General features: G+C 45.5%; 1 protein-coding gene across 1 annotated transcript; it reads left to right on the top strand.

Moving 5' to 3' along the window:
- The first annotated feature begins 25,711 nt into the window (after positions 1-25,711).
- On the top strand, positions 25,712-59,925 carry TMEM260 (transmembrane protein 260). The gene is made up of 16 exons (XM_054286692.1): positions 25,712-25,913; positions 31,441-31,472; positions 32,361-32,509; positions 44,912-45,089; positions 47,009-47,122; positions 48,888-49,067; positions 51,359-51,399; positions 51,755-51,841; positions 52,210-52,327; positions 52,569-52,729; positions 54,290-54,461; positions 55,600-55,748; positions 56,611-56,787; positions 57,490-57,543; positions 57,930-58,020; positions 59,120-59,925. Exons 1-16 carry the CDS (start codon positions 25,712-25,714, stop codon positions 59,390-59,392), a joined length of 2,178 nt encoding a protein of 725 aa, XP_054142667.1. The 3' UTR covers positions 59,393-59,925.
- The last annotated feature ends 11,241 nt before the right edge of the window (positions 59,926-71,166 follow it).

The following is a 71,166-nucleotide window of genomic DNA, read 5'->3' as shown; positions in this document are numbered from 1 at the left end:
GGGAGACTTCATGGGAAGGGGATTGATGCCTTGGCTGAGGTCATTGGAGATGAGATCTTTGGGAAGCCCTGAGGAAAGGACCTGCTCTGGTAAATAATTTTCCATGCTCTGGTAAATAATTGTCCCTTCTCTGATAAATAATTGTCCCTTCTCCACTGTATGGGCTGGGATGTTCCCAGCCCCCATAGAGGGTCCCACTGGCAGCAGGAATCTGCTCTCAGGTGGGTCCTTGTGGTGATTCAGACCTAATTTCACTGCACATCTACTGCAGAATCACAGAATTGTTTCAGCTGGAAAGGACCTTAAATATCACCTGATTCCAGCCACTTCCATGGGCAGGGACACCTTCCACCTGATGAGGTTGCTCCAAGCCCCATCCAACCTGGCCTGGAATTCACTTGGAGGGATGGGGCAGCCACAGCTTCTCTGGACAACCCAAGGCCAGGACCCCACCACCTCCACAGGGATGTTTTTTTCCCCAATATCCCATCTAAACCTACTCCCTTTTAGTTTGAAGCCATTCCCCCTTGTCTTGGCACTTCATGCTCCTGAAAAAGTCCCTCTCCATCTCTCTTGAAGGCTCTCTCCAGGCACTGGAAGGCTGCACCAAAGCCTTCTCCTTTCCAGGATGAGAATTCCCAATTCTACCAGTCTTTAGCCATCAAGAATTTCATCTAACCAATCTAAACCTGCCTTCTGCCAATTCAAAACCATTCCCCCTCGTCACCTTGATTTTTTAAGATTTTCTAAGCCTTCTGATGTTTACATTCTTGTAACGAACTTTCTTACACACTTTTTGTAAATAACTTATTGTTTTGCATTCATTTATGGAGGAGGAGAAATCTGATAGACTGTTGGTTTGTCCAGTGTCATTGGAGAGGTGGCACTGTCATCCTCCAATCCACTGTCACTTTTGGGAATCTATAAATGTTGGAGTCAGAAAATAAACTCCCCTTTTTACCTTGAGAACAGCAGCATGTCCATGTCGTGTTGTTTTGTGTCTTACAGTGACACCCTCTGGTCCTGTCCCTATCTGTCAGGATCTCTCGCTGGTCAGAGTGACCCTGAGAAAAGTTCAAAAGTCTCTTTTCCCAGCCTGGAGCTTGAAGAAGGAGTCAGAGCTCTTAATTTCTCGGTCTCAAGGTTGTTTATTGTTCCTTATCTATAAAATATTTTCTCCTGTCCAGCTGAGGTCTGTTCAGCAAGACAGTCAAGGCACTCTGCCTGCCCCCAGGGCAGTGTTATGTTTTTATACTAAAAACTACATGTACAATGTTTACAATTACTTCCCAATACCCATCACCTATGTTAGACGGTGAGCTTCTACTCTAAACCAATCCAACAGTGCCAACATCACAGCAGAAGATGGAGGCCAAGAAGAAGAAGAAGGAGAAAGGCTGGACACACCCAGATCCCTCCATCTTGCCCCCCTGAACCCCAATGCTAAAACCCCCAAAATCTGCTTTTTCACCCCGTGATAAATTCACTGTCATTCTACTTTATTTGTCATGGCTTGTAGATGTTCATCTAAGGTTGGTAACTTGCTCCACAGGTCATAATCAAACCCACAGGGGCATTTTGGGCTCTGTGCCAGGGTCTCTGAGCCCCCTGGCAGGGGTCTTGGCTGCTCTGGACAGCCAGAGGGATGTCCTGGGTCCTGACACCTATCTGCTTGTGTAAAAAGTCAATCTCCATGTTGATCTCCATGCTCATGGTTATATCCATGCCCTTTCCCACATCTGTCCATGGTCAGCCTCAGCAGGAGCAGCTCAGCATGAGCCCCTCCTGTGATTCCAACTCTTCCTTCCGACAGGAACAAGGACTCAAAAGGCCACCTCACCCAGGTGGGATCAGCGACCCCTAGACTGGAGAGATGTTTGTCACTGGCTCATGAGACCCCACCACATCCCCAGGGCACCCAGCCAGGCTTTGCTGCCCTTCCAAGGACTCTGTCCTTGGCTGTCCTTTGGCTGAACAGTGCTCAGGCACAAAGGGACCTGGTTGACAGCAGGCTGGACATGAGCCAGCAGTGTGCCTTGGTGGCCAAGAAGGCCAATGGAACCTGGCCTGGATCAGGAATGGTGTGGCCAGAAGGGCAGGGAGATCATTCTGCCCCTGTACTTAGTGCTGGTGAGGCCAAACCCTGAGTGCTGTGTCCAGTTCTGGCCCCCCAGTTTGGGAAGGATGTTGAGAGGCTTGAGCACATCCAGAGGAGGCAGCGAGGCTGGAGAGGGGCTGGGAACACAAACCCTGTGAGGAACCACTGAGGGAGCTGGGGCTGTTTATTCTGGAGAAAAGGAGGCTCAGAGGTGCCCTCATTGCTCTCCACACCTTCCTGAAGGGAGGCTGCAGACAGGTGGGGTCGGTCTCTGACAGAACCAGAGGACAGAGTCTCCAGCTACATCAGGGAAGGTATAGGTTGGATATTAGGAAGAAATTTTTTACCAAAAGAATAATAAAGTACTGGAATGCTCTTTCCTAGGGACGTGGTGGAATCACCATGTCTGGATGTGTTTAAAAAAAGACTGAACATGGCACTTGGTGCTACAGTCTGGTTGAGGTGTCAGGGCATAGGTTGGACTCGATGATCTTAGAGATCCCTTCCAACCTCATAATTCTGTGATTCTGTGATTCTGTCCTGGCTGTAGCTCCCATTGGATGGGTTTTCCCTGGAAGCTGTGTGCAGGGTGTGCTGAGGTCACGGCAGGCAGGACAGAGGGGTGTTTCTCCTCCCACACCTGACACCCTGATCCAGCAAAGCCCTTAAGAGCCCTCATAAATACAACCAGATAAACACCCCCTTTGAGTCGTGGCATTATTCCTCTGCTTGCCTTAAAGCAGGCGCTTAAGGACTTTGTTGGATTGGATTTGAAATGCTTTAGCCCTCGTCTTTATCTGCCTTAAAATCAGTCTTGGAATAAGGGTTGTCTTGTATTTGTTATTCCTTTCAAGACATCAGCAATCCCATCAATGTTTCCTCCTTTTTGCAGAAATTGAGGAACGCTGTGGCATCACCCAACTGTGAGGAGCTGAGGGTACCATGAGAGATAATTGTGAATTTCACCTGCTGCATCCACCAACTGGAAAGAGATTATTTTTCTCGATGCTGAGCTGACTTTTCTGACCATCTCAGTGTAGACCTGGAGCCAAGTGTGGGGTGGCAGGAGGGGAAGGGGTGGGTGATTCTTGTTTCACACATCTGAGAGCACAACGTGCCCCAGCTGAGAACTTCAATCCACTTAGTGCCAGATAAAATGGCAGCTGTGTTAGATTGATGAAAAATAATAATCCTGATGAAATAATAGGATTAATATGCCAGCTAGTGCTGTTTAACCAAAAGGTCATTCTGACCGAGGTAACTTTTATCAGGAAGCATCAAAATATCAGATTCATTTTTGCTTTTTTTGAGGAGAGGCCACTGAGAAGACAAAGTGGGGATGCTGAACATGCCAGGACTTTTCTGGGCTGTGGCATTTGGCTGGAAGCAGCTCCCAGTCTGCAAAGAGCAGGTTCTCAACTCCAGGGATATCGTGGCCAAAGCCCAGCCATGATCAGCACCAGGCTCTGTGTCCCAGCTGAGAAACACCCTCAAACCACATTCCTTTGGGTGAACTCTCAAGGGTTTTATTTTTCTCTAATTTTGTGAAACTGTGGGGTTGTTTCTGATTTCTCCACTAACAAACACCTTCCTGCTTGTCTTGGAAACCCAGTTCAGCATCACTCCAATTCCCACCTGCCCCTGGTGACCTGTCTGGTCCTTGTGGGCAGCTTTGGCTCTCCAGGGACTGCTCAGGTTATGCCAGCACTGACAGCTCTGTCTTTCCTCCCTCAGCTGGCTTAGTGCCCATCCTAAGGATGATGGGGCTAAAACACATACAAATGAAAAAGGAAAAAAAGGTTGTAAAGCTCTGCTCCTTGCCTGGGGCTGTGGCAGAAGGAGAAAAGTTGATTGAGAGAAATAAGTCTTTAATTGTGTGTCTCCTTTCTGCCGATGGCTTTGCTGGATCTCCACCTCTCTGCTTTCCCACCAAGCCTGTCCTGCAACCCTGGATTTGCCCAGTGAGTCTCATGTCCCTCCTGGAGGAGGAATCTTGCTGCGAGGGGGCTCTGGGCTCTCCATCTGTCCTTGTTGCCCTGTGTTCTGTGTTTTTCCCCTCCTCTGAAGGCCAGGGTGGTGTCCTTGAGCCTCCTGTGCCATGGGCACCGTGTCCAGGGATGTCACTGCTGGCTTCCCCACACCATGAGCAGCCTGGTGAGCTAGAGGTGTGTGGTGTTTGTGAGGTACCCAGGACGAGGTGAGAGATGAGAATTTGACTCCTTGTTCTCATAAGGCTGATATATTATTCTATTCTATTCTATTCTATTCTATTCTATTCTATTCTATTCTATTCTATTCTAATTATGCTATACTAAAACTATACTAAAAGAAAGAGAAAGGATACACCAGAAGGCTTAACAAGAATGAATAATAAAAGCCTGTGACTCCTCAGAGCCTCGACACAGCTGGACCATGCTTGGTCATTAAATTAAAACTATTCACATGTTCAGATAAACAATCTCCAGACCACATTCCAGAGCAGCAAACCAGGGAGAAGCTGAAGCTTCCCAGCTTCTCAGGAGAAGAAATCCTGGTGAAGGGATTTTTCAGAAAATATGATGGTGACAGAGGTATCCCTGCCCATTGCAGGAGGGCTGCTCTGGGTGATCTCTGAAGGTCCTTTTCAACCTAAGCCTTTCTGTGATTATATGATTCCATGCCTAGCTCTGCCAGCCTCAGGCCCCACATTTTTGGGAGCTCCTTGGCAATCCAGGAGTAGAGCTGGGGTGCTGTCTCCTCCTTTCCTGCAGCACCTGCCACCTCCCTGCTGCTCAGGGTGCTTTGTGTCTTGTACCCAGTTAAAACCAGAGCACCCCAGTTCAGCGAGCGAGGGGTGGAATTGCTTTATTTTTACCTTGGGAAGTCAGAGGTGGTTTCCAGCAAAATCCAGAAGTGGGTTTTCTCCTGGATTTGGCTGCTGAAGTGTGGGGCTGCGCTGTTTCCATCCCAGGAGCTGCTCTCCCACTGCTCCCATATCAAATGCAAACAGGAGCTGTGGGAGGCCAGCCCGTCTCTAACTGCGTGAATCCATCTGAAGGGAAGAGACAAAATCCCCAAATCTCGAAATAATGAAAACAAAGATATCCAAGTAATAAAATCTGTGAGAAGCACAAAGACAACATAACTCAGATCTCAGCTGGCTCAAAGAAAGTGTCCATTAACAAGGGATTAGCGGGAGGGAAGTACACAACCAGTCAATAGGAAGTGAAAACACACCACACAGTCACCCAATATCACAGCCCAGGGCAGGGTTAGGATGAAGGATGTGTTGGTGAAGTCAGAATAACAGCTACTCCAGAATCTATCAAATAATAAAAACACATAAGTGCTGCCAAACCTGGCTTTGCTGTGGAGCCTGGCTCTTAAAAAACCTTGTAAAAGAGAGATTTGGGGGTTTTTTCTTTTTTTTTTTTCTTTTTTTTTTTTTTTGTTTTTTTGTTGTTGTTTGTTTTTTGGGTTTTTGGGGTTTTTTTTTTTGTGGAGGGGTTTGGGGTTTTTTTTTTTGGTTTTTTTGGGACTATCTCCTCACAAATTTGGGCCTTTGGGGTGCCTTCTTCACACAAATAGGAATCAAAAATCAGTGAGATTGATTATGTTCTCCCCACTGATGTTTTTCAGCTAACCCAAACTCTTCCTTCTCGAAATTGCATTGTAATCACTTGTTTGAAAGGCACTGGTAGCTTGTGGAGTATTTCTTCCAAAGCAGGGCAGGAGCAAGTGCTGTGTAATTAGATATGCAGAGAGCGTAGCGTGTGTGGGTGATCCATTCATTTGGAGTCATTCACACACTTGCACTTCCATCGTTATTTAGAGATTAAAGCAGTTCAGCTCCTTAGTGCTCACATCTGCCCAACACCCCTGTGGACTGCAGGCACTGGGGTACCTCCTGAAGCCACAAAATATTAAACCCCATCCCAAAATGCTGCTCTGACACGAGTGTTCACAAGCAAAGCCTTATTTTAGTAACTCTGGGTTTCAGCTGCTCTGTGTCAGGAGAGGCTGGGTGGTGCCCAACACCCCTCCCTGGTGATTCACATCCCACCCTGGGGGGGTCAGCCCAGCTGCATGGGAAACAGGGCCAGGTTCTAAATAGGGGCTTAATCTGAGTTAAAATTAAATGGGCTTAATCTGGTCTTAATCTGAAATAATACCTCCGGTGTTCTGGATGTGTCGGCAGAGGGCTGGCAGGAGCAGGCCCCGTCCTTCAGGGCACTGCTGCCAGCCTGGCACCCTGCCGCCTCCCAAAATGACCTCTGGGTCTCTGTGGCCACCAGCAGTTAGTGATTATCATACCCTCAACCTGATACCCTCTGTAGAACGGAGACTCCTGAGCACAAGACAGAAATCTGTTGGGTTTGTAGGATTGTGAACGCCCTCACAGGCCTGCCCTGGAGTCTGTGGAAGTCCTGAAGCAGTGCAGGTGCTGCTGATGTCTTTAATCTCATTTTTGAAGGAATAAATGTACTAGTTTTGATGAATTAATGGTATTTAGGTGTGCAAAGTTAGCATGAATTAGTGTCCACCTATTTCTGCTGTGGCACAGAGCTGTGGGCCCAGCTGTGTGGGTTTGCTGTCAGGGTCCCCTCAAGGCCATGGAATGGGAAATGAAGCCCTGAAATAAGGCTGTGGCTGAGCTGCCCGTCCTGCTGGATGCAGGTGAAAGCATCCACCTGGGCCTGGGAGGAAAGGAAACTGCAATGAGCACAGCAGGGAGGATGAAAGGAAGTGTGACAGGCCTCAGAGTAACATTGGCAGGACCTTGGTGGGGCTCAGCCAGCCCTGGATCAGACACCTGCACTTCAAACGTGAGCAAAAATAGCAAAAGGTTGTTTCAGGAGCAGATGGGAGGCTCTCCCAGCACCAAAATCCATACATTCATAGGAGATCCTGAGCTGGAAGGGGACCACAGGGATCACTGAGAGCAGCTCCTGGCCCTGCACAGACACCCCAACAATCCCACCCTGTGCCTGGGAGCAGTGTCCGAACACTCCTGGAGCTCTGGCAGCCCTGAGGCTGTGCCCATTCCCTGGGGAGCCTGGGCAGTGCCCAGCACCCTCTAAATGAAGAACCTTTCCTGAAATCCAACCTAAACCTCCCCTGACTCAGCTTGATGCCATTCCCACAGCCAAAACCCAGTGAAAGCAAAAGGGGAGTTTTAAATTTCCTTATTGGAGCCCTTAACCACCCCAAAGCCATCTCAGCACCCATCGGAGGGGCCAGCAGCTCCTGCTAAAAACCTTTCCCAGCTCTTCCAGCATCCCCTAGTGTGGGTAGGGTATGCACCCAAAGCCTTGTAGGCCTTGCCAGAGGATTTGGCACCTCCAGCTCAGAGGTTTCTGCTCCCTGGGTTTGCAAACTTAAAGCAAAAGTGTTTTTCAGGATGTGTGCCCTGAATCCTGCTCCAGCCTGATGGATTTAGGTGAGCATTGGTGTGAGTGGCATCATCTGACATCAACTGGCACCTCTGGCAACAGCTCCTGGACTGGGGGAGAAGTTTCTCAGCTTTGCTTTGCTTTTTGCCTGGCAATTGGCAGAAAATTGGCAGAAAATAATGTACATTGTCCTGAGGATTTATGTGTTGCCAGCTGCAATTTATGAGATTCTGCAAGCTCTGCTGGTAGCTTTGTATACTGGAGGTTTCATTTGAGAGTCATCAGCCACAGATTATGACTGCAAGGGGTGCCTGTCTTTAATCTCATTTTTGAAGGAATAAATGTTATTAGTTTTGATGAATTAATGGTATTTAGGTGTGCAAGGTTAGCATGAATTAATGTCCACCTATTTCTGTTGTGTGCCTGACTATTGTAAAAGGACTCTGGTAAGCAATCTTTACACAGTCTCTTTTTTTCCTTCCCCTTCATTCTTTTCTAATGCTCTTTTAGGAGCTTAAAAATAATGTTTGAGAATTCTTTTTTTCCTCTTTCTTTTTAAGTAAAAAGAAATATTGAAGATTTTCCCCTGGGTAGAGCTGACATTAACTTAGCCACTGCTGAGTCACGGAAGGCTAACAAGCATTTGGGAGCCCAACCAAAAGGCTCTGATTTATGGATGCTGCAGGTGGAGGAATAATTCATGGCACAGCTCAGCTTTCCAGGGAGGGCTGGCATTGCTGAGCTTTGTGGATTTACTGGCTGATGGAAGAGCACCAAGAGAGGAACCTGCCACCTCCAGAGGGGGTCACAGGAGTGCAGGGCACTGGGATCTGCTGCCCCATGGAGCCAGGGGCCACAATCCCCTTTATGAGCTGCTCACCTTCTGCTAAAACCATTTTGTTTTAATTTTACCTTAGAATCGTTGAGCCACAGAATGGTTTGGGATGGAAGGAACCCTAGAGACCATCCCGTTCCAAACCCCTCCATGGACAGGGATGCCTTTCACTATCCTAGGCTCATCCAAGCCCTGTCCAGCCTGGCCTTGGACACTTCCAGGGATCCAGGGGCAGCCACAGCTGTTCTGGGCACCTGTGCCAGGGCCTCACCACCTTCACCCTCAGGCAATAATTTTTTCTGTATATCTAATTTAAATTTCCCCTTTTTCAGTTTAAACCCATTACATTCTTCTTAAACTCCCATATTTTCTTCTGATCAGAATCAACCAGTTCTTATAATTACAAAACCTCATTTCCTTCATTTCCCCTGGCTGATTCACGATCATTGTAACCTGGATTGTTTGTGCTCCACGCTGTCCATCATACCAAGGCAAGCGTGCTGCTTCTGCTTGTTTGAGATGATTCTCTAGAATAACATCACTTTTATGGTGGGGAAAAAAAAACCAGTACAAAAACTGCATATTTCATGGCCAAATGGTTGTGACAGGTCATGTTTTGAATTTCTCTGCGTGGGCTGAGAAGGTTTAACTCTGAAATGGGTGGACAATGTGTTGAAGGTCCTCACTGCCACTCCATCCTTCAAAAGTAAGGACAGAGGGATGTATCTGGCTCTTTCTTTGCCCACCCTGCAGAGAGCTTGGCATGGGCATTCACAAGGTTATGGGGAAAGAACAGACTGGTCTAATAAGTTTGGCCTCTTAGAAGGAGGCTCAGCACAGAGGGTTTTGGTGGCAGCTTTGTACCTGAGAGTGCAAACAGCCTTTCTGAAAACAGGCAGCAATATTCACTTCCAAACCTTGAGGAATAATTCTACCAGAAAAAATAATTTTCTGGCATAAAATCAGCAAAAAATTGGGTTCCAAATCGATGTGCCATGAACACCTCGACCAGATATTTATTTATAGATCCCTGGCAATGCTCAAGGAAGGTTGGAGAGGCTTGGAACAACCTGGTCTAGTGGAAGATGTCCCTGCCCATGGCAGGGGGTTGGAATGAGATGGGCTTTAAGGTCCCTTCCAACCCAAATAATTCTATAATTCAATGATTGTCAACAACCTGGGCACTGAGAACATTGATCATTAAAAACCCAGAGATTTCTCTGCCTTTCCCTGGTCCAATCAACTGGGGACTTGCTCTGTTAAAAGATAATAAGATCTAAGATCTGGCAGTGTTATCTGGATGGAAGGAACCTTTGATTGAGGATTTTTTTGCTTTTTTAATTAGAGTCTCCAGGAGCAGGCGGGGAATGCCTGTACTGCTGGAAGGATCCAGGTTTTGTCGTGCTTGCCTTTATGAAATTCTGTGTTATCTGGTGACAGCTACAGAGCCTTCCCCAAAATTGGGTTTGTTACAGTGCATTTGCTGAAAAAAATTGCACACAATAGATCTGAACCCCTTTACAAGGGAAGCACCTGTAGTATGTGATAGGCTTCTTTCTCCCATATAGGTATATTTAGGAATAACAAAAAGTCTGTGTAAAAATGCCTTGAGCTGTTCTTTAAGTTAATTATCACTTCTTTGGGTACTATGAATGGCTGTTCAATGACACTGTCAGCAAGTGGAATGAACCAAATTACTTTAATTATGGAGTAATTGCACAGAGTGATGGTAATTAAATCTTGATCAGTTTAAGTGAGTGAATTAATTGCTCCAGCTTGGAATGCACACGGCAGCAAGAGGAGTTGTTTTGTAGTTTAATTAACACCAACCACTAAATTCTTATCATATCTAAAATGCAGACAATTAATGAGTTTGATTCTGCTCTCACCTTAATAGGAACTAGGACAGAACACATGCTGAGAAAGGTAGCTGTGGTAGCAAAATGACAGAAAACTTAATATTCCTGTCAGTGGTGGAGATACATTAGCTATACTCTGCTTTGCCTTGCAGTGAAATGTGCAAATAGAAATATTTCCATATAATTAGCTCCTGGCCCCATTTTGCTTCAATACTTGCTGATCAGGAGACATTGCCAAATTTGTTCATGTTTCCAGCTTCAGCTGCCTGTGTTTCCAGGTGATTTTTAGCCTCTTCTCTTGGGTGCTGCTCCCAACCTGGATAAATGAGCTGCCCTTCCCTTGTGCCACGTGCCAATGTGCTGCCATGGTTTTGGGTGTGTGATGGTCACACAGACCCCTCCTTAATGCAATGCCCACCCTCTGCCTCATCTGACAGCCCCCCAAAAGTGACTCCTCTCATGGGAAGGTCTTTGCTTCTCTTCTTTTCACTCCTGCCATGATAACATCTTCTTGAAGGGTCAGGGGACATAGAGGTTGTGGTGTTGACAGGTTGACAAAAGGGAGGAAAGCTGCAAATGCAGCCCACGAGTGCTTGCCATGCTGGTGACACTGCTTAAGGGACGCTTAAATATAAAGAAGAAGGGATTTCCCAGCAGATGATGTGTCTGTGGGTTCAGAGTATTAATTTCTAGCTTAACCATGGAGGTTAGAGGAAGGGGAAAACTCCCTGGATTGATACCAAATGAGGAACTTGGTAAAATCACTTAAAGGTGCTTTTAAGTAATAAAATTTCTGTCCTGAACACCTGCCTGGGACACTTTCACACAGACAGACAGACAGCTCCATCTTTCACTAACAGGAGGGGATAATTTACTCTGCAGAGAAGCTGGAGGAGGTGTGACTCTGAGCTAGAGCTGCCATTCATGAGGTGACAGCCACCAGGGCACTGATGGCCACTGGCCAGCATCATGGAGGCCAGTGGCCACAGTGGGAATGCCATGGGACACTTAAATATAAAAAAGAAGGGAATTCCCAGCAGATGACGTGTCTGTGGATTCAGAGTATTGATTTTTAGCTTAACCATGGAGGTTAGAGGAAGGGGGAAGCTCCCTGGATTGATACCAAATGAGGAACTTGGCTTAAAGGTGCTTTTATATAATAAAATATCTGTCCTGAACACCTTCCTGGGGCACTTTCACACAGACAGACAGACAGCTCCATCTTTCACTAACAAGAAGTGATAATTTACTCTGCAGGGAAGCTGGTGGAGGTGTGATCCTGAGCTGGAGGAACCATTCATGAGGTGACAGCCACCACCATCCCACCAGGATCCCACCATCCCATTGTGGAGGGCAGTGGCCACAGTGGGAATGCCACAGCTTTGAGGTTCTACAGGTGTCAAGTGTTTAATTGGAATTTGCACCCCTGAAGTCTCTGAATTTAAGCAAACCCAGTAAATTTTCCAGCTCAGAGAAGCACCCAGCGGTGCGGCCAGGGACAGTGCCCAGCTGGCAGTGCCAGAGCAGCTGCCTCTTCGTTAGCTCTGATTTCTGCCTCCTCTTTAATTGGTGCTCAGAGCCAGCCCTGCCATGGATCTGCAGTGCTGCTCTGCCCAAGGCCAGCTCTTGATCAAATTCTCCACATCTCGTCCCGACCTTGGTCACATTCCCTCACTCCTTCCACACCCCCACTCAGCTCCATGTCATGGACACAGGCACAGCTCCAGGAGATAATTCCCTGCTGAGTGATCTCTCCTCTGATTTGAATTGCTGTCAGTGGCAGAACACCATCTTTTGGAAGCAAAAGAAAGAACCTGCTGAATTAGAGGCATTTCTCCATCCATTTGCTAGATTTCATGGAGTTAATTTGAATGCATGGCTCCTGTGGCTGCCATGACAAAATCAGAGCCTTAGAGATGGCCAAGGAATTCCCATTTTCAGGGATTTTTGATCCCCTGAGGGATGCTCAGCTTCTGCTAAGGACTCAAGCCACATAAAGTGTTGAGATAGAAGCTCCCTCCTCTTCTAACACCATCAGACTCACAAAATATTTATTCATTATTCATTCAAATATTTAAATTAATTTTTTTCAAAGCATCTTCCAACTCTTTTCCCAAAATAACATGGAAACACACAATATCTGGGGCTCACTACCCAGCATGCTAGAATTTGTTTTTAATTTTTTTTCTCTTCCTTCTTTGGTGACTTTGCTCATGGACTGGTGCACAATATTTGCCTGGGTTATTTCCTGAAGATATTTGAAGGCAAAAGGGTTTTTTCATTCTGAAATCTGAGCCTCTTGAGTGAAAGGCCCTGTTGTTTGATTTTTGTGGTGCTGGAGGCCTTCATCCCTTTTGGGACCTTCGTTCCACTTTGCCTTTCCCCACAAAGCACCACCTTCATTTTGGCACTGGAGAAGAGGGCACACTGTGATAATTTATTTGTGGGGAGTTTTGAATAAGTTAGAGATGGGATTTTTGAGTTGTTTTTGATGATGTGTGGTTTGTTTTTTTTTTTACATAGGTAGGAAGGGTGAGTTTGATTTACATTGTTACAGTACGGTTTAGAAAGTTATCAGACTTTTTGTTATAAGATTTTTAAGGAGTTATTAACTAATAAAATATTGTTAACAAACATATTTATGTTTTTAACTTAATCTTTAAATATTTAGTCTTATAGACTCATACTACAGTGTAAATATTCTTAATCATATTATGACACACAAACCTACAGTACTACATTCTAATTTCCTTATTTACCTCTGTAACTACTTTCATTTTTTCTATATCTTAAACTCTAAAACTCTAAACTTTGCTTAACTTAACTCTAAACTTTCCTTAACTTAATGCATCTCTACTTTAAACTATAAATCCAAATTCTCACTTCTAGCACTGAAGCTTAGAAGCTTTTTTCCAAAGTCTCAAATCAAATCTTGTATTTAATTCTAAGCTTTAACTTACAACCCTAAAATTCTAAAAATTCCTTTCATTTCAAATTCCAGCACCACAAAACCACTCCACACAGGGTCCTGTGCCTTTGGGCACCTGCCTGAAAGATCCATCCCAATGTTTGCCTAAAGAAAGAGAGGGAAGGAGGAAATTGCTTGTTTTTGCTCTAGGGAGGGTCTGGACCCACTTGGACCTGGATTTCTCACAGCTGCCCATCCCTATGGATTTTCTGCTACTCTCCTGCACCTCCTGCCTGGGTCTTGCATGGTGCCAACCCTCTCCAGTGCCAATGAGATAAGGATGACCAGGAGTGACTTGCAGTGATGGTGGACTCTTGGGAAGGATGAAAGTTTGACAAGAAAGTCTCACAGATATGTATGCTTAGCAGAAAGATTTTTGAATGTGGAGTATGATGAAGGAATAGAGATGGAAGCAAGTTTGGATATAGAAGAAAAGAATTGCTGGGCCAGTCTCACTGGATAACCAAGGAGGCAAAGGGTGTGTTAGTTAGAGGGGTTTTTATGGCTTAGAGCAAAGGATAAACCCACCTCAAACAAGATGCTTTTATCAAGCAGAAAGATAGCACGGGCAAACTAGTCAGCAAATGTTGCAAGTAGAATAAAGGTCTCAGAATTTTCCATTTTCACTGCAAGAAAATGGAAAAACAACTTCTAGCTTAAACTGTAATGTATTAACTTTTAGTGATTGGAGAATGGTAACATGAATATGGTAATTATAGTAGTTATGATAGGCTATAGATAAAAGTTAAGGTATAGATTGGTTCTTAAGATGCTCAGCAAAGAAAAGTATATAATGTATTTGTAACCTAAACTAAGGGTGTCCAGGCCTGCCTGCAGCTGGAGCTGACAGCTGTGGGCACAGCTCTGTTCACCCACAACCCTGGACTGGTGTAACATCTTGGACGGAATAAACTGCATTTTTGAAGAGCCACCTGGAGTCCCACATCCCTCATTCAGACCCTCAGTGGACAGGTTTGAGCAGCCCCCACTCGCTGTGCCCTCAGCAATCCATCCCTCCTGCAGGACCCTGGCTGTCAGGAAATTCTGCTAATCCCATGCAGCCATGGAGAGCTTTTCTCCCATTTGCTGGATGTACGAAATCCATATGTCATCAATCTCTTTCTGGTGGCTGGAGCCTGCTCATGGAGCTTAAATCTCTGGCATGTGGCTGGGAGCACGAGGGCCAAGTCCTGGTGCCTGCCAGCACAAGCTTCCCCCTCCCACATCTCCTGCTGCCCTCTGCTCTCTCTCCCCTGGCAGCCAGCACCCCCTGCAGCCCCTCTTGGATCCATTTTAGGGGAACCAAATGGTTCCTGCATAAAGCTGGTGGTGGAGCAGCCCAGATGTGCTGTTGGAGCAAGGAGGAGGCAGAGCTGGGCAGCTGGCTGCGTGCTTTCCCCCGGGAGGGCATCACCAGTGCTCCAAAATCTTCTTCCCAAACCACCTGCCAGCTCTCAAGCTGCCAAAAAAGCAACAAATGAAATGCAGCAGAGTCAGCTGCCTGGCCTCCACCAGCACTGGGGAGCTGAGGCTGCTTAAAAATGATGGCATTGCCAAATTTGGGGGCAAAAATCAGCCTTTTGTCGATACTGTCTTTGCTTCAGCGCCCGGCTCGGGCTTTCCAAATTCCTCTCCAGAGGCTGGGCAAAGGAAATGGGCAAATCTGGGGAACAGCCCAGCCCTCCAGAGTGGGTGGAGGGGGTCCTGCAGTTGGCAGGGAGGAGCTGGCAGAGGCTGGGCACCGTGGAGAGGTGACAGACCCGCTGGTGGGGACAGGGTGCCAGGAGCGCTGCCCCAGCACTGCCAAGCTGCCCCTGAGCCCCAAGCACAGAGCAGATGTGGGAGGATGGGGAATGCTGCCACAGAGAGGTGCACAAGAACAGGGAATGAGGCCCAGGAGCAGCTCAGGGTTGGGATGAGGGGAGAATTCACATGGGGTCAGAGCCCTTCTCCTTTTATCTTTGGGAGATTTGGGTAGCTTACTTTATTTTAGTCCCTTGCAATACATTTATATAAAGCTGCTTTGGGCTGAGTGCTTCTTAGTGCTGGTCTCTGCTCTATTTAAACATAAATGTTTTAAAGTGCACAGATAGGTTTTTAACAGGGGGGAAAATTGCATGTGAATTACATTTATTTCTTGTTTACCCATACGGCTCCAGCCGACACTTATCGACAGATTAACTTTCACTAAACTTTCCATGTAATATGTTTTAAAAACCCACTTCAAGTACAGATTCTATTAGTTCCTGACCTTATGTTTTAAGAGGAAGAAAGTGGCTTTACACCACATGAAATGTGTTAATGCATGGATAGAAGTCCTCTTATCCTTCTGCTTACATTAGGTCCAATCAGCAGAATGGATTATGTTTTTTAATAATCTGACATTAGTATTAAAAGTAATATTTAAGGCATTAGGATCCATAACTGCTGTGGTGTGTTCAGAGCTTTCTCTTTGTGTGTGTGCACACAGGGCTGGGCTAAAACATATGTTTATGAAACAATGCATTAGCCCAAAACCTCCCCAAATATATGGGGATAAATTGGGGCAGCAGATTACTGTTGACATCACTTTTTCAATTAGAGGCAGAGGGAAGATTTGATGGCCATTTTAAAACTGATTATGGAGGGCAGGGATTAGAGGCTGTTAGGAACAGGAGGTCTTGCTCTCCCCTCAGCCTTGGCCTCCTGGAGCTCTGTGGACTTCAGGAGTGGGTGCTGCTCTATGGGGTGGAATAAGGCCAGAGGCACTGGTGGCACTGGTTTTCTGTACAGGTTATCTGTACATGGGGCTGGGCCTCTCTGCTTGTCTTAGTCCCTTGGAAACATTCCATGGGACAGGGGAAGAAATTTGGAGTCTTTATCCCTAAACTGAATGTTTTAGGGGAAAGCCAAATCTTCCCAGCTGGTTTGGGTGGGTAAACACTGAGCCCTGCTAGGCTGGATCTCTTCTCTCTGTCTTCACTCATGGCTGGAGGGACATTCAAGTCATCTCAAGCCCTGATGTCCCCTGCATCCCCTGGAAAAGACAAAAGGGAGCTGGAAAAGAAACAGGGAACACCAAAAGGAGAAAATGGTGTGTGTGGCCATCACCATGCAGAGGAGTGGACTAGGACCTGCCATCCCAGCCAGATTTCTGCAGTGTTTAATTCCCTCCACCCAGAACCTCACCTCTAGGTGTAGTTTATCTAATTGCAGCTTTTAGCACTTCAGGCTCACTTCAGCTTTGTCTGCTCAATTAATTATCCTTCCAGAATCAGAAATCTTCTCCTCATGGGGCACTCGCAGCCCACGGCCACACTACTGCCCACCCTCCTCTCTGCTAAGCTGTAGATTGCTCAATGGAATTACAGAGGGGTTTTTTGCACCCCTACTGGTGCTCACAGTGAATTTTAGACCTGTCCTATGTTTTAAGAATCCTCCTTGGGAAGCCTAACCGGAGCCTAATGCTCCCATCAGGGCCGGACGCAGATATAACTCCACGACTGCTGTTGGTAAGAATTGGAGATCAAAATGCTTCAGCTTTCACTCCTCAGCTGCTGGGAGAGCATCCTCCCTTATTTTCACACACACCTTTCTCTCTCACATCTCCTGGACAGCAGGAATTGCAGGGAGCCTCTGCCTTGTCCCCCTTCTGATGGCAAAAAAGGCTTTATCTTCCCAACATATGTGCAGTAACTGCTGTTTGGTGGCAGAAGGGAAATCCACAAGCTATCCAGCCACTGCACCTGCCTGCTTGGACCGAATTCCCTTACTGGTGTTTGTTGACTGGAGTTAAGCAGGTCCTGGTCTGGGAGACCAGCTGGGAAATGCAGTGATTACAGGCACAAACAAACGAGTGAGGGGCGGGCACGGGCAGCCGCTCCTGTGTGACCACCACCCAGGGAATTTGGCAACACACCATCCTGACTCTTTATTTTAATTCCAGTCAGGGGAAATTGGAGCCAGCCAAAGGAGGTGGGAGACAGGATGTCCCCCACCCTCCAATCTGGACTGGTGGCACGTTTTGTCTGGGGGAACGCAGCGGTTCGAGGCGGCCACCCTGGGCTCTGCAGACTGTCCTGCCTTCCTCCTGCTCTGCCACGGCCTTTTCTAACACTGAGGGGGTGTCTGAGCAGAGCCTCTTTGTCTCCAGCTTCCAGACACAGCAGCTGTTTCAGGGGGCCCTCCTGGCAGCCTCTCACAGGTGTGGTTTTGGCCAGCACAGGTAAAATGTGCCAGGTGAAAGGATGGGTTGTACAGAGCTCGTGGTGTTCAGCTGGAAACTTCCTTCCCCAAAAGAGCTGCAGAGCTGGGGCATTTCTGGAGCTGACTTTGGAGCTGCATCAATTTCCAACTGGAATAAACTGGTCATTTCTGGATAGGTAAGACATGAGACCCCACAGATATCTCCATGCTTGGAGTGACTCCTTGAACTCAGCACCCAATGGATTTCATCCATATGTAGAGAAATCAAATGAAATTTAAGGTTTTTCTTCGTTTTCCTGGTGTCCTTTCCAGTTGGTCAGCTACAGGGGACAAAAACCCAGGCCAGATAAACTGATATTCATGAATACCAGTGGCTATTATTCTGCAAAAGCTTTGTTTGGGAAGGTCAAGTTGTACAGCATTATCTCATATTTACCAGTGGAAAAAATCCACAAGGTTCCTAGAAAACAGGAAAAAAGGCTTCAATTGCCTCCTGTATTGCAGAAGAATTATCTGTGCTGATTAAGCTGTTGCTCATTAGCTCGCCAGGCTTATCAAGGCCCCAGCCCACAAGGCCTTTGACTCCAGCAGAAATGATAGCACAGAACATTTGGACCACCTTGGGTCATTTTACACCCATTTTGCCCTTTTTTCCTCCTAATATCATGTGTAAATATATGCACAGCTGACCCTGCTGGAGAGTCCCCTGTCCCCTGCAAGAGGCTTCAGTTCCCCTGTGCTCCCTTTAGCAGTGTAAGTTCAGGCAGATTTGTGGAAAGCAGGAGATTTTGTTTGCGCCTAAATCTTTTTGTAGGATTTTCCTTAAAGGCCTTAATGCCATGGAAAAACATCAAGAGGCAAATTCTGCTTTGGGTTACACCAAAAAGGGGAGTAAGGCAGCTGAAGGCAGCGAGGGAAGCTGGATTTATCCCAGTGGAAGCAGAAGCAGAGCTCAGCCCCTTGCACTTTGCTATTTTCTGCACCAGCAGTTCTGGCCTTTGAAAAATGAGATGCATTTTTGTCCTTGTGGCTTGAGAGGAGCCTGCAAATGCCAGATGACAGAAAGCAGAGGAGGAGAAGTCTGAGGCTCCTAAATTAGAAGCTGTGGCAACTTCAGGCACTGTCCTATAGAAGCTGCCCTTGGCTTTATGTTAAATGTTGTTTTCTTGTGATTGTCAGCATTTGGTGTTAAAAAGATGCTCAGGGAAGGCTCATTTTACCTCAAATCTATGATTGGACAGTACCAGATTGGAAGATTTGTCTCTTTATGGGATGGGATTTGGAGCAACTTGGCTTAGTGGGAGGTGTCCCTGTCCATGGCAGGGTGTGGAATGAGATGGGCTTCAAGGTCTCTTCCAACCCAAACCATTCCATGAAGATTTTGGGGTTCTTCCCACAACATCTCCCACAAGGCAGCTGGTTTGGGCATGGATTTCCCATGGAGTGCTCTGGCCACATGGGTGCTGAGCAAATGTGAAGGGGCAAAGCCAGGTCTGGGAATACGCCAGGATTTAATCTGGATTTAATGTAATCCATTTAATCTGTTTCCTAGCCTGGCCTTCCACAGGAAATGGGAGATGGAGCCAAAGTATCCTGATTCTGTTTTTGTGCTTCCTGACCTCTAAGGAGAACAGCTGCAGGACCTATGCAGACCTTGAAACCACGGCATGGAGCCCTTTCAGGAGATTTGATGGAGGATTCAGGACTCAGGAGATCCTTAATGCATGGAGGGTAAAATTCCACCTGAGCTCTGGGGACGCTGCTGAGCTGGGACATGCTCCTGTCGGCCACCAGCATGCTGAGGGAAACATGCCTGAGGTTTGGGTTGTTTTTTGAGGCTATGGAGAATCCCACTGTCCCTGCCTGAATTTTTGGTGAGGTTTATGCTTAAATGGTTCAGCCAATTATTGTAAGTGTAAAAGAAGAATATTGTGTTATGTTCCTTTGTAATAAAAACAGCAGCTCTGGGACTGTCACCCCCTGGGACAGGAACTAGGGCTGAGCCAGGGATCAGTCTGGGAAAAGCAAGCCAGCCCACTCAGCCTAGCTCAAAATCCTATCCAGGGGTTGACCTCCCAAATCTCTTCCCTCCAAAAATTGGATTTATTGCATTGGAGCTCTCCAGGCAATGTGAGCTATCCACAAAATGGCACATCCTGCATGATGGCACAGCTCCATCAGCAGGGCTGCTGGGATGCAGGGAAATGGGAATTACAGAATCCCAGAATGGTTTGGGTTGGAAGGGACCTTAAAGCTCATCTCATTCCACCCCTGCCATGGGCAGGGACACCTTCCACTATCCCAGCTTGCTCCAAGCCCTGTCCAAGCTGGCCTTGGACACTTCCAGGGATGGGGCAAGCCCACCATCTCTCCTCCACTCCCACACTACCTGCTGCTCAGCATCTCCACAAGTTCATTTTGGCCACATATCAACACACCACAGCCCTTATCTGTGACCTCATCTATGCAGAACAGGGGGAGGAGAAAAGGTTCCCATCACAATCTTACCAGAATGAGATTAATACAAAAACCCTGTGGGACAACACAGGTTTTGGATCCGACTTTGGAGCTGCATCAATTTCCAGCTGGAATAAAGAAGCAGCAGCAAGGATTTGTTTAATGGAGGAACACAACAAAGATATGGTGGGGCCAGGCAGGAAAACACAGGTTAAACCAGGTACAGAGAGCAATTTTGGAAGGTACAATTCCTGTCCTACTTAACATCCTTTGTGCAAATTCCGTGAGCATGATCCTCAGCTGACACAATTCTGACAGAAGCTTAAAGAAATGGGAACAAAACAGAGAGGATTGATGGAATGTGAAAAATTCTTACCTAAATGAGTTCCTTGATGAGTTTTACTGGAGCTGTGAGCACAGATGAAGAAATGAGAGTTTTAAACCCTGAACTGCTGGTACAGATTTTCAACCATGTGCTATGTGTGGGCATTTCTTGGGCCAGGCTGTGAATTTGGCCACCAGGGTATGGGCTAGAAATTGATGTCCCACACCTGCAATTAAAATATGGATGAAAATGTGTAAATGAGTAAAAAATGTTCCCTTTTTCCAAACACTTACTGAGAGTAATAGGGATGAAGGGAGCAAGGGCCCTCAAGTGATGCAGCAGACAGAGAAGATGATCTGGGAGGTGGTGGTGGAGATCAGGCATTTCCAATAAGGCATGGGGATAAATAAATAATATTAGTTCAAGGAAATCAGGTGTGAAAACACAGAGATGACTGTCAGAGTTCTGGGGAAACCAGCTGAGACAAGTGGGATCTGTGACTGCTCAGTGTGACAGAAAATCAGCTGGGAGGCCACTGAGACTGGTGCAGGAAGAGATTGGAGTCTTCTACAAGTCAATAAAGCCTTTCTGACAAAGGTGCAAAACTGTGGGAAACAAGAAATGGGGAAATTAAAATTAAAAACTGAAACAAGAAACATGGGGAAATTCGTTCAGTCTGTTTTCCTGGTTGGGGAATAAAATGAAGCTGAGCTTTGAAACAAAGAACAAGCTGTCCTGGCAGCAGTGGAACTAAGTCTGTTTCCTGTGGAACTGAGTCCTTGTCTTCTCCCAGACCTCTGACCCCTTCTCACCTGGTATATCTTTACCTTTCTTTTGAATTTTGAGGGGTTCACAAGGCACTGAGTGTTTCCTGGTGAATGTACATGAATCTGGGTCCCTTGGATGGCCAGGGAGAACACAAGGAACCAGCACAGAGCTTCCCCAGTGCTCTGGGTGACCAGCCACATGCAGGCATGTCCTTGATGCCTGGATCTACCTTGAAAATGTGATTTTGCAGGATGGGGCAGAGAGAACCCCATGTCTGATGGGTTTTGGCTTCTTTTTTCTACCTCAGTCAAGGTCAGGACTGAAGCTCTCAAGATGATATTTTGTGTTCAGGCTCAGACATTTATTATTTCTTGTCTGTATTACAAGTTGTGAGTTCTACAGCATTCTACTAACAAGCTACAAAATGGCTCACTATCTTTCTCTACAAGGTCTTTTAAGGCTAAACTATCCAAGTAAGAAATGACACCTAAATTATTTTCACTTTTAACCCAATAACTAATCACTCCAAGTTCGTAATGCGGACTTTTCTGTCCAATTACAAAATACCACCCAAACCCATGGAGAAAAAGGAAGAAGAAGGTGAAGAAGAACAACCAGTCACTGCCCTAAAATCTCCATCTTGCCCCACATATATTGCTATATTCTAAAACCTTAAACTCTAAGTTTTCCACCCAGTGATATTACACACTTCTAATCAAACTCCACACCCGTAATCCCAGTGCTATCAATCAATTTTGGAAGCCTTCTCCATGGCCTCAGGTCAAATATAATATTTTCTTGTGGGCCTGTGCCCTTCAGCACAGGAAATCTAAAATTCCCAGCATCCAGGATTCCAACACATGTCCAGGGACAACAAGATGCTCCCAGGACCGGGTGTGCTTTTATTCCACTTTATTCTCCTTGGAAACTCCTTCTGCACCACGTCCACTGCAGCCACATTGCTGTAACTGGGATATGGGAGCCTGGTCTTGCCCCCCTCAACAAACAAGTCATAAAAAGCAGCTTATTCATCAACTTAAGAACAAATAAAAGAAGCATAACCTCCTTCATCGTGCTTTGCGGGCAGCCATACATCGCCAGTGGAAATTCTGCCAAATTTCTTGTTTAAATACAGGAGCTGTTCTTTGTATTGTTGGTGGTCCCCACGAGGACCTGCTCTCCTTGCATGGGGATATTGTTCAGAATGAAGCCTGGGCTGGCTACTTTGCCATTAAAATTCTGTGCCAGCCCAGTGCTGACAATATTGAGGCTTTGCTAAATGTGTGTACGTGTAAGTTCATTAAATGGGTGCTGACTGTTGTTACACGAGTACAGCAGTTGAGTGCTTTCTGTATTAACCTTATCACCTGATGGGCAAAAGAAAAGGTTTAACTAAAGCTTAGGACTAATTGAACGGTATTTCAGTATTTTCTTATGTAAAACTGGTTCTGGTCTATTGTTTTTATTTATTTGCAATAACTGTGCTCATTCAAGTTTGTAATGACACTGCCATGGGTGAATAGAATTTGCTTTAAGTATTATTCTCCCTTTTCCTATCTCCTGCCTCCTCTAAACTGTGTCTCTCAGGAGAAAATCTGCAACAGAGCCTGGTAAAAAGACAACTCTCTAAGTACACAGTAATTTTGGGGAGATACATTCCCAAGCTGTGTTTTTAAAATTACTTCTAGCAGTTCCTGTTTATTTTCTCTGCCTGCCTTGGGTATTTCCTGTCGGGCTGAGCACTGAGCGTGGAGCTGGAGGAGATAGGAGAGGAAAAGCCTCTCGAAGAAGGGTGGGAGGTGTCTTATCATCAGGACACTGCACAAACCAGAGCACTTTCTTTGCTCGGTTGCCACTAGAGTATGCTCTCGTGCTACAAGTTCCAAGGATTTTTTAGAAATAAATCACTCTGTGTAGCACGAGGCCGTCTTTCAAAGGCTTTCCGCTTGCCCCAGTGGTTTGGGGTTTTTTCTAAGTAAGATTTTTTTTTAATTGCTGTTGAGCACATACTCAAAGCTTTGAAAAAGCCTGGAGGGTCGCTCTGTGGTGAGGTGAATCTAACTTGGGTTTGGACAACTCCCAGCTTCCAGGGCATGGGTGAAAACAGCCAAAAAATATCTTACCTGTCTCTAAAAAACAACAAAAAAGGGAGGCTTGCATGTCCTTCCTGTCTTGGTCAAACCCCTGGGTCATGGCTGATGAAGAAAGGGGAGGCAAATCTCACGAATTAATAGATTTCTGCTTACAGAAGAAACATGTAAATTCCCCTTTTCAACATAAAGTGTGCCTGTAATCCCAGCCTTTGAAATGGTGGTAGTTATTCAGTAAGATAAAGGCTGCTGTGAGCCTGCCCTACCACATTACAGCAAAGTACTTTGTCACTGGCACCCTAAAACTTCCAGCTTCTGCATGACAAAGATATGAAACAACTTGCAGGACAATTAAAGAACAGTTTGTCCTCACCCTATTATTACCAGCCATTCTTCCACGTTTCGATATTTGCCCGTAAATTGCTACCTCCCCCATCAATATAATTGTAATCAGCCACGGCTCACATTTGTCTTTGGATGCCTTTTCCAAGGGAAACACAAAGAAGGAAAAATACGGCAAAGAAAAAAGCCACGCTCCGGATAAAGAGCCTCGCCACCAGCCTGCTTTCACACACAGGCTGCGCACTTTGCTGCTAAAATTACATTTTAGGAGCCCCAACGGGCACGGGAACAATGACCCCGCTCATTTCCATAGTGACAATGGCTGGAGGAGGATTGGAACGTGTCTTTTTCCTCTCCCTGATGGTGCTCAGCCAACAAGGGCAGAATCCTGCCAAGGAGTTGGGTCCTGGAAGCTCTGGGTCACCATGGAGCTGGGAGGTTCCCTTTGGGATGGGAGGCAGCTGCTGGGCCCAGGCGGTGCTCACAGTCTCCAAATCAGTGATTTCTGAGTGGGTAAAAACTTCAGCTTTTCCGTACAGCCCAGTTGAGTGCACAGAACTTGCCTAAGTTCATAAAATAACAGGATGGCTTGGGTTGGAAGGGGCCTCAAAACCCATCTCATTCCACCCCTGCCATGGCAGGGACACCTTCCACCATCCCAGGGTGCTCCAAGAACCATCAAAGCTGGCCTGGAACACTTCCAGGATCCAGGGGCAGCCACAGCTTCTCTGGGCACCCTGTGCCAGGGCCTCACCACCCTCACAGCCAGGAATTCCTTCCAATATCCCACCTAACCCTGCCCTCTGGCAGTGGGAAGCCATTCCCCCTTGTCCTGTCACTCCAGGCCCTTGTCCAAGTCTCTCCTCATCTCTCTTGGAGTGCTATTAGGTTTTGGAAGAGTCTCTAAGGTCTCCCTGGAATCTTCTCCAGGCTGAACAACCTTCCTAGGAATCTCTTGGGAAAGCCAGGCTGCTGAGCCCACTCTGTGACAGCCCATTTCATGCACAGAGCACTAAGCACCTCTAAAGTACTACAGATGTCAAAAAACTAAATGGGAACATTTCTTCAAGAATGTGTTGCATTCTTGAAGAACATTCAAAGGATCAACACTTCCAGGGATCCAGGGGTAGCCACAGCTTCTGTGGGCACCCTGTGCCAGGGCCTCACCGTCCTCACAGGGAAGAATTCCTTCCCAATATCCCATCTAAACCTACTCTCTTCTAGTTTGAAGCCATTCCCTGTTGTCCTATCACTCCATGCTCTTGTAAAAAGTCCCTTTGCAGCTCCCTTGGAGCCCCTTCAGGTACTGGAGGGCCCCAATGAGGACGCCCCAAAGCCTCCTTTGAACATCCCCAGCTCTCCCAGCCTTGCCCCACAGTAGAGGGGCTCCATCCCTCAAATCATCTTGGTGGCCTCCTCAGGATTCCCTCCAGCAGGTTGATGTCCCTGCTGTGCTAGGGACCCCAGAATTCCCTGAATGCCTCCCTTGGTTTCACCTTCCAGGGTTTTTTTGCTGCTGTTTCAGCAGGACCCTTCTCCATCCCCAGAACACCACACACATTCCCTCCATTGTGTCAGCCCTTAATCCTTAATAAATGCAAACTTAATTTTCTAACGTCTCCACTTAGATCTAATCCATAAGGCTGTTTATTATCCTCGTTACCCTCTCCTATATCTTTTTTTTCATTTGTATTCAAAAGCCTCTCTTTAATCTGTCTCAATTCTGCAGGTACGGCCTCGCTGCTCTTTGGTACAATCCCATAATGATTTCCACGGATGTGTTTTAGTCCTCCATCGATAGGTCTCGGGATGCTATTTGCCTTCCTTAACTGCTTCCCACAGCGGGAATCACCGCTTTTAATAATCTGTGTGCTGACACCTTCAATCTTTCCCTTCCCCAGCATCTTGTGCCACCCCAACCAGGGGTTAAATCTTTATTATTTGTGTATGGGAACAATGGGGCTGTGGTGGAGGGGGTGCAGCCAGCACTGTCCGAGGAGGGTTTTGATGTGTGTGAGAGACGCCAGAAGGAGCTGATCCTTAAAAAACTGATCCTTAAAAAACCCCGTCCTAAAGGGATGATCCCGGGAGCAAGGGAAAGGAATGACGCGCACCAGTCCCTTCCTCCCCCCCGCCTCTCGGCGGTGGTTTCGGCCCGGACCCCCTCAGCGAGCGTTGGTCCCGCCCGTTCGCCCGGCCGTACTCACCCTCCGCCACGCCCTCTCCGGCTGTACCAACTCCTGTCCGCGGGGGAGAATGGAAGAGAGCGGGAGGCCGCGCTGGATCACCTCATCGGGTTCGCGGCTCTCTCTGTTGTCTATTTGATATTTGTATTAAGAGAAGCCCCGGAGGGCACTTTGGAGAGAGCGAGGCGGTGAGCGGGACAGGAGTGCTTCCCCCGCGGGGCGGTGGATGGTACAGCCCGCCCGAACCCGGAAGGTGGCGGCGCACATGGGCGCGGGGCCCGGGCCCGGGGCCGGCACCAGCACCGGGATCGCAAGCGGGATCGGGATCGGGAATGGGGCGGGAGGAGCCGCTGCCGGGGCCCTGGGCGCTGCCGTGGCTGCTCTCTACACGGCCACGCTGCCGCCCGCCCTGCCCGGCGGGGATGCGGGTAATGTACCGGGTGGGGACCCTCGGCCTGGAGCGGCCGGTGCATGGCGGTGGGTGGCGGGGACCGAGCCCTCAGGGACCGGGGCATCCCTGTCACCCCACAGGGCTGCTGTCACCCCACGGGAACTCGTGCATCAGTGTCACCTGTGTAGGGTTGATCTGTCCGAAGGAGCCGGTGCGTTGGTGTCACTCCTGGAGGGTCGGTGTCACCCCACAGAGAGCTGCTCACTTCAGAGGGACTGGTGCGTTGGTGTCACCCCATCGGCTTGCTGCCATCCCATAAGGGTGCTCATCCTATAGGGACAGGTGCATTGCTGTCACCCCATAAAGGTGCTCATCCCATAGGGGCTGCTACTTTACTGTCACCCTATAAAGATGCTTATCCTATAGGGGCTGATATTTAATCGTCACCCCATATGGTTCCTGTTATCCTACAGGGACTGGGGCATTAGTGTCACTCCAGGAGGTTGCTGTCATCCCATAAGGATGCTCATCCTATAGGGGCTGGTACTTCACTGTCACCCCATAAGGATGCTCATTCTATAGGGGCTGTTACTTCACTGTCACCCCATGTGGTTGCTGTTATCCTGTAAGGACTGGGGCATTGCTGTCACCCCATTAGGTTGGCTATTATACCATAGGAATGCTCATCCTATAGGATATTTCTGATATTTCATTGTCCCCCATATGGTTGCTGTTATCCTACAGAGACTGGGGCATCAGTGTCACTCCAGGAGTTTCTGTCACCCTATAAAGATGCTCATCCTACAGGGACTGGGACATTAGTGTCACTGCTGGGGGTTGCTGTCACCCCATAAGGATGCTCATCCTATAGGGGCTGGTATTTCACTGTCACCCCATATGGTTGCTGTTATCTTATAGGGGACTGGGGCATTGCTGTCATCCTATTAGGTTGGTTGTCATCCCATAGGAATGCTCATCCTATAGGATATTTCTGATATTTCGTTGTCCCCCATATGATTTATGTTATCCTACAGGGACTGGGGCATTAGTGTCATTGCAGGGGTTGCTGTCACCCCATAAGGATGCTCATCCTATAAGGGCTGGTACTTCACTGTCAATCTATAAAAATGCTCATCCTATAGGGGCTGGTACTTCACTGTCACCCCATAAGGATACTCATCCTATAAGGGCTGGTACTCCACTGTCACCCTATAAAAATGCTCATCCTAGAGGGGCTGGTACTTCACTGTCACCCCATAAGGATGCTCATCCTAGAGGGACGGGTGCATTGCTGTCACCCCATGGGGTTGTTGTTATCCTATAGGGACTGGGACATTGCTGTTGCCCCATAGGGATGCTGGTCCCATTAGGTCCCTGTAGCCCCTGGTGCAGTTCAGCCACTTTTGGGGTGCTCACCCCATTGGGGTTGGTGCATTTCAAGCTCTCCACAGGTGGGTGCAGCAGGGACACCCTGCTTTGGGGTGTGCAATGGCCCAGTGGGGTCAGCACAACAAGGACCCCCCTGGGCTGGTGCCCTTGAGCCCCCCATAATGGTCTGCCCATATTTGAGCCTTTCAGAGGAGGATTTAGGCAGGGGACAGCTGGTGGCTTTAGGGGACAGCTGTGCCCTCCTGCCAGCTGTGCTGTCCCGGGATTGTGCAGCAGGGAAATCTTTGGAGCTGCCTCTCTGCCAGTGCAGCTTCCTGGCAGTGCCAGCCTGTCTGAATTTTGGTGCTTGGCCCTGCTGATCCCACAGGGAGACAGAGTTCTCCTGTTTGGTCCTGCTCTGCTTTTACTGATTTAACCTGTTCTTGTTTTAAAAATACTTTGGTTTTGCCTGTGTGGGTTGGAGATGGGAGGGCTTGGTTTTTCTTGGGAATATGTTGATAATTTTTATTTCATGGAACAAGTGTCCAGGATTCTTTCTTTCTGTGTCATCCCAGAACAGTTCAGTGGTTCTGCTTAATGCCTCCTCATCACCAGTGCTTTCAAATCCAAGCTGTGCATGAAAATCCTTCTAAATAAATGGCATTTTAATGGATTGATGTATTTTACAGGCTCAGGATGTGTGGAGAGAGGCACTGGCCAGGCTGGCCATGTGCATCCTGATGCCTTTTACTTCTGCTCCCAAGTTTCTAAAAGGGCTGGGTTTGCTCCTTCTGTGTGTATTAATTAATGTGTGACGATTGATATATTTACAGTTGTTACCATTTTGCTTTTTATTATAATTTTTGCCTTTTTTTTGGTCTGTGGAAAGCATCCTGTGCTCTGAACTGTTCATGCTGCACGAAGCCTCAGGAACCTGGCTCTTAATTGTGCTTGAGCCTGGATTCTCCCTCTGGGATGCAAATAAGCATGAGCAGCCTTTGCAGAGGGGGGATGCAGGTTCTCCTGGTCATGTCCTGGCTGGATCTGGGATTTGGTTTTTTGTTTGATATGAATTATTCCAGTAGACAGAGCAAGCAGCCAAACAGCACATGGGTTCACCCCACTTTCCACAGGGTATTGTGGAAAGGAAATCCCTCAGGACAGAGTCCCCTGACCAGACCTGTGACCTCACTCCTTGTCTCTCCTTATTTCTTTATTTTTTTGAGGTTTTTTTTTTAATTTGCTGCCTGCCTTCCATGTGTTCACTGGGACTGGGCAGACACAGGCTCATCCCTGCTGTCCCCTTGTGCCTGTCCCAGCCAGCATTGTGTCCCATCACAGTGTCAGGACTTTTTTGGGCGTTATTTCCCTGGTTTCTCATGGATTGAGCCTGGAATTCCTCAGCTGGAATATCTGTGCATGGCCCTGCTTGTGGTGTTTGATTTGCCTGTGCCTGAAACTTGTGCCACCAAAAGCACTGAGGCTACTTGTGAAGAGCTGCTTAAAGATTTGCTGTATCTGCTTCCAGGCAGGGAGCCTAGTACTTTATTTTATTTTATTTTATTTTATTTTATTTTATTTTATTTTATTTTATTTTATTTTATTATCTTTTATTATCTTTTATTCTTTTATTTTATTTTTATTTTATTTTAATTTAATTTAATTTTTATTATTATTTTATTATTTTATTATTATTTTATTTTATTTTATTTTAGTTTTTGTTATTTTATTTTTTATTATTTTGTTTTACTTTTATCATTATTTTATTATCTTTTATTATTTTATTTTTATTTTATTTTATTTTTAAACTATCTGTATTTTTAATTGTTCCCCAAGTTTGCAGTAATCCAAAAATATCTAAGGCAGTAGGCATTTCTCTCTCTGGCAGCTTGCTCGTGTTACTTAGTGTTGGAATAAAGAAATGAATGAGAGAATAATAGGGGGAGATGGAATTATAATTCAGAAATATCCACAGATGTTAAAACAGCTTAAAAAGGGATCAAATAAAGTTAAAAAAAAAGAGAAACCAACCAAATGTTCACTGTGATGTTTCAAACATCAGCTCCCAAACTTGCTGGGTATAAATCAAGAGTTCAGGCAGCATTGGGCCTGTTGCCTGAACACCTTTATGGGGGAGTCAGAAACTTGTTTACATCAGGAATCACTGAATATTCTGAATTAAAAGGGACCTACAATGATCATCAAGTCCAGCTCCCGTTCCTGTGGAGTTGGAGGGAATAAACATTTCAGTTTGAGCTGGTGCCTGAAGATGCCAGAGGTCATTCTGTCTCACAGGACATTGAGTTTGGAGGTGCTGTATTTCTTCCTCTGTGTGTTTTGTTATTTAATATCAGTGCTCCTCACTCCTCCAGCCCATGGAGGCTGTAAGGGATGCTCAGGTGTGTGGGTGGGAGGTGGAGAATTAACCTTATCCAAAGCAGTGGCTGTTACGTACTTTGATTTTCCCACTGGAATTCAACAAGCCTGCAGCCTTTGAGCTGATCTTTTGCAGCTTTTCTTGGTTTTTTTTCCTTAATTCTTACAAGGCAAAGTTGTGCTGTTGTATTTCAAAGCTTGGTGGTGGCTTCCACCAGTGGTTTATTTATATTATTTCTGCAGCTTCCTGGTTGATTTGTGGCTGTGTTTCTTTGGGGTTATTCTTGCCCTTGATATAAACGTCACAGCAATGTGACTGAAGTTTAAATTTTTGCTTTTTTAGATGCACATATTGCTGCATCCCAGGAGGATTTTAGTGGAGCAGCATCCCTGGGATGTGGTGGGTGATGGGCATCACCAGCTGCTGCACACTGGGGAACCCCTCCAGTGCCAAATTTAGGGTTTCCTTTATTGTCACCATCCTTTGCTGTGTGCAGGAGGATTTATCCCTTCCCAGCCCTGGAAATGTTGGAGCTGCTGAACTCTGAAGGGCTCAGAATTGGGATGGATGGTTTTCCCACTGCATCCACTTTTTGGGGGCTGTTTTGGGGTGAAATTTTCCTAAAATAAGAATAGCAGGAAACTCCATGTCTGAGAGGTTTTGGTGCAGTAAATGGCAGGTTTGGCTCCAGTCATTGCCAGCCAACAGCTCTAATTCTGCAGAAGTTGCCACCAGCAGTAATGGGTTGAATCTTCATTTTAAAATGCAGCATTTACTGCATTTTACTTTAAATTCTGGTATCAGGATTTAAAGGTGCCATTTGTACAATCCCTCCTGCCCCCATTTGCATGGCGTGGTGAGGACGTGACTGTACAGAAATTTAAAATATTGTTAATTTAGCATATAAAGCCACCAGTGCCCTTCATTTGTGTCTTTCCCATCTAACAATGCTGCCATGACCTTGGTGCTTGCAAAATTATTAGGACCAGTAAAATTGGATTATGAAATTTCTGGGAAAGAAGGAAAACCAGCTGTAAATTTTTAATTTTGTGTCTCCCTGAATGCGTTGTTCTCATTGAATATATTTGATGTATGTTGTTCAGTTTGCTGCAAAATGCTCCAGTGTCAAATGCTCTAAAAATGCCAACTATTCTGCTAACGTGGGTCTTTTTGTGGCAGTTATTTGTCCTGGCATAAAATACAAACAAAATGCAAAATCTCAATGTTGTTTCTATTGGGAGCTGGGTGCAGCATCCACTGACAGGTAAAAGAATTACTTCTGAAGCAGAATTGCTTTAGCAGCAAGGGAGAGCAACCTTCCCAGATAAATGGATGCAGATTTGTACAATCAGTGATTATGTTTTTCCTCTTTAAAAGCTGTAAAGCTCTGGTTTTGTGTTGGTTTCTGTAATTTTTTTTTTTATGACAAACAACTGGGTTGTTGAACAGACAATGCAGCTTAAGCGCTGCGAAGTGTAGTGCTTGAAAGTTATTGAGTCAGATGGTTTTAAATTAAAAATACACACACACAAATGTCTGCATTTTGAGTGTCTCAGGCCATTCTTTGCCCGATCCTACCTATATTTTCACTTATCTGTTCATAAAAGTCTCACGAAAAACATACAAAAGATATTTTGTGCAATGACATCAGAGGGAGAAAATATTCTTAGAAAATTTCATGCTGTTAAATCTCCACAGATTTACAGTTTTATCCAGTCAAATTAATGCAAAACCCCAATGCAAGCATTTGGATTTTGAAAACTTTGGAGGAGTGTCATTTCCTAATAGTAATTATTGGTTTTACATTATTTTTTCACAGGGGAGCTGATCACAGCCGCATATGAGCTTGGAGTAAGTATTAGTTTTATTGTTTAATCAATGCTCTCATTAACAGTTTTAGGAATTAAGGAAGTTTAATTAAGCATGGAGTAAAGTAGATTAATTTATTTTCAAACCACAGTTTTTACTAACTTATAAGTACAGCACGCGACAATTTACTTCAAGTTTTAAATCCAATTAAACTAAATTATAAAGCAAAGGCTTTACTGTATATACAGTAGCTGGCTTATTATCAACCCAAATTTTGTATAAGCTGGGGAGAATAAAATAAATCGGGTTAACAATTTTAATAAGTTTTATTATTTAATAAACTTTATTATGGTGCATGATCCCTTTAGGCAAGACCTTAGGACTGTCAGCGCGGTGGTAATCCGATAGCAGTGTGGTCTTTCAACTTGCTAACCAATAAAATAGTTGAGAAGCTGCTTTTTTTAAAAAAAAAAAAAAAAACAAAAAAAAAAAGGGGGGGAAAGAAAAAAAAAAAAACAACAGCCTTTTGAATGACCCTAATATACTGTGAACCCAAACAAGGAGCCCTTTAAGGCACGCTAATGAAACGTGGCACCTCCTTTTCCTCGCCGCCTCATTATTATGGGCGAGGCGTGGAGCCAGATCCACTGAGGAAAAAGTCTTGGTGGGGTTTGGGATGGCTACCAGGGTTTGGGATGGCTACCAGGGTTTGGGATGGGTATCAGGGTTTGGGATGGGTACCAGGGTTTGGGATGGGTATCAGGGTTTGGGATGGCTATGGCGATTTGGGATGGTTATGGGGATTTGGGATGGGTACCAAGGGTTGGGATGAGCACTGAGGGTGGCTCGGGGAGCGGAGCCGCTCGGGGCTGCCCTGCTCTCACTCCCAGCCTCTCCCCCCTTTCCAACCCTGTGTCCCTCTGTCCCTAGGTCGCCCACCCTCCTGGCTACCCCCTGTTCACGCTGCTGGCCAAAGTGGCCACGGGGCTGCCCGGCGGCTCCCCCGCCTTCCGAGTCAATCTCCTCTGCGGCTTGGTGGGAGCAGCTGCTGCCTCTTTGCTTTTTTGCACGGTTTTCAGGTAAAGTCCTCGGGGGGGCTTTTTCCTTGGCTTCGTGGTGCTTCCCCGGCAGCTCGGGACATTCCCGAAGGCTCCCTCTGCTCCCTGCTGGCCTTCGGACCAGCATTCTCCCCCCTTCCCTAATTAGTTCCTCTGATTAACCTAACAGCAACTTAATCTGAATTTGACCTTCTTTCCCGCACAAAAGCCTCCCCCCTCTTTTTATTTCCCCCCCCCCCTCACCCTTTTCTTTTCTGTTAAATAATAATAATAGCAATAATAAAAAGTGCGCCCTTTCCCTTGCCCAGCCGTGACAGGTTGTTCAGGCTCATTATCACAAATCACCGCTCGGTTTAACTAACCAGAACTAATGAAGTTTGTCGTTCTCGAAAGATGCAGATGGTCTGTTTAAATTAACAGGATGAGCTTCACCTATCGGGAAACCGTGAACTTGGTTTAATTGCAGCTCCCGGCGGAGGTGGATGGGCAGTTGCCTGCCCGTGGTACCCAAGGAGCAGGGAGAGCATTCCTGCCTTTCCCTGGAGCAGCTCCGGGCTCGGGGGGGATGCCCGGAGCCTCCTCTCCGCACCTCTAACCTTGGGAGGACAATCGGGATGCTCACGTGGTTGTGGGGTTTTTGTTAACCCTGCTCGTCTTTGATGTGCAAGTTCTGGCTGCTCTTAACCTCAGCCTGACCCATATTTGAGAGGATTATGGCAACCCGTATAAACAATTTCTGATGTTCTTTTTGCAGGGAAAATAGGACACGTTTTGAGGCTGCGAGTGGTATCGGGGCGCTCCGGGATGAGACGGGGCAATTCCCGACCGGGATTATTTTGACAAAAGCCCTTTTCTCCCACCCGTTTCCAGAGCCACCCCTCAGGGAAACCTTTCCAGCAACCTAGAAATAAAAGCAGGAATAAATGGGGAGGTGGTGGGGGGCAGATTCTGAGATTAAGCAAGCTCTGAGCTCGCTTAAACTTTGTTCCACAGGGTCCATCTTTCTCTGCTGAAGAGGAGTTGCTTTTTTGCACATCACCTCGCACATAGCATCAGCTCCAAAGCGCACCTACTGGAATTGCTTGAGTAGTTCCTAAATATTTCTGTAGGCATTTCAAGTGATTGCTTTCACTGGTGGGTAATACATGTAATTAAGTCAGCGTTATTTAATTTAATATCCTGTATTTCACAGCCTGTTTGGGAGGCTGGAAGTGGCGCTGCCCTCCCGTGCACAGCGCTCGGTGCAGCATCAGAGCACAACTCCATTCTGTTAAAAACTCCTGCAAGGAGTTGCTAAAGGTTTTCTATATTTGTTTCTGATTTCTTTTTTAATGATGATTATTCCCATTATTGCAGTTATTTGGAAGATCTTCCCCATTTTTTAGTTTGTGTATGACAGTTCCTTGTGTTCCCGCTCTGTGCTTTGGAAATGGTGTAATCATTCCTTTAGAGAAATAAGGATATAGGAGAGAAATGACAGGCTAAATTTGAGAATTATTTTGGGAATTACTTCAGCACTTCTGAAGGTTTAGGTGTTTTGTTGGTGTTTAATTGGATTTGGAAGACGGTGCTTCTGTCAAATTTAGAATTTGCATGAAGGAACGGAAAACGTGCAAGTGAGAGATGATGAAAACTATTAAGATTTACAGAAATTATTTCACAGATACTGGCAGGATCAATTATTCAGCCCAACAGTGATTGTTTTGTTTGTTTTTTTTTTAAATAATTGTAAGGTCAGTTTAATTTCCAAATTACAATGTTACATTTTTCATTTCAAGCACCTTAAAATTGGTTTATTTTTTGAAACACTGATTTGGCCAAAAAAAAAAAAAGAAAAATTACTGCGTTTTTAAAAATTTTTTTTAAAAGAAAAATATTAGAAAGTGTTCACTAGCACTGTCTGCTTGAAGCTGTAGCTGTCTGGGGGTGATGTGGTGTGTTTCAAACCAAGCTTGTCTGTCCTCACAAAGGGACTAAACAGGTCTATCAAATCCCCCCTTATTTTTGTGTTTAAATAAAATTATCTGGTGGGGTGACCCCTACGAGGTACCAGTGGCAGAATCAGCACCTGCTCCTCCTGCCGTGTGAAACGTGGATGTTAATATGAAAATATGTAGATGTTAGGAGTACAAATAATTGATGAAGTACACATCCTTCGGGAGCAACACGGTTCAAGTGGCAAATCTGCCTGCTCAAACAATAGCCACCCTCCAGCGGGGAGGAAGCCATCTCTATGGAAATGGGGCTGACGCTGCCCTATTGATCCAGTGAAGAAGACATTATACAATGTCAGTTGGGTTGTTACGATTTCATTTGTCGTCTGACCTGAACTTAACCTCTAAAACCTTTCTTTTCTCCCCGCCAGCCGGGCAGCGCTGCTGTTTACCCTCACACCCCGTGCCTCCCTCCCTCCCTCCCTCTCTCCCTCCCGGCATCCCCATACAGTAAATCTCTCTCTTTTAAAAATTTTTTCTTTTAAATTGATTTCCCCATTGATTCTTTTTGTTTGAGTCATTTCCCGGAGTTTATTCCTCGGCAGGTCGGGATGATTTTATTGCTTAAGGAGAAGAGTCGTGGTTCCTTCCCTCTGTGGTGTTTGGGATGTTGTGGCACGTGTGGGATTAGGGTGGAATTTATTCCTTGAGCAGATTTCTCCTTTGCCAGGTGATGGCTGGCGGGATGCTCCGCACTGGGGTCGAGAGGAACCGACCGCTGCATCATGTTTGTTAATTTTATTGTGTTATAATATATGATATTACTCCTTTAATTACATTATTTTTTTTAAGCCTGGATTGTTGTTCTCGAAGTGAAATTATGTGGCAGCACATTGATGCAGAAAGGCTTTTTGTCAGTAATCCAGACTATCGCTGAACGAGCCGTTTCTCCTTTGAGTTACTTCTCAAATGTGGATTTTTTCAACCCCCTCTGCACAGTTTTAATAAATTGCTTGTAATTATCGTAAAATGCCATTTACAAAGAGTTTTTTCAGACTGCTTGTAACTGAGGCAAATAATTCATCTTTGCTTTGAAGGAGGGGGGAGATGCTTTATGTTTTTAGGACTCAGCGAGTGCGGCTGTAGGATTGTTTTTTTAAACAACTATTTATTTGTTTTACTGTGGGAGGCAAAGCATAGCAAGTTTACAAAGTAAACCAATTATCTTCTTATAATATGATTGCCAAAGTGTCATTTTCTGCACAGGGGATGCATTCTTTGCGTTCTCTGCTGCAAAGAGAAATAGGAAGCTTTCCCCTGCTCTGAGTGCATTTTTTTTTCGGTCTGTACCTTTCATAGTTTGGCTGTTTTGGGGTTTCTGAGCACATAAAGCTGTTTTATTGCAGAGGCAGTAGTAGAGTAGATGGTGTCATTGCCCAGGTATTTGTAGGAAGTTTTTGCCAGCTTTATTTTGGCTGAGTTGGATGCAGGGTTTTCAAAAGGGGGAAGATGTTGCACTAAATTAAGCAATTCACATGTGTTTGGTTTGCTGTTCTGGGTATCATATTAACTTTGGTACTAATACATTATACAAACATATATTTATATATATGTGTATTCCCTGCCCACTAAACCTTCCAGGCAACAAACTGTGAGTGTATATAAAACCCAGAGCCAGCTCTTCTCCCACTGCCAGCAAAAAGGAGAACTAGGTGTGTTGGATAATGAAATCATCAAAATGATTCCATCCTTTTGAAATCATAGGGATGTTTTGGAAGTGCCACTTGACCCTCTTGATGGCACTGAGCTTTTCCCAGAGTGTGTGTCCTGGAGCTCTTGTGGGAAGGTCCCTAAGGAGGACCAGGATGATCAGTGACCTTCATGGCCATCCCAGAGGGACCCCATGGCTGATGCTCCCTTAAAACTGCCCAGTGCTGGGAAAAGTTGTCTTCTGCCTCTGGTGAGTGAGGAAATGCTCCGTGTCCCTGGGTACACGGGTTTGCCAGAGCAGAATTCATCCCTGAGAACAGTTTGAGCCCTTTTTTTGTGGACATGACTTGGGGAAGATGGAGGGATGAGAGAGGAGTCAGTGCCGGCTCAGCCAGAGTGAGAAATGAAGAAATTGGGCTTTGGGGAAGAAGGAATCTCCTTAGAGGGCGTGTTTGAATTTTTCCAGATTACAGATTATCGTAGATTATCTCTGTTGTAGCACAGCAGGAATGTCTTGGGCGTTTGGGAAGCAGCTGTGCTTAGTGAGGAGTAGTTACAAAGTTTTAGGAGGGAGAGAAGAAAGGAATGTACTCAGGTACTAATTTGCTTTTAGAAAATCTGCTGTGACCTCTGGCTAATTGATCACATATCTATTTTTATTTTTTTCCTACTTGTCCCCAGAATAAACCGGCGCTGAGTTCAGTCTGTTTGAAGACGCTGCCAAATCTGTTCATTTGCATTTGGCTCTAAAGTAGGCACACGAGGCTGCAGTAACTCTGCTTCATTTTGAAAAGGGTGGTGGGAGGGGGGGGGGGAAAGAAAAAGCAGGGCAAAAAAACTCTTTTTTTTTTTTTTAAAGACTGAAGAGTCTTTTCTGACAGCTAGTCAGAGTTAGAATTAGTTCAAGGAAATGTTAATAATGCACTGCCTGGCTTAATCCCTTTGATATCACCAGGTATCCTCCTGTTCATGGGTTAATTGCTTTAAAAGCGGAGGCAATATTCTGAGCGGTGGGCCGCTTCACCTTTTCACAGCTGTTACCATTGAGTGACAACTAAATCCCATGTGTAAGATGAGGAAGAGCTCAATCTCCAATTGGGAGAAAATTTATGTAAACCGCAATCCCTTCAGAATGTGCGGAAGTCACAGACTTTCTTGATTTACTCTGCTTTTCCCAGAAAGCTCCATTGTTCCCTTCCCTAAGTCCCATCAACCCTTTGTAGCAGAATATCACAGCGGCGGCAGATAGCTTGAAATATATAAATGCTATCATAGCTCTGATTAATAGCGGCGCTTATGAGTCAAGTCTGATAACGGAGCAGCTCTCCACTCAATTTCAGATACCGCTAATGGAATCTGTCTCCTGCAATTGTAATGTGAGAAGGGCTAATTTGCCATGGAGCTTGGAGCTGTCACCAGCCGGGGATTGGGGGGTCAGATGGGAGCTGCCAGGTTTTTGCCCTGCAGCTTGTATCTCTCGCTTTGAATAGCGCAGCCCCCTGCCTGCCAGGGAGCTGATAGGCCGCCCGGGGGGTTTATGCCACTCGTACAATAGCAAAGGGCTGCATGGGCTGACTTGGTAATTGTGAAGCCAGCTCATTTTTATTTTATTTTATATTTTATTCTATTTTTTTCCCCCCCTCAACTCCTTCCTTTTCGCCCCCCCCGCCCGCTCCTTTTTTTTTTTCTTTCTTTTTTATTTTTTTTTTTTTCTGCGGCTGCATAATTTCTAATAAGGGGTTTTAACAAATGTCAGATTAGGAAAAGTTTCTGCAATTACCCAAAAAAAAAAAAAAGCCAACTTATAAAACATTTAAATAGCTCCAGTCGGCTCCTACTGCGGGTTGGGGTTTTTTGGCTGCTGGAAGCAGGCGCTAGTTATTACAGGAGCCTGGGATAAAGGTGTATCTATTTTCCAAGGATTGTGAATCAAATAATGAGTTGAACTAATACACCCTTTGCGCTTGCAAAGACACCAGGAGAGAATTTCTCATTTGTAATGGCTGGAAGCACAGTTTGTACAACTCAAATGTGAGTATGGGGTGATATTTCTTAAAGCAGCGCAGCCCTGTGTGCATTTTATAGATCTGTCATGAGCTGTTCCACTCATTGAGCTGCTCTGGAATAGCTTGGCATGGAAGTGTTGAATTTAAATACCAAAGTTCCTTGGCAAGGGGCTGCTGCAGGCAGGCTCTGCTCTGGTGGTGATGGACATCCTGGAGCATGCAAGGGGTGAGGTTGGGATGTCTCATTCCTCGCTCCCCTGATGAATTGTCACAGGGGGTCTCTTCCCATCCCTGTTGTGCAGTGGACCCATGGAGGTCCTTGCTGCCATCCCAGAGCGGTTTGGTCCTCCCAGCAAGAGGATCCAAGGTGACTTGGCCCCAGAACACAAGGGATGGGATGCAAGATGCCTCTTGCATGTGCTGGTGACCTCCACAGGTCCACATTTCCAAAGGGGTGGGCAGAGACAATATCCTTCAGAGGTGATATCCCAACTGGACACCTCCAGTCCAGGAGGACATGTGTGAGAGGGTGCAAGGACCAGCTCCCCTTTGCCAAAATCCTCACTGCCACCCTGGACCATCCCCTGTCCAAACTGTGGTGTTTCAATGAAATAACTACAAGAAAGAAGAGTCAGGAAGTGATGGCGGTCCCTGGCTGGGTGTGAGGCATTCCATGCTTGTGGTGGGAGGTGGGGGTGCTGCCTGCTATCCCAGAAATCATGGATCTATGGGAATGCTGAAGCTGTGGGATGCTGAAGTCCTGTTTCACACCAAGGACAGCAGCTGGTTGTGACCAGACTGGTTTGGTTTTATTTCATAGTGGCTCTGCCTCTTTGCTCAGTCTCTTTTCCCTTCACTTCTTGTGACCATGGGACCCAACCAGGAGAGATGAGCCAAGCCCTGCTCTCCTTCCTCCTCCTCCTGCTGCGGGCAGGGCTTAAGTGGCTATTGAGCTCCAGGTCCTTGAGGAAGAATAAAATCTGGTTTGCTATTCCCTGTAGTACCTGAGCTGGCTCTTCAGCGCTGAGAGCAAGAGAAACCGCCTTTTGTCATGGAGTGTTTGTGGCTGAGAGGCAGGCAAACCCAGAGGGATTGGGGTTTTGGGGGATAATTATTGTTACTTAAGCCCTAAACTCCTGTTTGGATTTTAATTTTTAAATAATTCTTCTATTTCAGCGCCGATGCTCGTGTACGCTTAAAATTTATCAGTGGGAAGCTTGGTTGTTGAGTCTTCTGCGTCTCTTTCTGTTTAGCCTCATCAAAAAAATAGTTGTTTTTTTTTTTTTTAAATTGATTGATTAACAAGAAAAACCTCTTAAATTCAAAATGTTAACTCTTTAGTGCACTGCCTTGAAATAAAAATACATTGAAGGAATGTATCTTTGCTACTGCAAAGAGACAGAGGTTGCTGGTGATGTAGTTGGAGTCTGTGGAAGTGAACAGGGAGCCAGCAACATCAGGGTCATCATCTGCAGGTGCAGGGACTGGCAATTTAATTTTTTTTTTAAATTCCATTATTTAGCTAATTAGTGGAGATTTTAAAAATCAAGAGAGTTTCTTATTCTACTGCCTAAAAAAAAAAAAATGAAAGATGCAAGGCTAAGATCTCCTGCCTGTAAAGTTTTGGAGAGAAAAGAAGGCAGAAATAATCAGCTTATTTCACTAGGTACAGATAGGTGTTGCCAGTGTTAAATACATCAGCTTCAAATATAAACCATTCCAATTATCTTACTTTTCTTAATGAATCCAGTGCACTGAAGATTGCATTTAACGAAAACATGTTAATTAAATTCCAGTTCCCATCCATATGTAACTTTATGCTGATCATTTAATACATTTTGGGGAATTATTAAATATAGAATGTCTGCTGTTGTTTTATAAATAAAAAGTAAAAATGCTGGTGGAGTTTTTTTGTTAAAGGCATATGACTTGTAACTTTGGCTAAAGGGAAATTTTACCAAACTTAAAGGAAAGGCTAAATTTTAAATTAATGTTTTAGTGATTGCCAACAAATGACAAGCTAAAAACTATGATTAAAAAAAACCCAACAACAACAACAGGTTAATATATTTAATTTCAGTTTTTCCAAATGTTCCTGCAAACTCTTAATAAAAACTTGCAGCTAAAATAGTCCTGATTAAAGCAAATTCCTACTGGCTGCATCCTTTTAGCTGAGGCCCAAGCACATTCTTTCACTTGCATGCTTGAAAAGGAAAGCACAATCATAATTTATTTTTTTTTTAGTCTTTTCCTTTTATGTTTAGGGATGCCATGGGAAAATATTTCTCAGAAAGGACTGTGTGACCTCTCCTTTGCTGACTCTTTCTGTCCCTTCTGAGTGAGTTTTTGGATGACGGTCATGAAGACTTTCCCAATTTTGCCATGGCTTCAATTCTTTTCTTCTTCCATGAGCTGGCTCTGGTGCTGGGGCTGTTCTTTCTCATACTGGTCCCGAAAAGGGGGGAAACAAGCTGGATTTGGGGAGCAGCCATCTACCCTCCTTGCTCCCCAAAATATTGGAATAAACTCTCCTGAGGATGTTGCTTTTCCATGAGGCCAGTTGAGGATTGAGCTGCTGAGTGTCTTTGCCATGTTCTGCAGCACCTCAACTCTATTTGAAAAATAAAGGCAGTGTTTAAAGTGTTTAAAGACAGAAGCACAAGTAGAAGTTGAGTGGGGACAATTCTCTGCTGCTCTCTGCTCTGCATGTGAGCTCTCTGATGTGCTGTTGAGAGGAAAGACAATGTGGAATTTATTTCCAGGAAAAAACCCAAATGTTTTTTTCTTCTCCCAACCATGGCACATGTGGGAAGCCACCAGCCAGTGCAGACTGCAGAGTGTGGGGCTCCAGGCAGGGTGGCAGAGCCCAAAGGCTCTGTGGTTCCTTCTTGTCCAGCAGGGCTTCACTGCAGGAAATATTTGCATTGTCAGTGCCAGGCCTGGTGTTTGAATTGGTGAGACAAGTGACTATGTGCCATGAAAAACTTCTTAACTTCTACACCAGAAGTGACCTCTTCATTTTGTTCCACATTGTTCTGTCTCCACATTGGTCACTGGGTTGCTGAGCTCTTGCTGGACTTATGGGAGGTTTCCTTTAGCTCTTGAATTAACCTTCTTCCACAAAATACTCTGTCTTAACCACAAGAATTCTCTCTGTGCCTGTAATTAGGGCAGCTATTATCTTCTGGCCCCCTAATGTCCTGCTTCCTTGTGTAACATGTCACCAACATCTCCAGTTGCAGATTGCACTGTGCTCCTTTGCAAATTTTTTCATGCTTTTTAGAGAATCACAGAACTCCAGGATGGTTTGAGTTGGTAAGGATCTTAAAGCTCATCCCTTTCCAACCTTTCAGTAGACCAGGCTGCTCCAACCCCCATCCAACCTGCCATGGAACCTTCCCAGGGATGGGGAAAAAAATAATTCTTGGCTTTGGGCTTCTTGACCTCAGCTTCAAAGCTCTGTCCCATCCCTTTGCTTTTTCAGTTTTTTCCCATCTCTGTTTTGCTTGGGTTTTTTGTGCCTTTTCTGTAGAGTTCTTTCATCTCACTCTGCCTTGCACCACTGATCACCCATCAGTGTCTTTTCCACCCTGAGGTTGGTCTTTGGTCCAGAGTGGTGTAGGTGGCTGAGCTGTCCATGCCTGATGTTTTTGTCACCTCCTTGGACAGTGTGTCATTTCCGGTCATCTTGATTCTGAGACAGGAGAGATGTGGGCACATTGCCACTCTGTGCTGGAGAATTCCAACAGGCTGCAGAGGCAGAGGAGCATGGAGACCCTCATGTTGTCAAAATGAGCTGTATAACCACGTTACCCCAGCTGCAGGGCAGGATTGATTTAATTTTACCCCAAAATCATGCTGGCAATCACCTGGAATTAATTTCTGCTTGTCTTGCTGGTGCTGCTTCGTACTGTGGATTGTTGCATTTCTTCTGCCAGGTGCTCTTCATCCTCCTCTGGAGATACCTGCTCTGATTGCTTCCACTTCTGAGAGTTTCCCTCTGAATCTGCAAACTCACAAATCCATCACTTCCATTGCTGATAGCAGAACCTGCAGAAAAACTCTTGGTCTCCAGCTTGCACTTCCCAAAGCTGTTTTCTTGATGTTCTTCAAGAATGCAACACGTTCCCATTTGGTTTTTTGACGTCTGTTGGACTTTAGAGGAGCTTAGTGGGCCCCTGGATCCCTGGAAGTGTCCAAGGCCAGGTTGGATGGGGCTTGGAGCAGCCTGGGATAGGGGAAGGTGTCCCTGCCCATGGCTTAGCTGGAACAGGATGATCTTTGAGTTCCCTTCCAACCTGAGCCATTTTATGATTGTTTTTATGACTCTGTGGACAGACAGGTCTGTGGTCTCCAGCTTGCCCTTCCCAAAGCTGTTTTCTTGATGTTCTTCAAGAGTGCAGCGCATTCCTGTTTGGTTTTTTGACATCTGTGGTACTTGGAGGATCTTAGTGCTCTGTGCATGAAATGGGCTGTCCCAGAGTGGGCTCAGCAGCCTGGCTTTCCCATGAGCTTCCTGGGAAAGTTGTTCAGCCTGGAGAAGATTCCAGGGAGACCTTAGGGACTCTTCCAAAACCTGAAAGCGCTCCAAGAGAGATGAGAAGAGACTTGGACAAGGGCCTGGAGTGACAGGACAAGGGGGAATGGCTTCCCACAGCCAGAGGGCAGGGTTAGGTGGGATATTGGAAGGAATTCCTGGCTGTGAGGGTGGTGAGGCCCTGGCACAGGGTGCCCAGAGAAGCTGTGGCTGCCCCTGGATCCTGGAAGTGTCCAAGCCCAGGTTTGACACTAAGCCAAGGCGTCCCCACCCATGGCTTATGTTGGAACAGGATGATCTCTAAGTTCCCTTCCCACCATAAGCCATTTTATGATATTTTTTGTGATTCTGTGGACAGACAGGTCTGTGGGCTGTGCTTAGTTTGTGCTCCTGACCCTGCTCTGCTCGGTGAGCAGACGTGTCCTGTGTCCCACACAGCTGGGATAACTCTTTAAGCTTTGAGTTGAGTGGCTTTTGCTTTAGCTTTGCTTCATAAAACTCAACTGAGACTTTTTGTCAAGAGGATGGGATTTCTTTCGTCTCACTTGAACCCTCATGATATGTTTGAGTCTTTCCTGAGAAAGACAAGGAGAATTGGTGAATGATTGGGATGTTTGCCTAAAGTGCTGCTTTTCTGAAGATTTTTTGAAAAGTTGTTTCACCTTTTTTTTTTTACCTTATTTCCCTGCAAGAATTTCAAAGGGGTTTATGGAGTTGTTTCTTTATAACTAAAAGTTTGAACTGTTTAAATGGTTTAGTCAAAACAGGAACATCATGAAGCGAATCTGTGTATTGGGGATATGTTGGTTTTTCATTACACATGGTCCTGCTGCCCTTTCCTGGTATCTTTCTTCAGTTTTTTTCCCAATTCTGTTGATTTTTTGAGACTTATTCCCATAGTTGATGTTGAACTGTCTGTCACCTTCCCACTATTTGATGTTGAACACGCTGTCACCTTGAGCTTGGCCTGGAGCACCTCAGAATTGTTTCCTTTTTTCCCAATGTTCACTCCATACTTCTCACCCTTAAGCTACATCCTGCAGGTGCAGATCTTAAAGTACTTCACAAAGGGGATAAAAATCATGAGATCTATTTTCCAGATACCTTCAGATCTCTGGCAAACCAAGCAGAGGAGCCCTTGTAGAGAGGGCTCTATCAGGAGCATCCTCATGTGGAAATCACATGTGTAGCTCGATGAAGAGGTTGGGTAGTTTATCTTTTTTTTTGGCTTAAACCTGCTAGAATTATTAGGATTAAATGGAACTGTATGTGTCTGGATGGAATCAGAAAAATACCCAATTTTTGGTGGAGACTAGCTGAGTCTTACAGTGCAATGGTGAATTTCTGCAGTGTAGCTTTGACTACAGCCACAGCTATTTGTATTTTTGGATAAAGCTTGGTTGAGCATGTTGTGGTGCCCTACACTTCTCCTTTTCAGGGTGACTTCCTAAAGGAGAGAGCTTCCAGACAGGCAGAGGCAGAGCAATGAAGGCAAGAGCCACTGTGGTGGAATGGGTTTCTTAAATTCCACCTCGTGGGCTGCCTGTGCTGGCTGCAGCATCCAGCTGAGCTGGGCAGGCAGCTCCGTGGGGAATGTGCCATAATCCCATCTGGGAGTCCCAGAGATGGCCAGCTTTGGGCTCACAGCCATCCCAGCAGTGGCTGCTTCACCCTCTCCCTCCCTCTTGCTGGAGCTGGCACCCATTTCCCACACTCCTGACCTCTCCCTGATGGGACTGTGGGTGCTGCAATCCCCAGGACACCAAACCTCCCCCCCAGGAAAACCCTGCCAATGCTGTCCATCCTGAATAGCTCTAATCCACTCTTAATTCAGCTCCTGGATGAATTGAAGGCTGCATCCTTGCTGGCATCTCCTCCAGAGTATCCCATTAAAGCCATGACTCCCTGGCTCCCTGCACCCTCTGGGCCTTCCCTCATCAGGATTTCTGAAGCAAATTCAATCCTGGAAGTTTGCATGGCGAGAAGAAGCAGATTCTTTGGTGTTGGGTGGCTGGCAAAGAGGCTCTGCTCTTCCCAATGGCAATCCTTAGCAGAGAAATTATTAGGGAGATCTTAACCATATAATGTTTTGGCAGGGTGCTGGGTGGCACTCGTTGCTGCTGCTGCAGTATGTTTTGTTTTTAAAAAAAAAAAAAAAAATTAAAAAAAGAAGGACAATAAAGTAGGCTCTTTTTTTTTGTTGGAAAAGAAGATTTCATGTTATCTGTGTTTGCAGGCTTTCTGGCTCATATGCTGGAGGAATCCTTGCTGCGGGGGTGTTTTCATTTTCGCGTCTAACATGGCAGTGGTCCATCACGGCGGAGGTTTTCAGCTTAAACAATCTGTTTGTGGGGCTGCTGATGGCTCTCACTGCTCATTTTGAGGAGGCATCCACTGCAAAAGAGAGATCAAAGGTAAAACATCTCAAGCAAAGTGAATGGTTCTTTATTTTTTTCGTAATTGGTTAGCACCTGTTTTTGTAATTTCTTGTTCATTTACTGCTGGTTTAGTTTTAAGTAAATAGGCCAAATTTTAGGTCTTACCTCAGCACCTTGCTGGGTGGGGTCCATCCCTGATCTACCTGGGCGTTCAAAAGTGACAAACATTGAAAAAACCCTGCCCACTTTGCTTAAGGATTGAGTTGGGACCTGTTGGATAGGTTTGGAATTGATTTATTTAATACTCACAGAATGGAAGCAGGAAAACCAAAATCATTTCAATCTAAACATTTTAGTTCATCCTGCATCAAAGACACAAACTAGGCTGTGAGTGTTCAAGGTTTTGTTTTAAGAATTGGTAATTTTCTTGGGGGTAAATGGATGTATTGTACAGAAACCTCCATCTAATCAAAAACCAGGTTCCAGCTCAAAAACGGGAACGAGCAAATTTTCAATCAGTTTTTCTTTTGAAATTAAATGTGCCCCTAAAATAATGGCATTGTTAAACACAGAGACTTTAAATTTCATGCTGTATTTTCTACTTTATAAACAGACTAGTCAGCCAAATGATATTTTTGCTCAGCAGTCTTGTTCTTTCTACTTTTGTTTGCCCGAACATCTGATCTCTTTTCCTCCGACAGACTTGCCTGCTGTGACTCCTGTAAATTGTGTGAATAAAGGGATTTTTGTCAGGCTAGGCTAGAATTTCAGGAGTCTGCAGTGGTAGTTTACTCAGCTTCATGAGTTCTCAAATAACATGTTTTATCAATGGCTACAGAGACCTTGTTTTACCATTGGATTTTTTAAAAATTATTATTATTATTTTCTAATGAGCAGCAGCCCCAAGATCCCCACAACCTGAACTCCACAGACATGGAGCTGGGCATTTTCCGGCCTTCTCCCATGTTTCACATGCCTGGTTTCCAATGGGATTTTCAAAATTAGATTTTCAGAAGCAGTTAAGGAGCTTGTTCCAATGTTTTTTTTTGAGTGTCTGGCATCCCACGCCTGGAAGAAGCCAGGCTGCCAACAGCAAGCTTGCAGTGCTTTTCATAAATCAGATGGTCCTACAGACATCATATTGGAGCTCATCCATGTACGTAAAAAATGACTGAGGTGGTTCTGAGCCCTGCCAGGCAGCTCTGAGACCCACAAAGGTTTTTCTGAACTTATGGCAAGGTGCTTCCATGGCAGGGCAGTGTCCAGCATGGAATGCTGAGCAGTTAATTGAAAATTACAGGGTGATCCCAGCACTACACCAAGGCAATGATTGCATCTCACACACCACCCTCACCAAGGGCTGGAACAAGCAGGGGAGGTTTAGGTTGGATATCATGAAAAGGTTCTTTCCCCAGAGGCTGGTTGGGCACTGGAACAGGTTTGAGGTTTTAGAATTATGAGGGTGTCACCTTTAATTCCCGTGGCTTAGGATGTGCAGCCATGTGCAGCCCTGACTTTAGCCCTCTGTGCCTAACAAAGAGGAAAAAATAATTTCTGTTAAAAAAAATAGATTTCTGTAGATAATGGCTTTGTTTTAGGACATTTCTGAAAAATCACATAGTGTGAACTGTTGGGCAGCCTCCCCTGTACAGCTGGGTTCAGGAATTGGACTCATCCCATCATTATAATGTGATGATGCTGCACAGGATCTCTGTATGCATGGAGGCATGGCTGTTCAGCTGGACACTTCTTAAATAATGTTTTCTGTTGAACAGTTGGAATCTCCCTGTAACAAATTTAAAAATCCCCTGAGTTCCATGTTACAACTGCCCACTGCTCACTGGTGTGTTTGCCTTTCTCCTTCAAGGATGCTGTGCTGAATCTTTTTGATCTCTGGATGTTTTTGCAAACTTGTAAATAGTAATTGTGATTTTTAAATTTTTTTTCTCTCTCAGATCTCTAAATGGGGTGCCTTTTGCTGTGGGCTCAGTCTGTGCAATCAGCATACCATAGTGCTTTATGTTGCTTGTATTGTGCCCTGGGTTCTCTCACAGCTTTTCAGAAAGAGGGTATGTATATACAGTCACTTACACACTCATACCTCTGTTTTTCTAAGGCTGGGATTGATTCTTCTCCCCCAGAACTTGTGTCACTTCTAAGTTGATGTGATTAATCATGACCCACTGAAGTTACAGTCTGACACCACAGCCACTGATCTCAAGGGGGTCTGATTTAAAGAGGGTCTGCAAGAAGGGCATGGAGTGATGGGACAAGAGGCTTTAACTGATAGAGGGCAAGGTTAGATTTAGATATTAGGAAGAAATTCTTCCCTGTGAGTGTGTGGGGCCCTGGCACAGGGTGCCCAGAGCAGCTGTGGCTGCCCCTGCATCCCTGGCAGTGCCCAAGGCCAGGTTGGACAGGGCTTGGAGCAGCCTGGGATGATGGAAGGTGTCCCTGCCCATGGCAGAGGGTTAAAACAAGATGATATCTGTGTTCCCTTCCAACCCAAACCATTCTGGGGTTCAGTGATCTTTGCTCATGCCAGTGATCTGTGACCCTCTTGTGTCCCCTGGCACAGGAGTGCTCTGTCCCAGCTGCTTGCAATTACCCTGTGAGCTAAAATAATACTTGGAACTGAAAACTCAGCCTTCCCCATGCCATCAGCTCCCCTGGAGATGAGTTTCTGTGTGTTGGCTCCCTGGTGGAAGCCAGCAGAAGCCACATCCACTCAGGGCATAACTAAGCCTGGGTGAAGCACATGAGCTGCAAGAAATGTGATGCAACTCAGACAAGCTTGATCCAAAATCTCTTCAGCATCCCCAGCAACGCTCTTTTCTGGCCATATATTTCCATTAACACAATCAATAATAACTTCTGCAATATATTTATAGTTTGTTTTGGGTTTCTTTTTTGAGCAGGGAGGTCCAGAGAGACCTCTGTGGTTTCCAGTAAAGGCAGTGCTGTGCCAATATGATAATCCTGGGAAATGCTTTGGACTGCCCAGTAGTGCCTGCTGCAGGAAACCACTGAATAAGATGGAAATGGATGGAAAAGTGCTTTTTTAAAGTACAAATGAGCCACCTTTCTTCTGGAGGAGCTCTGACCACCATCATTATCCAGCTCCTTTCTCTGCTCCACAGATCATCACTCCCAGTAACCCCAAATGCTGAGGAAGTGCTTTGATTGACAGGGCAGTGGCTAACGACAAAGCAAGCGTGCAATATTCTAGGGTGGGATTTTCCAAAGCACTTAAAGGAGTTAGGCACACAAGTCCCTTTGAAAGTCTTGTCTCCCTGACCCCTTAGGCAGTGTCGAAAATCCCACCCCAAAAGTTGGCCTATCCAATTTAGCCAGCCTAATCACGATCAAGTAAATGGCAAAACTGACTCCTGATGATGGTGATGATGTGTGCAGTTGTACTAGAGCAGCATTTATGTGGGTTTTTTTTTTTTTTTTGCCAGATGGAAAACCAGCCAACTCTTAATCGCTGCAAAGTGGGTTATCTCAGCCTTGCAGTGCTTCAGCCATCTATGCATGTCATGCCATGATTTAAATGTGAAAGATGCAATGAGTATGATACTCATGAGTCCTAGCTAATATTATTTGCTTCACTTAAATTTCACCCTGCCATGCAAAGGAGATCAGTTTGATGCAGTTTCCTAGTAATCCACAAAATCGTAAGGTTTAACATAGCATTTTGTAGGGACTTACTATAAATTGAGAGATCAGCTCTGTGTAAATATATTTGATGTTTTTTCTTTATCTGTTCTTGAAGTTCCAGCGTGATTAAACTAAAATAAACATTGTTATGCAATATGACATATTTTGGTGCAGGAATTGTCCCTAGGCCATTTGCTGAAGTTGGGTTTATGCTTCTTGGCTGGTTTGCTGCCTTATCTCTATCTGCCGGCTTCGTCCTACCTCAATCGAGCCCGCTGGACATGGGGAGACCAGACGACTTTTCAAGGATTTTTGACCCACTTTCTGAGGGAAGAATATGGGACATTCAATCTGGTAAACAAGGGTCACTGCCTAAATTGCTTCCTTTCCACTTATGCAACAGCAGAGATGTTCTGTTTGTGACGATTAAGGGCTCGCGGGGAAGGAAATTGAAAATGTTTCATTTTTTAAGCATTCATATTGGATTTCGACCTCCTGACCTGTCAGGTTTTCTGGGAATGGGTCACATGGCTGGGAAAGCAAAGAGATAATTCTCATTGCCTTATGGGGAGAGCCAAATTATTTCCTGGGAGCTGTATGGGTGTCTTATGTGTGTAGGAGCCCAAAGAACAAACTGTGCCAGAGGGAGTCGGTGACATCAATTTTGTGGTGTTTTTAAGATTAATATTGTCTTATTTTTCTATTTTTAACTCAAACATTTAAAGAGATCACAAGCAGTTTTCATTTAAAAGCTATTCCTCTTTAATTTACTGATGTTGAATTTAAGTGAGTGGTTGTTTTGAGGGCTCTAAATTATTCCTCTTAACTTAACTAATGTTGAATTTAAGTGAATGGTTGGTTTGAGGGTTCTCAGGAACCTCTGATCTGAGTTATTGAGGTCTCTGCTTGCCAGGAGAGGGAAGAATCCTGGTTGCTTTCAGAATATAGGGTTTGCATCTTCCTCCTCCAGCCCTGACTTGGATGTTGGGCTCTGGCCACCCAAGGAAATCACCAGCCCACCACCCCAGAGTCTGTCCTGCTCCCAGGTTTTCAGGGCAGAGGGCTGGGAAATCACACCACTGGGAGGAAAACAATAAAAAAATGTGTTCTACATGTTCTGTCCCTCCCTGGAGTCCTGGAGCTCCACATCCTCAGAAATCACCCTTCAAATACAGCCTGACAAAGCATCCCTGCCGCTGTGCCATTCCACCCTTCTCAGAGGGCTGTGTGGCTCTAGGATGTGTGTCAAAAGACATGATAATTCCTGCTGCTGCCGCTAAATCTGCCCAAAAACTCCTGCAGAGATCAGGCCCAGCCTCTGAAGGACCTGTGAGACTTCCCCTGTTGTCCTGTTCCCAGCTCCACTGGAGAATCAGCCTCCACTGGGCAGAGCAATACCAAGGCATGCAAATCCCTTAACTCCTCTCTCCATCAAATGTGATGAATTCAAGTTGATGTTCAGGAGGCTTAGGGATGGACTGTGTGTAATCCTACACCACAAATCACATTTAGGATGAACTTGTCTGAAGCAGGAGCAATGAATACAGCAAAATCCAAGCGTTTGGTCCCGGTGCCAGTTGGGATAATGCCAGAGCACTGCTGGGTGGACAGACAGCTTTTACATCCCATAGCTCTGTTTTAAGGGCAGACAGGGTCATAAAAAAAAGCCCAGAAAATATTTTGGAGAGGGTTCCACCTGTAAGCCATGGGTCAGAAATGTTATCTCTGTGGTGGATGTGTCCAGGGCCATCAGTTGCCAACAAGATGGGGCTGCAGGAGCTGTGAGCTGGCTCTCCATCCTCTAACACTTATTTTTTAATCAAATCCTGGATGCAATTAGCTATACCATTTTTATTGAGATTAAATATTCCTTCCAGACCTCCTGAATCTGTTCACTTTAATCTGATAGCCACCACTTTTCCAACAAGCAGCAATGAAGGTAATTCCTCCCCTCCACACAGCCTGTCTTTTTCCCAGACATGTGCCATGGATTGCAGATCTCTGCAATAAAACTTCTCATTATCTCATAAAGATTTTGTACAGCTCTGCGTTTGTCAGGGCAGAGGAGACAGGGGCAAGTCTGGTGAGCAAGGAGGAATTGAGCTTGTCTCAGGCTGTGGGGGGATGTAGCAGAAAATAATTGCATGAAGATACAGAATGTGGCCTCAAGTTGGGGCAGGAGAGGTTTAGGTGGGATATTAGGGAAAAAAAAATCACAGAAAGAATGGTCAGGAATTGGAATAGGCTGAATAGGCAGTGGTGGAATCCCCATCCCTGGAGGGATTTAAAAGATTTGTGGATGTGGCACTTGGGCACATGGGCTGGGCAGTGCTGGGGGAATGGTTGGACTCAATGATCTCAGAGGGCTTTTCCAACCCAAATGATTCCGTGATACAGCAGAGATCATGGTTGAACCATATGCCATGCTCTAATCACAGGATAATGAGTTGCCAGCACCTTGAAGAAATGCTTATCCAGGGGTGAATCCTTCAGTGGCCTCACATGAAACAGGCAGGTGGGAGAACACCTTGCAGTGAAGGTTTGAGCAGTGCTTTCTGCCTTTCCTGCAAACAGAAAATGAGGAGATTTTCCTTCCCCCAATCACTGTGTGGGCTCCTCATGGGTTTCCTTTGTTTTTATTTCAGGCCAAGTCCGAGACAGGATCCGGGATGGGAGAGATGCTGCTGTGAGTGACACCTTGGCTGTGCCTTTCACCTGCTGCTGCTGCTGTCCTTTGGCCCACAGTGGCTCCTGTCCTTCCTTTCCTCACCTATATCCAGAGCTGGGGCCATGTGTGTCCAGCACCAATCCTGCCCTCTGGCTGCCCCGCTGAAGGAAAAGCACTGAATCCCCCATCCCAGTGATTTTCCCTTCAAAATTCTACCATATAACCCATCCCTATCCCATTTCTGGTAGACTTAATCCCAGCAGAATGGGAATATATTCTCTTGTGCTTATTCCCTGTTTCTCCTGACACTTTAATTGAGTGCAGGGATGATTTGGGGGTGATTTTACACATCCACACTTTCATTTCTCCACAGTTTCCAGCTGGCACAGATGAAGTCAGAGCTCTCCCTTCCTGTCCTTGCCCTGGCACTGGTGGCCTGTGTGAGCACAGCACTGCCACTGTAAGTTGAACAATATTTGCTTCAATGTGCATTTTTTTTTCATTTTTCTTACTGCCTGCATGGGCAGCTTGTTTTGCCTTCTGCTTGCTGCTGCAGAAATTGCAGCAATTGGCTGTGGTCATCAATTATTAGGAGCAAAATATCCCTTACTCCTGGTTAACCCCGTGGCTTGGTAGGTGGCAAGCTTATAACTCCTGAAATGCTGATGGCTTTGTGCTTTGAAAACAGAAGTTTCATAAATGGAAAAGGTAAAGGAAAACTCATCAGCTCCCTGTGTTAAATGCATTTAGGTATGCAAGTTCAAGCACAAATGATTTTTGCTTTGTTTTTTCATCATGTCTCAGGAGTGATACTTTTTTTTGTAATAGGAAAAAGCAGCAGAAATCACCTGTGATCTGGCTCTTCACTGGAATGCTCTGCCTTTATTCCCTTTTCTTTGCTTGGAGAGCAAATTTGGATGTTACAAAGCCTCTGTTTCTAGGTGTGGTAAGTTGCACTCCCAAAGTTGCTCCGGCACGTTAATTTTTGGGAGAAACATTCAAAACCTTAAAACCACCTGACCAGCAGCAGGCAGTTGTCTTGAAACTGCAGAAAGCACCAAAATACAGCTCCAAGGCCAGGTTGGATGGGGCTTGGAGCAGCCTGGTCTGGTGGGAGGTGTGGGATGGGGTGGGAATCTTTAAGGTCCCTTCCAGCGCAACCCCAATTCTGGGATTCTCTCTCGTAGGTGGAGCGGTTCTGGCTGCAGAGCAGCGCTGTGGTGGCTGTGCTGGCAGGGCTGGGCTTGGCCACACTGGCCAGCCTGGGGAGGGACACTGTGCTGCTGCCATGCCTGGAGTGGCTTCCTGCTCTCGCCCTCGTGGCTTCTCAACTTTGGGCAAATTACAGGTGAGAAATTCGGTGCCACCTCACTGGGCGACCTGGCATTTCTGGCCTTGGCTGGGAGTGGGAAAGGCTCTTTTCACACCCCACCTAAGCTTGCATGGTCACAGCCTGCAGAACTCCCTGGTTTGATCTCCTTCAGAGTCACTCCAGGCTGTAAATGGGGATGTCACAAGGTTGAGGGAAAAAAACTCTGTAGATACATAAATTTCTAAAAAAACCCTTATAAATGTCTGCTTTGTCTCCTAAGGGAGTTTGCAAAATTCATGTGGCTCAAACTTCTCTTGCTTTTCCTTCACTCTACTGTGACAGTGTTTACAGGGGTTTTCAGGATGAGGGAAGAGATGTAGATCTGACTCCATGTTTCAGAAGGCTTGATTTATTATTTTATGATATATGTATTTTACATTATAACCATACTTAAAAACAGAAGGAAAGGTTTCCTCTCAGAAGGCTAGCTAAGAATAGAATAGAAAAGAATGAAAACAAAAGCAGCTGGCTCAGACAGAGAGAGCCAGCTCTGCCATGACTGGTTACTAAATCTAAACATCTACACGAGACCAATCACAGATCCACCTGTTGCATTCTACAGCAGCAAATAACCATTGTTTACATTTTGTTTCTGAGACCTCAGCTTCTCAACAGGAAAAATCCTAAAGAAAAGGATTTTCACAAAAGATGTCTGTGACACTCTAGCTTATATCCTGAAATTTTTTCTGATTTTTTCCCCATTTTTGAATCTTTAAATCTGTAGTTTGGGGCTTCCCCATCCCATAACTCATGCAGTCACTTGGATAGGAATCAGTGTCCTGGCAGGGATGCTCAGGTACAGGCTGACCAAGGAATGTAGACTTCTTCATCAGGAAACCTTTCTTTGGCACACCTTTTCCAAAAGCTTGTCCATACCTGAGCCAGTCATAGCTCCTGTTCTCAAGTGTCACCTGAATCCATACCTGGAGTATGTGCACACAACTTCAATGGAAATTATCTAATCTCAGATCATGTAAACCAATTTCTGCCTGACACTACAAAAACTTGGGGTTTTCAATCTTAATAGAAACATTAAAAGATGAGGAGGATTTCAAATGCTTTGCAGAACCATTGTTGGACTGGCACTTCCAGCACCAACTATTAAGTTTTTAGATTTAGCCCAAGAATAAATCAGAATTAAGGTGAAGGTGTGTATTTTGGCTAAACTGTAGTGGGTGGTGCTTTCTGAGTGCCTGTGCTTTAAATGCTTTGTTTCTGCATCTCATTTTCTCTGGAAATGGAGATATTAAGTTGCTGTGGTGATTAAGTTGTTGACTCCATCCCTGGAAGTTCAAGGCCAGGTTGGATGGGGCTGGAGCAACCTGGGACAGTGGAAGGTGTCCCTGCCCATGGCAGGGGGGTGGAGTGAGATGTTCTTTAAAGTCCCAACTCAAACCATTCTGTGGCTGTGATGTTTCCATCCTGACCAAGGTGGATTTCCCCTGTGGGTGCCCATTGCATACAATTGTTCAGAATTTCTGCAAAGCCACGCACATACTTGGTTTAAACATTCTGTTTTCCATCTGTTCTCTTCAGCACTTGTGATCAGAGCAACAACTACGTTGTTGATAAGTTTGCAAGGAACGTGCTGTCCTCCATGCCAAGGGGGGCAGTGATCCTGCTCAGAGGAGACTTGCCAGGGAATGCTCTTCGTTACCTTCATTATTGTGAGGGGATGAGGCCAGATATCACCTTAGTGGACCAGGAGGTATGTTCAGAAAGTGGTGTTTACAAAGGCAGATTTAATTATCAGCTGCAAAAGTTTTGTCTCCTTGAGAGGGTCTCCTAAAACTCATGATATAATAATAAATAATATTGGAAATAAATAAAATTGATTTTTTTTAAAGAGTCATGGGTAACCCTGGGATGGAGTGTGGTGTGCACATTCCTTTTTCACTGAGAAATGGGAAAAGGAAAAACAAAGAGTTACAGGATGGGTCACCCATGCTTCCACTGCCACATCATCCTCACACCTGGCTTTGCAAGTGGTTGGCAAACCCCAAACCCAGTTCCTGGTGTTTAACCAAACCAAGTCCCTGTTGTGTGTCTTACCAGCAGTGGCTATTTTGTGGTGGAGGAAGGATCACAAAACAGAGCAAGCAAGAGCAAGCCTCTGATCAGAAGGCACTGGTGAGCCTGTCTGGTGCTGTGGTGTGGCCATGGTGACCCAGTCTGGCCTTGGTGACCCAGTTTGACCATGGGTGACCCAGCCTGGTGCTGTGATCTGACCATGGTGACCCAGTCTGGTGCTGTGGTGTCACCACGGTGACCCAGTCTGACCATGGTGGCCCAGTCTGACCATGGTGACCCAGTCTGGTGCTGTGATCTGACCAAGGTGACCCAGACTGACCTTGGTGACTCAGCCTGGCCATGGTGACCCAGCCTGGTGCTGTGATTTAACCATGGTGACCCAGCCTGGCCATGGTGACCCACTTTCACCATGATGACCCAGTCTGGTGCTGTGGTGTGACCATGGTGATCCAGCCTGACCTTGGTGACCCAGTCTGACCATGGTGACCCCGTCTGATGCTGTGATTTAACCATGGTGACCCAGTTTGACCATGGTGACCCAGTCTGGCCATGGTGACCCAGCCTGGTGCTGTGATTTAACCATGGTGACCCAGCCTGGTGCTGTGGTGTGACCATGGTGACCCAGCCTGGCCACGGTGACCCAGCCTGACCTTGGTGCCCCATTCTGACCACGGTGCCCCAGCCTGTTCTCGTGTCCCTGCCGACGTGGTTGGTGACATCCCTGAGCAAAAGGCCATTCCTGGTGCAGAAACCATTTCTGCTGGCTGTAAATCTCCTGATTGCTGTTCAGATGGTGCTAACAACTTTCATTGCAGATGATGACTTACGGATGGTATTTACCCAAGCTGGCAAAGCACTTACCTGGCGTTCATTTTCCTGGGAGCCGGTGGAATCCTGTGGAAGGAGCATTACCCGACGGGACACTCGCCTTTAATCTCCATCGTTTCCTCCAAGTAAATAAACAGTAAGCATTCCTTTCATATGTAACAGCTTTCCTAAAATCTCTGACCTTTTTTTTTCTTTTTTTTCCCTCTTGAAATTGTTTATGGAACAGCTTGGTACTGCATCCAAAAGACCAATTTTCTCCACTGACTTCCTCCCCAGTGGCGAGATTATTTTTGCAATTAAAGCAAAATATCTCTGCAGAAGTAACTCCATCCGGATATAATATTGCCTGTTGTTTTGAGGTTGGTTTGGTTTTTAGGAAGGAAGGGAAAAAAGGTGATCTGCAGAGTGTTTACTGATGATTTTTTTGTTGTTGTTGTCAATACAGTTCATCACAGAGAATAGGAGCATTCCTGTGTACTCAGAACGACGATGGTTGGAGAGCAAATTGCTGCTGCTTCTCCTTTGTGAACATTGTGGCCAACTGATTAGCATAGAATGAATGTATTCCAGGAATAATCATCATATAAAAATAGCTTAGTAAGAGTGGAGAAAGGATTAGATACTCACACGAATAAGAACAGCATCTGCATTTAGACTAGCTGGGGTGAGCCCTGCGAGGGTGGGGAGGCACAGGAGCACAGCCAGGTGCCAGTGGGCAGAAATGGGCTTCTGCTACAGCTTCTGGCCTGTTTGGGAGGTCCAGGAGAGGGGACAGGATGTGACTGCTCAGGATGGGCAGTGCCAGATGGGGAATTAATTTGTTTTCCACACTGCCCCAGATCATGCCCATGCTGATGGGAGATGTGCTGGGTGGATGTGTTAGCTGCTCTGTGTGCTGTGCTTTGGTTTGGTTTGGTTTGGTTTGCTCAGGGACACAGGGTGGCCCATGGTCCCTGAGGTGGCTTCACCATTGCTCTCTCTGTTGGTTTTTTTGGCAGTAAGGAAGTGTTTGTCTGCATAGGTCTTCATGAGGGGGACTCAACATGGAGAAGGAGCCACTCACTGTGGCCCTGGGGGACGTGTGAGAAGTTGGTTCCTTCTGGAGCTGTGTTTGACCCAGGAGAGTGGATTCAACTCACAAGGAATCTCTATAACTGGACTGAAGACTATGGCAGGTACAAGGCAGAGGAGCCTCTGCTCCTCCCTGCTCATCATTTTCCACCAGCAGCATTGCCACACCTGCTGCAGTGTTAGAGGAATCAAACAAGGACCATAATCTCAATTTTGTGTTCTGGAGAGATAGCAGGGAGAAATTCTTCCCTGTCAGGGTGGTGAGATGCTGGCACAGCCCCGAGAGCTGGGCTGCCCCATCCCTGGCAGTGTCCCAGGCCAGGTTGGACAGGGCTTGGAGCACCCTGGGATAGTGGAAGGGGTCCCTGCTCATGGCAGGGAGCTGGAATGAGATGCTCCTAAAGGTCCCTTCCAACCCAAACCATTCCATGTTCTGTGATTTTTAATAATGTGAAAAACATCAAGGACATCTCTAGTCAAGTATGAAGTCCAATTCTGACCTTAAAACATAATCAGGATCTAAACTTATTGAGACCTCCAGAGGTTTAAATGTCATAGGCTGACCTGTGGTGGTAAAAAACATCTCTGGCTCTGAGATCTGGGATGCTGTGAAACACCTGAGGCCCCTTCTGTGGAGAGAGAGGCACAAAGTTTTTTGAATGACAGGGAATCAGCTGAATTCCCTGCTGTCAGAGCCACAGGTTTGCTTCTGCCTGGGAGCTCTGTAGCTGGGCTGGAAGGGTTGTGGTGGGTGAAACCCAGCGACGTGGATCTGATGGCTGAATTTTATTTCCATTCCCATTTAGTTTCAGCCCCTCTTCCTGGGAAGCTGTTGCCAACGAGGAGATGTGGCAAGCCAGGTAATTTTCCTTTGCTCCCTTCCAACAGCCAGTGGGCACTGCCAGCTCACTGGGGTGGAAACACACACCAAAGCAGGCAGCTTGATGGGCCGTGGCCTTACTGGGTCTGCACGTGCCAGGCTTTAGAAGGAAAAGGCTGGCAGGATGAGATGAAGCTGCCAGCAAAGCCTTCAGCAAAGTGGCTGTTTTGTTCACCAAAAGGTTCTGCTCAAAGTCTCTCAAAGGTAGTTGGGGTGTAGGGTAAGGAAATAGGTTATGGAGAGAAATTTGTCTCACTGATGGCTTTGCTGTCCCACATGTGGACGTGTTGAAGCTGTGTACAACCCTGTGATGGGAGCTGGTTGCATTAAGCAGTTACCACATGGAAGTTTTCCTCCTTTTCCTAGGATGAAAACAGCTTTCTTCATCTTTGACCTCGCAGAAAGAGCCAGTGTGACTACAGAAATGAAAGCACAACTTTACACATTCGCATACACTGTAAGTCCTGGATTTGGGTTAGGAGTGCTCCCTACATCCTAATTTTTTAGCCTCCATCACAATTTTTTTACCCCCTTTTCTTTTAAATATCTAGAGTCCATAGAAACACAGTGTTTCCTGCAATCTGCATTCCCCCTGTTTATCCAAACTGGGAGCACAGCCGATCCAAAGAGATTTGTTCAGGGATTTTATCCATTGCCCCCTCGGTCACGGAGGATGCCAGCAGCAAACCAGTCAACACCCTGCTTTTGCTATAATTATGTTGTCTGTGCTGGGCTCCAAACCCATGCCAAAAGATTCCTTGTCCTGAAGTCCCCTCTCTGCACTTGTCCCCTCTGTCATTACACAGTCGTGCGGTCTGAGCCAGCGAGTGTAAAATCCGACAGTCTTCGCTCTGCAAATTAATTCTGCTGCATTTCACACCAAAGAATAACACCCATAAGCTGGTCTAGGTATCTCTGGAAATGCTGGACTGCCTGAGATGCCAACAGATGCACGAAGTGATCAGCGTGTGTCAGCAGAGAGGAGCAGTATTTCATACTCCAGCACAGAATCAACAAATGGTTTCCTTAATTTTTGCCCGTTTTGCTATGATTTTTGCTGTTCTGCAAAGTTCCCAGGCACATGCCTGCTGTTGTGCTTATGAATATTCCCACTCAAGTCAACAGACTGCTTAAGTCCCGTGGAAGACATCCTGATCTCCTGAAATATTGAGTAAATGTCTTGCAGGCGCGGCAGTTAAATCTCTTTTTTCCCCCAGCTTGGTGTAACACCTCTCCGGGGGAAGCACATAATGTGCTCTGGGGTTATCACCATCATCTGTAATGTTTCTAAACAAACAGCTGCTGCTGGAAGGGAAACGTTTCAGCCCCCCTTGGATTTCTGATTCATGCTGCTGAATGGCAAACACAGAGCAAATTACAGAAATACTCCAGCTCTGGACTTGGACATCTAAATAGCATCTGTTTCTTTCCAGGCAGTTTTGAAGCACTGTTAAAAGCTGTTGCTCCCACTTTGTTCAATTAATTTGCTGCCTCTACCTTCTCTTTTTTTTTTTTTTCTTTTTTTTTTTTTTTTTTTCTTTTTGTTCCTTTAACAGTCATACAAAGAAATTGTCAGCTCCCATCCCCATCACCCGGTGAACTGGCACAAAAACTTCGCCATCGCCTGCGAGAGGATGCTGCGCCTCGGCCGGGGCGACGTGGACCCTGAACTGCTGCTCTCCCAAACTGTGAAACATTTCCTGCTCTACACCCAGAAGGCAGAGGATGATCCCCAGCGCCAGGACATCCTGCAGGTCGTGCAGCACCTCAGGGAGGAGCTGCAGGGGCTGAGGAGGAGGAAAGCGGAGCTGAGGCGCGGAGCTGGGTAGCTCCTGGTCCTGCTGAAGTGTTAAAGTCGGGACTTAAAATCTGAATTAGTCCTTGGCTGTGTGAGAGTGGTTTGAAAAGGGGAAAGAAATGGCAGCAGAGAGGAAATGCAGTGTGATCCCCTCTGCAGGAACATAGTGGTGTTTGATTTCTGTGGCCAAGTGAACTTTTTTGGGGGTAGGGGAGAAGCTCACCACTAAATAAAATATCAGGTTTTGAAAAGGAGAGTTTTCTTTTGCAAGAAAACTATGAGCTTGTACTGTGAATATACATATAGATGTATATATATATATAATTGATTGATTTCTGTTGCCAAATGAACTTTTTTGGGGTAGGGGAGAAGCTCACCACTAAATAAAATATCAGATTTTGAAAAAGAGAGTTTTCTTTTACAAGAACACTATGAGGTTGTACTGTGAATATATATATATTTTTTTATGAATGCACCGTCCATTCTAGATGTAAAACTGTATTTAGCATTTTATTGTTTCCTCTGTTGCTGAGCCAAGAGGTTTCCTAAAGGCATTTTTCATTAGCTGTGCTGTGTCCGTGTGTTTTTGTGGTGGGTTTCCAGCAGGACAAGCTGTGGGATGGTGCCCTCCCAGGAGCCGCCTGGTCATTCACTGGTTTGGATGTGCTCTGAGCCCTAGCTGTGCTCATGCCCAAGGGCACTGCAGAACCATAATCACAAAATCCCAGAATGGTTTGGGTTGAAAGTGACCTTAAAGATCATCTCATTCCACCCCCTGCCATGGACAGGGACACCTCCCTCTATCCCAGGTTGCTCCAAGCTCTGTCCAACCTGGCCTTGGACATTTTCAGGGATGGGGCAGCCACAGCTTCTCTGGGCACCCTGTGCTCACAGGGTAGAATTCCTTCCCAATATCCCATCTAACCCTGCCTTCCTTCACTTTGAAGCCTTCCCCCCTTGTCCTGTCACTTCATGCCCATGTAAACCGTCCCTTTCCAGCTCTCTGTAACCCCTTTAGGTACTGGAAGGACAGGATGTCCTGCTGGAATGGAGTGGATAGAGACCAAGCCATTTTTTTCTGCCTCCCTCACTTTTCAGGGGTACCTGCTTTCATTCCTTAGGATTTTATGATGGGATGGTCTTTATTGCTTTGAGTTCTTTATTGCTTTGAGTTTGGGATGCTGCTCCCCTGGAATGCTGCAACCCTGGGATGCTGCTCCCCTGGGATGCTGCTCTCTCCATGGATCATGGCATTCGTGCTGTGGCCTCTATCTGGGCTCTCCTGGGGATGCCAGAACTGCAATTTTGGAGATATCAGGGCTTTAACCAAAAGAAGTGGGTGTCAATCCACCCTGCTTTTCAATCTGCCCCAGCAGCCAAGGGACTTCTGGGGTTAACAAGAACTCAGCTTCTTCTTTTCAATAAAAAGACATAAAATGTGTTTTTCAATATTTTGTCAGTTAACAGTATTTCAGATGCTTAGAACAGACCCAAAACTCTGGGGGTGTCCCTGTAAAGCTCTGTTATCTAAAACCTCATACATTATTCTGTGGTTTTGCGATATCTCAGCCCAGTGTTTTGCAGGAGACAATTTGCTGCCAGGTCAGGATTTCTTTTAGACTGGTAAAACTGTCAGAGAAGAAAGAAGCACTTCTGTAAAGATCACATTATAAAACAACATCTCTGGAGCAGATCGGGATGGGGACAGGAGAGAGGGGTGTTGCAGGTGGATGCTCTGCTGGTCTGGAGTTTGAGGTGTGTGTAGGGACATGTGGCTGCTATTCCTAATAGATCCTTAGATAGTGGACTAATTTTGTCTTTCCAAGTGCTGATTTTTCCAACTTTCACTGAATGCTTCCCATATAAAAATCAAGTTGCTGTCTGGGAATCTCTAACTCCAGTTGCAAAATAACATCCTTTATTTTTCAATCTCTCACTCTTGATTTATTTTTGTAGTATATGATTTAGCAATTCCTCGTTCCTGTGAGCCCTTCCTATACAAACAGCAGATGGGAAATGAGCAATAAAAAGATGGAAAACTGTGGCTTCTGGGTTGCAGAGCCACAAAGCAGAGGGGTGAGAGGGAGCAGGAGCAGTTCAGGGGTGTCATTTTAACTCTTTGTGTTGTAATTGACTACATTTCAGGTCGGCTGTGCCTCACTTAAATCTCTTCCCTCCTCTCAATCCCTGCAGAAGTGTTTGTACAGGGAGAGGGAATATCACACATTCCTCCGTGCAGCTTTCTCCTTCCCTTCTCCAAACCAGTCCTCCAGCCCTGGCAGAAAAGCATTAGGATTCCAATTTTTGAATGCTTTTGTTACCTGCATTATTGCAAATCCATTCAAGCAAATACACTGAGCTGAGGGTTTTCTTTATCTTGATTAGGTGCCCCTCCTCAGCCGCATAGTCTTGAGATAATTGGAAGCTCTTGTGGATGCCACTATCTTCTCTGGGAGAAAAGAGGGGCTGTTCTGGGTAAAGTATCATCCTGTATTGTAATAAACAGTGGTGGTGGCTGCAAAAAGGACTTTACCACTGGCAAAAGGTGTGAAGAGCAGCGGGATGGTGATGCCTTTTTTAGGGAGAAAATCAGAACCGTGCCGTTGATGTGTCCGTGTCCTTGCAAATCCTGAGCACGTGAGATTCAGGGATCTGTGCTGGGTGTTCAGCACAAGATATGCCAGGGAGGGGGGGATATATCCAGCACTGATGGAACTTGCAGAATTCCTCCCCCTGAACCTGTTCAAATGAGATTTGCTGGTGCTCGCAGACGGAGCCGCTGCGTGGATGTTGCTGAGCCTGTTGGCTAAAAGGCGGTGCGGAGGGATGCTGGCAGAGTTTAATTTTTATCAGCTCCTCTTAGGTGGCACCCTGAAGTTTATCAAACAAGCAAAGCTGATTTGCTCTTCGTTAGTCTCAGTTGCATGAATCGGTTGCCAAGTAAACAGGATTTTGCATTTTCCTAATTACTTTCATATTTGTGTTTTACCTCTATTTGTTCTCTTGCAAAACGGGTCCTAATAATTAGTCAGGCTCCTGCTGCCTAGACCTGAAAAAAAAAAAAAAAAAAAAAAAAAGGGGGTGGGGGCAGAGGGGAAAAAAGACTTCTGAGGGTTTTTTCTCCCTTATAAATTCATTTTTGTTACAAGCATCTTTTATACATATTACTAAAGGGAGCGCACTAAGAAATGCAAATAATAGTTCTTTATTTTATTATGACAGTTAATTAATAGCAACCTGTTTTAATGAATAAAGTCACTCAGAGTCCTTCAGCACTTCCTAAGTAGAGGCCAGAATCTGTAGGGATTCTTTTTTCCCCCCCATTGTATAGCTCCAAGACTCGGGAGCACTATATAGGGGCTGTATAGAAATGCTCGCTAATGAAGAGGGAGGGTGAGGAACTTGTCTGCATTCAAAGATCACTGGTGAGTCATTCAGCGAGAAAAGGCCCCTTGCTAGGAATAGTCACAGTTCCGCGGCATTGTGCTAGCAAAAGGGTTTGATCAAAGGTCTCCTGCCGAGCTTGCATGGTTTCCTTTCATACGACGACCATAATTAAAACCACTAATTCTCTTTTAAAATGCTGCAGGATGCCATGTAGGCATCTGTCTGGAGTGTCCTTTGTGCTGTCGGGAGCTGTTAAGGACCAGCGCCGAGGGCTTTTCAGCGACATGCCAGTCAGGAAGGTGATTCGACATAAGGGTGCCTCTGAAGGCTTGACAGGGCCTTGACTACACAATTCCAGCTGAATTTGCCCCTTGTCAGCTGCCAGTAAATAAATCTCAAAGAAGAAGGAGGAGGGGGGGGAAAGCTGAAGTTTCATTACCTGATCCCCGGGGCTTTGTTGGTTTTGGCATCGCCCAGGGGGAAGCCCTCGGGAGCTGGAGTTGGCCATTGGAGACCCCGGTGCCCGGCGTTTGAAGACCGTCAATACTTGCAACAGTTCAGCTGTTAGGAAGACAAATAAATGGAAGAGCCCATTAATCCCCTTTGGGTACTCGGTGCCTTTTGCCCTTTTATCACAGCCTTATTAGGTTCCTACTCATCTTGAACCAGGAGGGATGAATTGAAGTTGTTGAGCGCTAATTGGCAAAGACTTTTCATTGCGGGCCAAGAACTTTCACTGACTTGAAAGTAACTTCGCCACGGGGAGGATCAGCAAATTTTTGCCTCGCCATTAAAACAAAACCCCCAAAAATCCCATTGGGATTTGATGTGGTGTTTGGAAAAAAAATTAGAAAAATATATTTAAAAAAAGGAGGGCACTGCTAAATTGTTGGGCTTATCCTTCATGAGGATGCTGGCAGCTTTGCTCTTTAAAAGAGGGTGATGGAAGCAGATGTGGCTCACCTTGAAATGCAGTTGGAATTCATGTATATAGGTGTGCCTTACCCAAACCTACTCATGGGACAGGTGTCCCAAAAGCAGTGGGAGATGGTCTCTGGGGGGCACCACTGTTCTGGGCAGTTTGGAACCACTGCAGGGTCAAGCAGAGCAGTGCTGAGGCTCCCACATGCCAGGAGACAGTTCTGGCTGGCCTAGAGTCATCCCTGGGTTCAGTGATGGGATTTACAGATGGGAAATATTTCAGTGTGGAGGCACTTAGGTGTTCTCATGTAAATTGGTTTTTGGTGTTGATTTTGGTAAGTGCTGCATGAATTTGAAAGTACTTACTGACCTCTCTCCCCATGTCCCCCACACTGCATATTTTAAACAAAGACAGAAACTTTTGCAAAGTTGTGAAAGCATCTTGTGCATGAGAAGTGAGAATGTCGTGGGCAGTCTCCACCTGGAAAATATTGGTGGTTTTAAGCACAAAATCCCACTGTTGTGTCCCCCAAACTCTGCATTTGAGGGACTCATGAACCAAGGTGTCCACATGAAGGATGGCATCTCCCACTGGGTTACCAGTGCTTGTACCCTGCAAAACCCATGCCGTTTTTCCAGGGACTTCCAGGACAGGGAGCTTGGCATGGTGCTGCCTGAGCAAAAGGGCAGCTGAAGCTCTCCCATCCCACCGTGGGGAATGGAGATATCACTGTCAGCACCCTTGGAAAGGCTGCTTGGACCTGCCTGGTGGGTTTGGAGCGTTGCTCCTGCCAGGTGGGTGTGGGACACTGCCCAGCTCCACGGCCACCAAGGGCCACACAGTACTGGAGGGTGCTGGTGGCACCACACTGTCCCTTCTAAGGAGCACTTGAGTGTTCTTGGTAGTTCTGGAGATGTAGCACATTGCTGCTGGTCACAGCTTGCTGAAATTTGGGGAAAAAACATGCAAGAGGAGCATGGACTTGGGTGGTTTGGGGGTCTTTTCTGTCATGTCCTTTGATTTAAGCAGTAAAACCACTTAAAAAAGAAAAAGACATCTGAAGAACTCCTCTGCTTATGAAGGCCAAGGAGAATCTGCTGCCTGCTTCAAGCCTGAAGGATTTGCCTGCCCAAATTTTTTCCCAAAATTTCTTATTTCTTCCTTGATGCGTCTTGAAGGTCCTGTTATATTCGAAGTTGACTTTTCAATAAAGGCTTTTTTTGAAACAGAGTGAAAACAAAGAATGAATATGGAATCACTTTATTCAGATGAGTGGAGGGAATTTGTGCTGGTGGAGGGCTGGTTGAAGAGGGTGCTGTGATTGGCAGCATCCATCCATCCATCCGTCCGTCCGTCCATCCATCCATCCATCCATCCATCCATCCATCCATCCTTCCTTCCTTCACAGCCTGCTTCTAACAAACTGGAGATTTTGCCTTTTGTTGGGCTGAACAAACCCAAGGCAAACGTTCTTGTTTCCAGTGAATTTTATCAGTAAATCCTTGATGGTCCCATTCAAAACTGGGCTTTGCTGGTGAGTGAGAAACAGACACAATGGCCTTGAGGAAGATGAAGGTCAGCCTGGATACTTGGTGTACAGGAGGGTTGCCATTGTTGGAGAAAGAGAAGTTCTTTGGAAATGATTATTTCCAGCATTTGGGAAAGAGCAAGTCGGAATTTACTACTCAGTTACAAGCTGTAAGATTTGGCATCGAGAAAGTGGGATTTTTTTTAGAAATTCACAATCATAATTTTGATCTTTAAACTTAATTGAACTAATTCAATTAGACCATGCCAGTCTTGCATTTGATTGAAGACAGCAGCCTGGTTTCGCTAGAAGGTAAGAATGAACCATGGATAATTCTGACTAGATATGAAAGAGGATTTTTCTATCTTGTGGGGGCCCAGGAGGGAGGTCGGAGCCTTCTTTGGCTCAGTGTATCAGCTTATGTTGATATTTGATCAATACACCCTGCTCACACATCCCATTGACTCTCCTCTAAACCTACCAAAACCTATTTTTTGTCACATAAAAATTTGAATTGTGTCGTGACATGAAGAAGATTCAGCTTCTTCGCTTGCTGTTTTATTTAGAACCATTTTGGGCAACAATCACCTTCAAATAAACTTATTGCAGGAAACATGAGAAAGGTGGCAATATGGGCTACGTGTTTTGTCCTCAATTGCTGAAGGCAGTGTCCTATCGAGGTCCCCAGCACATGGGTGACCTCAAATATCATTGAAAACATTGGGGTTCATTGTGCTTTTAAATTCAGTGACATCACTCACAACACTTCTAATTCTTCCAGTTGTCCCTGGTGCTAAAAACAACCAGTTTGAAGAAACCCCGGGGACCCCTAAATACCCCTTTTTTTTTCCCCCCTCTCCCAACCAAGATCTGGCTTTTTACCATTTCCTTAACGTTTGCAGCTAGAAATGCAGCTTAAGTGGCATTATGCTAAGTAATTATTCTTACAGGATGTGAAATGAAACAAATTTTGCACAGCATGAAATTATTCCTGCCATGGATGGCGTTCGGCGGCAGATTTCTCCGTTTGGACCACAAACAAGGCTCAGTGGCAGCCACACAACGCAAATCCAGAGGAGGGGGGTGAGCAGGGAGGAAAACACCACCAAAGGTAAGTCCTTGTAGCAAAATAAACATTTTTATTTTTTCCTTTTTTTTTAATTTTTCCTTTTTTTTATTTCTTTTTTTTTTTTTTTTTTTGGCTGGATCAAATATTAAACCTGCTACTACAAATTTCACGCTTTACATTCCTAACGCAGATGCCAAGGGATGATGCCAAAAATTAATTGGGAATAATATTCCTTGCCTTTGTGTGCTGCATCCAGCAGAGGGCACAACGGATAAGTGATGGGCCCAGACGCCGCTGATAAGGCTGCTCGGAATTATTCCCTGCAAAACTATGTAGCAACATGCTTTGGTGCTTATTTCCACTTGGGGATGTGGTCTGGAATAGAGGGTTTAGATTTATAACCCTTCCTCCCTCACCAGCCCCATGAGAGACTTTAGTGTTTTGCCCACTTTGTATTTTGTTAAATTTCTGGGGTTGGTTTGGTGAAGTGTGGGGAGCAGGTTTGGTCTTTGAGTGGTGTCTTCAGTTAAAAATTCAGATTTTGGCTGCTGGCAGGGAGAGGATGTGTCTTGTGGTAGTGTGTTCTTCCAGTAGTGTTTTTATGTGGGTTTCTGTGGGTAAATAAAAATGTTACAGAGTGGAAAAAATCCCTAAGGCAAAACAGGTTGAAGATAATTATAAGGAGAGGAATATTGTCACTTTCATTTATGGAAAAGTGTGAATCATTGGTTTATATACAACAAAACAGTGACTGGGAAGAGAAAGTTTCCCATTAGTTTCACACACTATAGAATAAACCTGTGATGGCACTAGGCAGGGGATAGGTAGGGAGAACATGTAAGAGAAGCCTAAAACAACAGATTTTTTTAGAAATTTGCTATTATTTGCATTCAGTGAATCGTGCAATTAGAAAAATGGACCATTGGAGCACAGCAGTGCTTTCACTAGTGCACAGAGGGCAGATATTCCTAAGTACAGTCAGTATTCAGAAGCACAACCCCAGGAACAAGCACAACCCTTAAATCAGCCTCTCTGATTAGGGGAAAATTGTTTTCATAAATAATACAGATAAAAAAAAAAACCCCTTTAATGTGTTCTTCCCACCCATCCTCCTTTGGAAAGTCTGATATTTCAAATTATTCCCACTGCTTCCAGTCCCCTTTGCACAAGTGGGAAGGAAGAAAGAGAGGGAAAAGTGTGTGAGGAGAAATACAACAGCACAGTCTTTCTCAAACAACTGAAAAATGTATTTCACACTGGTTCCTTCCAGATTCACAACACCTAAATAGATGCTGCCCTGGAACAAGTCAACGTTTGATGCAAACAACCTCAGAGCTCAATCTGTGCAAGGGAAAAAAAAAAAGTCTGTTTTCATGTTCTAGTCTCTCCCTATCTTGTTTCGGGGTTTTTGTTTAAATCAACACTTTCCAACTGTGTAGATTTTAGCTGGAGGGTTTTTTTGCCTGCTTGTTTGTTTTGGAGAGGAGGGGGAGTTGTAATTTCCCAACGTATGGGAGATAAATGAGATGTTTAAAGCGCCTCAGTGGAGTGGCATAAAAGCTGGGAAATCAGAGAGATTGTAAAGCCATGTTTGTTTTAGAAATAAAATAAAATAAATCAAGCAAGAGCAGGTTAGAGCTGCTAATACTGAGCTGATTAAGAGCAGCAGTTACATAAAAAGCAGCTAGAGTCCATATTGTAAGTAAGTATTATTGCAGCCATGAGAAATGCAGCTCCAAAGCTTTTAAGGGCTGGTGTGACTCTTTTTTTTTTAATGTGAATTAAGTGCTGATGAAAGTTATGGGATTGACAGCTTTGCAAACTCAGTGTTGCTGTTTAATGGCATAACCCAGGGTAGTGCCTGCAAGACCTGCAGGAGCATGTTGTCCCAGACTTCTGTTGTCTCTGATTTTAGGGACAGAGATCAGAGTCCCCCAGTCCATTCAGGCTAGGAGGATCCAGGATCTATTTGTAGATCTCTTAAAAAAAAAAAAAAAAAAAAAAACCAGAAAAGAAAAAACAACAAAACCCCACCAAACAAACAAACAAACCACCCCCCACAAAAAAACCCAAAAAAATTCCCCAAAAAAACCAAACCCAAAAACAGCTAAACCAAAACAAAAGCAAACAAAACAAAACAAAACAAAAGATCCATAAATTTGTGACATTGGGAAGTGGTGGAGTCCCCATTCCCGTAGGGATTTAAAAGCTGTTGGATGTGACACTTGGGGACACGGGTGGCCTTGACAGTGCTGGGGAATGGCTGGACTCAGTGATCTGAGAGGGCTTTTCCAGCCTGAATAATCTGTGGTTCCAACTCTCATAATCCCAAGCCATTGTGCAACCAGAGTTGTCTCTCAGGCCCCAAATTCCTCCCACCCCAAGCTTGAGGCTGTTGAGATGTGAAAACCTCCAGCTCCAACAAGGCAGGAGAGCAAAGGGTGATGCTGCTCTGAACCAAAAACACTCCCTGGAGCTGGATGTGCAGGATCTGAGCAGGAGGGAAAGCTGCTCTTGCCCTGGGCTTCACCCAATATGTTGGAAATGTGCAGCAGGTAATTCCTTTTCCCTTTAGAGGGAGTAGAAGCCAAGGGGATTGTCTGAGTGCATTGAGGGAGGTTTTGTGTCTTTGCTAAGAGCAGGGTGGTTGCTCCCCACAAGCTCATGGCAGGTTGATGGTAGTGGATATTTCTACAACTCACAAGGCACCGGTGAGCAGGAATTTCCACTGGGAAATATGGAAATTATTTGAAGCCAGTTTAGATTAGTCTAGGTCACTTTTTTTCTGCTGTTGAAATGTTTTGTGATGCTCCACTTAACAGCAGTGGAATAATTTGCCCTGTTTGGAGCGTTATTTGAACTTTTTGGTTTGAAAGGCTTCTTCCTTATAAGACCATTTTAGAATGGAAACTGCTGAAAATGAGAAGTAATACATTTTGTTTAAAACAAAAAAAACCCCAAAACAACAAAACCCCCCCAAAAAACAAAAAAAACACCCCCAACCAACCAAAAAAAAAAAAAAAAACCCAACAAAAAAACCCACATTACCCCTGAATTTTCAAACCTAGATTCTGAAAATATAAAATCATTATAAATATATACTTGGTAAGGAAAAAAAAATCACATCTCTCCAGGTTCCACTGGAATTTCCTGCAGCTCCCTCTGTTCCCTCAGCATCATGGATGTCTCATGGCTCATACCCTGACCTGGCTGCTGAGTGGTTTTCCAGGCTGGGGCAGCACAGGATGAAGAGACCTCTCCAATTCCCCCTTTGCATCTCAGATGTCGCAGGGAAGGCTCTCCTGGAAGGGCTGCACAGTGCCAGGGGATCTATCCCATCCCAGGGCAGCAATCCTGGAGGATGGAGATGTTGGGGATCCCCTTCTGTCAGTCCATGCCCAGGTCAGCAGCTCAGGTGTTGGCATCTCAGTGTGGGAAAGCCCACACAGGGTGGCAAAACCTTCTGCAGCTGGAATTTGCATTTTCTGACCACAGCAAACAAGGAAATAACCTCATTTCGCTCTCTTCCTGCGCGAGGTTTTGAAAAAACCAGGATTTATACAGATGTGTATGAGCTAAATATTGATATATGACTGAAACAACATTTTAGAGCTCAGGCCCATTGGTATATTACACTCCAAGCAAATGTGCATCATCAGTTGGCAGCTGCCTGGAAGAAAAGATATGAATAGAGACAGCAGGAGTAAGATGCAATGGGCCAATTGAGCTGTTTTTAAGAGAAGAAAATAAGGGCAATTGCTGATTTCTTTGGCCTTGTTCTCAAGTGCTCTGTGCCATAGCAAAGACTTGTGATGAATTTTCACAGGCTTAGCTGCTATGTAAGGAAAAGAAAAGGACCTTCCACTCTTTTATTTTGTTTTATTGGCAGGAAAAACCCATCTCTCCTGAGCAAGATGGTGCTAAGGAAGAGAAGAAAGAGGACAGTGATGTCCCTGAGCACTGCAATGAGCAGCCAGAGCAGGGAGTGAGGGGATTGGAGGGACACAGAGTCCAGGCAGGTAAAGCCTTGTCTAATGCATGGAAAAAATGATGTGTGGTCTGTGGTATTGTATTTGCAGGGAGGAATGATGAATCTGACTCCATGGTTTCAGAAGGTTAATTTATTATTTTATGATACTATATTATATTAAAGAATATTATACTGTACTATACTATACTATACTATACTATACTATACTATACTATACTATATTATACTATACTAATGAATACAGAAAGGATACTTACACAATGCTAAAAAAGATAATAATGAAAATTTGTGACTCTTTCCCGAGTCCTGACACAGCTTGGCCCTGATTGGCCAAAGAGTTAAAACAGCTCACAGCAGAATCCAATGAAACAATCACCTGTGGGTAAACAATCTCCAAACACATTACACATGAGCACAACACAGGAGAAGCAAATGAAATAAGAATTGTTTTCCTTTTCTCTGAAGCTTCTCAATTTCCTAAGAGAAAAATCCTGGGCAAAGGGACTTTTCCAGAGAATGTGGACAGAAGGTGTGTGAGGATAAGCTACACCAAAAGCCACCCTGGAAGGTCTGTGCAAGCCTTTGTCCATCCTTGCCCATGCATTCCTCACCCAGCTGCCTGTTTGTTCCTGTGGCTGCATGGGGACAGTCCCCCTGGGCTCCCCAGGGTCTGGGTGTCTCTGAGGTGACATCCCCAGAGACATCAGAAATGTCACAGAGCCAAACATAAAGGGGATGGTCCCAAATGCAGCATCCTGGATGAAGGCAGCCCTAAAGCCCTGGTTGCTGCATGCTGAGGGATGTGCTGGGAGAAGGCTGCTCTGTGCTTTTTCCCTCATTTCCAGAGTGTGGCTGGTGCTGGAGGTGGAAGAACACACCCAAAACTGGCCCAGCATGGATGTGACCCT

This window comes from Melozone crissalis, unplaced genomic scaffold (assembly GCF_028551555.1).
Source record: "Melozone crissalis strain CALT ecotype California unplaced genomic scaffold, PUWL_Pcris_2 ptg000056l_1, whole genome shotgun sequence".
Taxonomy (NCBI): Eukaryota; Metazoa; Chordata; class Aves; order Passeriformes; family Passerellidae; genus Melozone; species Melozone crissalis.
Note: the sequence above shows the minus strand (reverse complement) of the source record. Positions and strands in the feature narration are given on the sequence as shown.

Coding starts and splice junctions, on each gene's coding strand:
- TMEM260 (XM_054286692.1), top strand. CDS start 25,712: ATGGTACAGCCCGCCCGAACCCGGAAGGTGGCGGCGCACATGGGCGCG. Junction 52,328..52,568: donor AGCCTCTGTTTCTAGGTGTG/GTAAGTTGCACT, acceptor TCTCTCTCGTAG/GTGGAGCGGTTCTGGCTGCA. Junction 52,730..54,289: donor CAACTTTGGGCAAATTACAG/GTGAGAAATTCG, acceptor TGTTCTCTTCAG/CACTTGTGATCAGAGCAACA.